The sequence below is a fragment of the Numida meleagris genome, chromosome 6 (assembly GCF_002078875.1).
Source record: "Numida meleagris isolate 19003 breed g44 Domestic line chromosome 6, NumMel1.0, whole genome shotgun sequence".
NCBI lineage: Eukaryota > Metazoa > Chordata > Aves > Galliformes > Numididae > Numida > Numida meleagris.
In genome coordinates this window covers 46818265-46880893 of record NC_034414.1, presented here as the reverse complement: position 1 = coordinate 46880893, position 62629 = coordinate 46818265, and the positions used below count along the sequence as shown (strand labels likewise).

General features: G+C 42.8%; 2 protein-coding genes across 3 annotated transcripts; one reads left to right on the top strand and one right to left on the bottom strand.

The window, feature by feature from the left end:
- On the top strand, window positions 11930-34144 carry ASB2 (ankyrin repeat and SOCS box containing 2). Its single transcript, XM_021403224.1, has 9 exons — window positions 11930-12689; window positions 14153-14251; window positions 17307-17473; window positions 18105-18260; window positions 20529-20774; window positions 23153-23324; window positions 27284-27845; window positions 30945-31098; window positions 31867-34144. Exons 1-9 carry the CDS (start codon window positions 12445-12447, stop codon window positions 32001-32003), a joined length of 1938 nt encoding a protein of 645 aa, XP_021258899.1. The 5' UTR covers window positions 11930-12444; the 3' UTR covers window positions 32004-34144.
- On the bottom strand, window positions 37880-50740 carry FAM181A (family with sequence similarity 181 member A). Of its 2 annotated transcripts, none has more exons than XM_021403700.1 (2): window positions 50706-50740; window positions 37880-39351 (listed from the first exon to the last, which is right to left on the bottom strand). In XM_021403700.1, the coding sequence occupies exon 2, from the start codon at window positions 39279-39281 to the stop codon at window positions 38415-38417; it is 867 nt and encodes a 288-aa protein (XP_021259375.1). In that variant the 5' UTR covers window positions 39282-39351; window positions 50706-50740; the 3' UTR covers window positions 37880-38414. The 2 variants fall into 2 exon arrangements, with proteins under 2 accessions (XP_021259375.1, XP_021259376.1); XM_021403701.1 differs by lacking the exon at window positions 50706-50740 and adding an exon at window positions 39626-39789.

Sequence of the window (62629 nt, the reverse complement as noted above, 5' to 3'; positions counted from 1 at the left end):
CCTCTCCATGTTCAGCTCCCACAAGAGCACACCAGTTCCCTGCTTGCTGGGCAGCAGTGCCGGCTGCCCTTGGCACTCCCAGTGCAAGTTGGTAAAGGCCATTTGTGGCCATCACCCATGGTCAGCAATGCCTGCAACCCCAACACCCAGAAAAAAACACTTTAAACTGCCCTTATTGGTGGGGTGCAACTACATAAATGCCAAAGGACCGAAGCACATCAGCAGCTTAAGTGAAGAAAATGCATCCTACGTGTCTTTACAGCTCTTATCAACAACAAGGCAACTTGGCTGAAATTCAGCTCCTTACTCCAGCCTTCATCTTTGCTGTCATGCTTGTTCTAATCTTATCTGAAAAGGTATTAAACAGATTTTCCACAGTTTAACTTTCTGTTTTTATCAAATGCTTGGGTTTTCCCTGGAGCTGTGATCTTCAAACACAACTCAAGAAGTGATCATACTTAATGTGGAGACCTGAGTCTCCCTGCCTCAGCAGCGCTGAGTGGCATCATCAAGCCGTATTGTGTTTTAGGAGACTATGCACTAGGAAGACGTTTCTTAATGGTGAAGGAATCTGCCCTCTTCTAGGCTTAGTGTGGGAGTTTGAACTGACAGTTAACTCTGTTCTTGAGGAATCAGAGATCTCTCACTTTGGTGGGAAAAGAACTCCACAATTCTTTTCACAATTCCACTGTAATTTATTTGCTCTCACCCTTTTAAGATAACCTAGTCTGTAATACATAAATGACTGCAGGACAGTCATTTCAGTGAATACTGCCTGAAAAGAAAGCTAACACAGGAAAGGATTTATTCTGTCTTCTTGCCTGTAGTGATGTCTCTTCCCTCAAAATACTGATGTCTTATTATTGCCCTGTCTGCTTACTGCCTCAGCAGAGTCCAGCAGCCTGCTGAATTAGGTAAATGTACAGTTATTTTTAACTGAATTGAATGCTACACATTTGGATGGCAGAGATATACACTGGTGTCATATGACATTCTGTCGAGACACTTGTCCTAAATTTAGCTCTAAATTTAACCTGAAAGAAGTAGGGCAAATAATTAAATGTCAGCCCTGCAAAACAAACCTGTTGCATTGTGATTTGAGCTTCAATGAGGCAGAAATCTCTCACCTGTGCTCAAAGCAGTCAGCGCAGGACAGCTAAAATATTTCAATGGCAGCATAAAGGAGAGATAATTTTATCAGAGCTTTAAATACTGTAGTTATTACATTTGAATTTGACCACACTGCAAAAACAGCACTACATAAATAGAGATCATGGTGCCGTGTCCTTTAGCACAGTCTATTCTGGTTCTTTGGCTGCCCTCATCTGCAGAGCAAGCAATGATGTCCCTTGCTCAGTCAGCTTATGCAGGGGAACAGGCCAGTGTTACATGGTAGGAGTCAACAGGGATGACAGCTTGTCCCTTGCTTTGAGTTGCCGAGCCTGATGGCAGTGGACACACTGTTTGTCCCAATCCAGGCTGGAGCTCTTCCTAAAGAACCAAATCTACCCACTTCTCCTGCAGCTGTGCGCAGCAGGGTCTCACTCTGCCTCCACTCCGGTAGCCTGGCACATGAAAAGTCATAAATGAATTTCTTGAACCTCACCATACTGAAAGGTATGTATGTTTTGCAAGCTGCTGAATTTAGATAGGGCCATCTTCTGGTTTTCAAGGGCTTTTTATGTGTAAGAATAGTAAAATAAGGGCAGACCTGTATCTACCCTTTTCTCACGCCATTAGGACAAGGGGAGGAGATCACTACAGCAGATCTTCTTGCATACAGCAGTCACAGTAGTTGGAAACCATTAGTCTTCAAGGAATTAGATGCTACCAGAGAAATACATCAAAAACCACAAATTAGCAGAGGGAGACTTTGTTCTTAAATTAGTCTATGGGATGAAATGGAGAGGTAAGTTCCTGTTGTATATTTCCACATATTATTTTAAAAATTGTAGAAAGCTTGTTTCCCATCAAAATCTCTTTGACTTTTCCGCCATTGCTGTTTTAGAGTCCTTGTTTTGCAGGACCTTTTCCTGTGCTTCATGTTGCCATTCTTGTCCTCTTGTTCCTCTGCAAAAGCCTCAGAGCAAAGGAGTTCAGCAACAGCTCCAAATTTTGTGGATTTTGTAAAGGTCAAGAAAAAGAGAAGACTTTCATTAGAATTCTTACTAACATGCATTATAACATAAAATAAATGATATTTGCACAGCAAATGTCAACTAAAAGATAATGTTTATGCTTTCTCCCTTCCTCCAAGGAACATGCATTTGTTTATATAGTCTTCAGGTTGCATTCACTATGTATTAGGATTTCATGATCTCTTCTGACTGATTGCTCTTTCAGTTTGAGTCAGCGGATGTGACCTTAGGATGACATTTGCTGAGAGGTGGTGTCTGCGATAGCTGAGCTTCCAAAGCTCACTGGCTGGGCAGTTTCTAGGCCGAGCCATCAGATATCTCAAATGGGGCTTGGGGCCCTAATATGGCATGTTCCCCTTGGTGATCATATCGTGTTTCCAGAGAACTGATGGCTCCATTTTTATTTTCTGAGAGTTTAAAGCTTTCTGTAAAGAGGCAGTTGTACACTGTGCAAAATTCCACCCTGACTTACAGGTGAGAATCAAGAGCCATTGGAGTGTGTTAAATCCCTCCTGAAAAGGCAATTATGTTCTTAGTAGAGTGAACTCAGTGCACCTACACCTTTGCAACAGTGAAATATTGAGGCAGCGGAGTCTGCAAGGAATATTATATATTGTATTCCCTATCCCAGGGCATGTGTGGCACTCTGCACCTTTTCCCATACAAGTGCCTCTGACTCCTTGTCTCTTTCAGGGTACTGTGGCCAAAGCAATCATTAGTTCTTGCAAAGGAAATTGAAACTGTCTTCCCCTGTGGGAGTTTCTGTCTTCTTGTTATTTGAACATAGGTTGTATAGCAGGAGGTATGGGGGAGTTGCTTTTGCTTCTGGCATTTCCATTTAATCTCTGGGAGTGTCTGATGGAAGCACAGCATGGCAACATTGAATGAAAAGCAAAGCTCTGCTTACTGGAATATGATTATGAAAGATATGGCAGTGTGTACCCTAAGTCTGTACTCACAGTGAAATATACCACCCAAAATATCTCACTGCCTTTCTACAGTGAAAAAGCTCGGAAAAGTTATCAAGGGCAAGGAAAGGTCTCAGGGCACCTAGCACATGTATCAGTATGCTGTTCTTTACGCCGTTCTTTGGCAAAGTATTGTGGGGACTGCTTTGCTTTAAACACAAGAAAATAATGTCAGCAGGAGCCTAATTGGATAGCTGCTATGCAACTGCATAATGCAGGAGGTCTCCTTGTCTGGCTCATATTGCACCTCATATCTGTGTGTATTCCGCAGTTACTACTTCCACATGCTCAAAACTTTATGTATGAATGATAGGCAGATACAGAATGGTTATCTACTGGAACAATGCCTTCTGCCCAGGTATTCTTACTGTCACAACTAGACAATATTTTCTTGGTCTCAGAGCAGACATCCATGAGCCAAGTGTTTGGGCACAGCAGAGTTGGTCATTGACGGGAGTTACAGGCTCAGGATGAAAATAATTAGCTCCGACATCCGTTCTCACCTGCATTTCTTCAGGTGATGCCAAATGTGTTGCCAGCTTTGCACACAGAATGACTCTGTAACAAGATTGTTGGTCTCCTAGGATGGACAAACGAACTTTGTTTTTTCACCAACTTTAGTTGCTTAATTCATTTATGCTTTATTACAAAGCAGCTCTTAGAAGAACTGAAGGGTTACTTAGGTCGACTAATGGAGGAAGGGGCTCTGAAAAAATCCAAAAATAAAGCATGCTAAATGTACTTTCCTAACCTGATTTCTGCTGGCTATTTTTAGGAAACACAAAGAATAAAGAGAACCTTGTTCATTTAGCCATCTTCTATTTTTATGTGGTTGTTCTTTGTCTTCTCTCAGATTGAACTCTTTTTTATTGCTCCCTGTTTGTGAGACCCCAGATGACTCCCCCGTCAGTATGAGTTCGCTATTTCCACCATTTTCTATTTAAAGAGAAAGCAAACAGAGCTAATATGCAGTGTCTGAGTTTGAAGTCTGTCCCAGAAAATTGCATGATTTTATGTGTTTATTTTTGCAGGTGATGTTTTGTTATCTCTTGGAATGTCTTGGGGTTAAGCTGAAAATGCAGATTCGTAACTGAGTGAGTTAATATTTCCCAGCGGAAATATTAACAAATCTGATGCAACACTAATAAATCATAATGATTGTTATTATGCTTTGAATGCGTTGTAATAAAGACACAATATTGTTTTATTGGAAAAAATATCAACTTCCAAATGTATGATTTCATGACTGTATAGTAATATTTCTGTAGCAATATTTCAAACTTTTATGAGATCTTCCTCTGAGGATACTGAAGTATTTCACAGGTGAATTTAATCAGTAGTGATTAAATAAAGTCCTATTTGTCAATCTCTATCCATATAAGCAGTTTAGTTGGCTTCCTCTTTGTGAGAATTTCTGGACTCATTTCTGAGGTTAATATGTTTGACTATTTCCACTCCAGTAATGCATATGAGACTCAGAGGACTTAAATGATTTACTAAAGACAAAACAGGTAGTTAATGGTATGTGAAAATAGAACTTCTGAAGCAGAGTCCTGTGATTTTACTGGAAAAGAGTGCAGCAGCATTCATAGGTGCTCCAAATACATCAAATCCCTGTTGCCCACAGTGCTGCATTCCTCCAGCAATAGGCACTTTACTGCTGCCTGATCTGTCCAGACTTATGCACTGAGTGAGAGATACATGCAAGCAGCTCCTGCATGGTGTTCCTCCGTGCTGGAGCTTCTGTCCCACTTGTCAGCTAGATCTGGCAGTCCTGATCCATGACCTACCAGCCTCTGGCTTTTGGCTTGCTGAAACATGGAGTGCGGAAGAGGCTACAGCCCTGTTCCTTGCTTGGCAGGTCACCCAGCTGTGGCACTTGCCACTTCATGTCCTGCATGTCTCTCTGCACATAGACAAATACCTGATGTTCCCCACAGCTTGAAGGGTCTGATCTGGTTAAAGCTGAAGAAAAGCAAGGCATGGACCACAATTTCTGGTGAAATAATCATCATTTCTTATTTGTTCCAGGACTCAGAGTATGCTTTACACAGATTCTGTGAAAGAAGTGTGCACTGGATGTTACAAAGAAATCCAGGAGCATGAGAGAGGGAATTGCAGAGCGCTAGGTGTGAATGCAGAACTACCTGGAGTGTTCATAGCTGCTGAGACCTTGAGGCACAGCGTCTTTTTTTCTAATCAAACAGCCCATACTGGAAGACTCAGACTCCCATGCCTTTGCCAGGTGTGAATCTACAGTGAAGTATCAGCATTTTTCCTTGAGTTCAGTGAGTCATCATGCAGGCCATAGGAGTGCCAAGGGTGTGGATCTGATGAGAGCTTGCCAAAAGGCAAGCAGAAGGGTTAAATCTGGTAGATATTCAATCTTGGTTTTAAGCCAAGACAATCTTAAAGTAATATCAGGAAAAAAAGTGCTGGATTTTGTTAAAAAGTCGTAGAGGGTTGGCTGGCATGCTGTCAGGGTGTAGGAGTTCCACACTCTCTTGGTGTCATCATCCATGACTACTTTGTCTACCATGGTAACTGCTGAATGTTCTTAACTTTGGATAAAGCAATTGCCTAGCACTGGAGATGAGGGGCAGACCATTTTGTGGGCAGCAGAGAAAGGGAACATGTCACGTAATGGCCATCATCTTGTGCTGGAGTGTGTCAGATTAAAGAGTGGCAGAGAGAAGAAACGATGCTGGTCCTGAAAGGCCTTAAATGCAAAAAGAGTGACTTGGAAGGGATCCCATAGGAGCAAATGATGTGGTCTTGCTAAGCTGGTTCCCTTCCAGATTGCTCTTGCTAAGCCATGGATGGGGTTGTTTACACAGTGATGGGGTGAGTACAGCTGAGGCTTAGAAAGGTATTCTGAAAGGAAACAAAACCTGTTGTGATCTAGGCTTTGTTTTCTTTATATGCAATGTTTTGCCACAGGAATTAGCAAACTAGGAGCACAACTAAAAAGAATAGATATCGTTCTGATTCTGTATTATCCTGTGTTGCACTTCATTCACAGTACTATCTGGACAAAGTAACTATCCCAAATTGAGGATCATCCTCATGTTCCAGCTAATCCAACAGTGTCAGCTCTCCTGTATGTGCCTGACAGTTTCCTTGGGCAAAGGTTACCTCTTCCATGGATAGTTTGCCTTATATAGGTCTGGGGACAATGGCTACCATTTCACAATTACAACCTCAAGCACTCTGACAGAGGGTCGTCTTCCACCTTTAAGTGTTTTGAGAGCAGTCCTATTCCAGTAATAAGCTCTTATAAATACTTCTAGGAGCAAGTTCACAGCTGTATTGTCATCTCTGGAATTCTGAATTCTTGAACTTGTAACCATAAAAATACATGAGCCACTGTAAACATTAGTAAATATCCACAGTACTGTTTGTCTCATTCATTTAACAAGAAGCAGCTAAAGCGAAAGTAAATTGAACTTCCTTTTCTCCAAGTAAATAAAATTCTGCAGGACAATATATTTTTCCTCAAAATTATATGGAAATTTCTTTTTTTTCTTTAGGTTCCAGAAACATGTCCATATATGGTCTGCTTGTCAGGGACAATAAATAATGATGTAATAGAAAGGTCAGCTTTGTGTCATTTAGCTACAGGATGCTTGATGAAGTGAAGTTCCTCACATTAATGCAACAAAGAAGAACTTTATAATGGGTAAAAGTTTCTGCAGTGCATCTTCAAGCAGGAAATCTGAGATTCAGAACAACTTATATTTTGGCTTGTATTCGCTGATCATGGGGTGATCCAGAAATAAACTCCAGGCTTCAAAGCGAGAGTGTTTCAAAGCTGTCCTGCAGTTGATCGAAACATCCAGGCAAAGCAGGGAGATGAATACCAACAGGGATTTTCTGAATTAAGACTTTATCAAGAAGATAACTCACTTCAACAGTATCATTACTCTTTTATTTCAGAACAAAAAGGTAACACAAATATGCATGTTTTGAATTTACTTAGCATTTTCAATGTCAGTTTGCCATGTCTATGCAAATACTTCTTCCTATAGCAGTTTGTACTGTTCGTAATCGAACACCCCAACAAAGTCTTGTGAGTTTGTCATTTCTTTTTGTGGTTTTTTTTTGTGCTGTTGTTTTGATTTGGACTTTTTTCTTGTTGTTCTTTCCACACAAACTATAAAACTCAGTTTTGTTTAGCAGAGCTGTAGCACTGTCATTTCCTCATTTTTCTTCTACTTGTTGGTGATGCTTTTATCTTTGTCCCCTAGAATATCTTGCCCAGAAATAATTGTTGTTGTCGTAATTACATTGTAAGGTATTATAGTATGCAAGGCACAGTGAAGGAAAAAGATGACATCAGCAAATTATTCCTTTCAGTTATAAATTTCTGGTTGGTACAAAACAAAGTTAATACTGCAGTGATTACTGTGTGAATTAATGTTTTCTGAGTAGAAATAAAAGCATGCAGGTGTATTCATTTCCAGTAAAGAATTTGCAAAGAATCACAACTTGATGGCATCATAACACATGCCAGAATGATAGGTGACCTGTTTTGACAGCTGGGGCCGAACGAGGGACTTGTTTGCTCAGAGGATTCCTTCGGGATGCCTGGCTTTGCTCTCCAGCACAGAGCTGTAACTTGACCGGTTTTCATAAGCTGTCGTTACAAAATGTTTTTGCCTGTTACCACAGCTGGATAGCATGAGGTGTTGTTCTCCTAGTGCCCCAGCTCTGACAGATATGATAGGCACTGAAAATGTGTCTGTTTTTGAAACATCATTTGTCTTCTAGCAGTAGTTAACAAATATACTTCAAAAATTACAGAGATTTGTCTGGAAACTGTCCTAAAATGAAGCAAAATCATAAACGCTTTAAGCGCTGTAAATTGGTCTAGTTCCCATTGTCAGCAGAGGATCTGGCCTGAAAGATGGAGCAGTAAGGGCTGAAGTGTAGGGCTGGTTTTCTGGAAAGGCTTCCAGCTGTGCTCACCTTCCCTTTGTGTACTCCTGCTGTTTCCAGAAGTAAAGGCAAACACAGAGAGTGGTATCCACAGAACCTGGGGCTCAATCACACCTTGCAAAAGGCAGAACAAGAAAACTGCTCCTCTTCTCTCCCTTTTGCAGCCTCTCAAAGTCTTGATTTTGTTTTTAGAGATGTAGTTTATCATGTCCTGTACTTTATATGCTGGTGTTCTGTATAGAGTTACAAGTTGACTGGGGTAAATGAAGAGCAAAGGTAGGCAGAGTCCCTGGCTCTACTCCCTAATGACCTTGTTACTCACCTGCTCCCATCCTATGAAAGCAAGAAGCAATTCTGCTAATTCTACTGCCTGGGGTCTACTGAAGGTTTTAAGCTCAAGGAGGGAAGGTTTAGATTGGATGTCAGGGGGAAGTTCTTCACAAAGAGAGTGGCGAGGTGCTGGAACAGGCTGCCCAGAGAGGCTGTGGATGCTCCATCCCTGGAGATGTTCAAGACCAGGTTGGATGGGGCCCTGGGCAACCTGGTCTAATACCAGATCTGGAGGTTGGTGGCTCCCCCTGCGGCAGGGGAGCTGGAACTTGATGATCCTTGGGGTCCCTTCCAACTCAAGCCATTCTAAGATTCTATGAAGGAGAACAGGCAACCTTGCTAAGCTTTTCTCTAAGGAAATGATATCTACGGGGATCAGTTGTTACAGATGCTAATAGTTTCAAACAGTGCAGTCCTGCATGTTCAAAGCCAGCTGTAAACCTTGTTGTTTATTTATATTGCATCAGAGATCAGAGGTCCACTCTCCCAAACACTGGATGTTGACAGAGCCTGCAGTACAAATATAACAGCACTCTAATTGTGTTTGTCTGTGGCTTTTACCACAAGGTGAGTGGCTGCAGTAGTCAACCCATGAGCAGCACCTCTGGTTTCAGAGCCAGGTACAGCTGCTCATGATGCTGGGCAGAGCATGGCTGCCCAGCACCTCCCTGCTGAGCCCACTGCTAGGCCTTACCTGCACATACAGTTTCTCAGTATGAAACAGGCCTGAGTGCTATACTTAATTAAACTCACTGAAGCCAGGAGAACAAAGTTACAAATCAGGTGGGGCTGTTGTTTGTGTCAGGAGAACAGGGTCAGGCCTGAGGTGGAGATAATGATGAATTTAGATCCAGAAGGTCTTGTCAGACTGAGATATTAAATGGTTGCACAGGCAGTAATATCCTGTGATGTGTCTCTAACAAGGGAGATCACTAATGAGGCAATTCAGACCTGAAGGCAAAGTGTTAATTACTAACACAGGCACTACAACCACAGCTTTAAAAATGAGGTTCTGCTCTTGAAGTACAAGTGATGCAATGTGCTACTCACGTGTGAAGACAGGCTCTTGGGCTACCAGAGGAATGCAGGGGACAGCCCGACATGAAATCCTCCCACAAAAACCTGGGCTAGAGAAAACAGTTAACCAAGTATTTAATTTCTAGATCCAGTTCCAATATTCTAAATTTACAATAGGCAGCATGGAAGGAAGCAAATAGATCCAAGATGAATTTAGGAAGACTGCTTTGACCATACCTTGCTTAACTGAATTCGTTCAACCATTTGTAGCAAGAAAGATTAATCTTTTTTCACACTTTTGGTACTACAGGTGGAAAACACCTGTAGCTCATTAGCCTTATGGGCTTTTGTAAGGTGGTAGTTGGTGGTTCATTGCTGCCTAACTGGGCAGGGTTGCATGAGGTGACTGTGCCCAGCCCCGGGGGAAAAGAAGGTACACACATGGGTGGTTGCCACAGCTCTCCTGGATCACAGCAGCTCCTAACAGAAGTTAACTCGCATCACAGTTCTGAGGCTTCACAGCCACCCACTTAAGCATCTCTACAGAGAATGGCTTCAAGTCCAGCTTGAACTGGTAGGGATTAGGGTGGCCAAGGATGTCCTTGGCTGTCTGGATGGGCCTGAAAGCTCCTGTGGCCCTTATGCATGACCCTGACACCCACACCAGGGCTGTGTCTGTCAGATGAGCAGCACTGAAAGTTTTCTCTATTTTGAGCCCCACAACATTCTGTCTACAGGATGAGTCAGTAGTGGGAGCTGCTGCCAGCACTGTTGTTTCTGCACTCCATGGGACTCCTGTCAAAATATTTAGACTAGTGAGGATCACCAACACATAGGGGAGTTTCTCCCTTTCCTCTATGAGTAGATGGGTCCCAGTTAACCTGTACAAGAGTAAGAGAGTGAAAAAGGAACGTCTCTCAAATTCAAAAATATTCCTTTTTACTCACTGTGCCTCAGCAAGGCAGGAAAAAATAGAGAGAGCAAGATGTCCAGAAATGTCCTTTATGCCTAGATCTGACAGGGTTTTAGAGTTTTTTTAATCCAGTTAGCATGGAGTGGCATTGCTGCTGCTCTGCTGTACAGTCAGGATGCTGGTGGTGGGGCCGCAGAGGTCACAGAATAGGGATCTGCCCTATGCTCCACTCGTTCCCCTCAGAGAACAATGTTTTAACTGCACTCTTGTCTCCTCCAAAGAGTCACTGTGCACCAACTGCATTGGGAGCTTTGGATAAGGTCCTGCCCTCTTAAGTGACAGCTTAGTTGAAGTCTCTGAGTCACCATCTGGGCTAGGCCCCTACATCTGGGCACTGCACTGCTGAATGTTGCAAGCAAGCTCTCTGATTCCAGCCCGTGGGTTTCACGCAGCCACAGAGCACCACTTAATAGGTAAGTATCTAGGCTGCGCGACTGTAAGCATGCTGCCTAGCATGGCAGAGCTTAGCAAGCCAAGCAGCAGCAGAAGCTGCTGGAAAACAAGGCTGTGTCATGAGTTTTGGCCAGCTGTGGGTTGGAGTGCAGCCAAGGACAGGCACCAAAGTGGCTGGGGCATTGGGTGGCAGCAGCTCCTGTTTGGAGCAATCAGTGGTTTGATGCCTGGGCTCAGTTCCTTGGGACAGCAAGGGGTCAGAGAAGAGCTGAGATCCACCAGCTTGCACTGGAGTAGCCTTGAGAGATCTGGACAAAAACAAAACAAAAGCTGACAAAAATGGGCTGAAATTATTTATCTGAACTGAAGGTTCTATTTTGTCAGTTTTCATGACTGCAAAATAGATTCTTCCCTGCTAAGAATCATAATGCTAATCCAAAATCTGCTGGGCTTCCCTTTCCCACTTCCTCTGGGGTATGCTTGGAGCCTGAGGGAGCTGCGAATGAAACATCACTGTTTCTGAGGTGAAATGCTTAAATCTAAGGGTTTGGGTTTCTGCTGTCTTGATTCAAATTCTTGTAATTCTTTAAACTCTGTATTATTTTCTCTTTCTTTATTTTTCTTAATTTTGGTTAAAGAAATGAGAGTGAGTGTCCTGATGTACATAGTTGTGTCTTCTCCATGTGGGGAGTTACCATTTCAGGTCAGGACTGTCATCTTAAAGAGCCAAGCTTTTACCATGATGTAAGCCCTTGTCTCACGGACACTGATGGCCTTGGGCATCTGAAAGAGATCCTGATAGAACATCATAATGTATGCATTAACTGTGCACACTACATGGCATTAATACTGCTGGAAATTCAGTGGTAATATGCCTTTTTTGAGTCCGTTCAATGGTGAGGGGATGCAGTCATTCCGTGATTTCTGAGTGTTCCCTGGTGTTTCCCCCTTCTCTCCTTTCCAGCTCTCAACACCAGTTTTCAGAGGGTCTTACCTTAAGTCTTAAAACTGATGACCTTGAACTTTCCTCTGTGAACAGCAAAAAATCAGAAGTGAAACTGAGCATTGTCACATTGTTCTGCTAGATGAGTGAAACAAAGAAAGTCACTTCAAAGAACAGATTTGCATGTTGCTCAAGTGCTCCCCAGATAGGGTAGAAGAAATTATCGAGTTGCTTTACAGTGGCAGTGAACCTGCCCTTGAAGAAAGCATGCAGACAGACAAACTTTGTCGCATAATTTTCTGCAATTAGAGCAAGAAATAAAACAAAACAACAACAAAACACACACAAAAAAGACGTTCATTGGTGTTGTCCAAAATAAATTCACTTCAAAATTGTTTCTCTATAATCTGATGAGGATTTCCTTTACCTATTTTTCTCTTGAACTGTGGTAACCAGAAGGTGCAGATAAGAACCTGCCGTGCTTGCAGAAGCTGCCTTCCCTTTTTAATCAACAAATACATCAGGTGTTTGTATGTGATAGAAAGGAGTTTGTTCGCTAAGTTCATGTGCAGGTTTGACTGATAATGTTCCGTCCCTTGTGAAGGATTTCCGAAAGATTTATTGGTCAGTCCACTCAAGAGGCAGAGCCGAAAAAAAGAACAAGACAGTTGAATTTCTTTCATTTTCCATATTTTGATTACCACAATTTCCTTTTACAGGACAGCAAAAAATAAAAGAACAAAAATGGCTACAACAGCGGCAAATACCCAAAGACAAACAATAGGCTCTGAGGAATACAGTCTGTATAGCAGCCTGAGTGAGGATGAGCTGATCAACATGGCCATCCAGCAGAGCCTGGGGGAGGATTCAGTGGGCCAGGCAGTGGCCCAGGGCCACCCAAAGCCACTGGGAGGGGGTCCCAGCGAGGCTGCTGCCCCCAGCCGTGCCAGCAGCCACAACCCTCCATACCACCTCTACCCTTGGCAAAGGTGAGTGAGCAACAAATGTGCTGCCTGCCAGCTTCCTCCATCAAAACACGTGCCCTTCTAATTAGCTCTGCCAAGCAGCTTTGCGTGCTTGGTCTGAGAGTCTGTCATTAGTTTAAAAGTCAGAGCCTGCTATAAATCCAGTGAGGTCAACAATTTACGCCCTCACAGTGAAATGAAAATCAGCCTGAAGCTGTCTGGTTTAAGCAATAAATTAAATGAGAAAGGGGCACTGCTGTGCGCTTTCCTGAAGTAAAAAAGTCCTTGCGGAAACCAGCAGCTCCCCTCTGCCATGCTGCACTCTAGGCTGCAGCTTTGCCAGAGAGGGAGCACAGTGTTTGTTATGGGAAAACACAGGAGAGAGGCCAAAAACTAGCATATAAAACAGTATGATCTGGCCACCTTTTTAGATACTGTGGAGGATGTGGTAATTTCAGGACCAGGTCTGGTCGCAGGAACACTGCCCCTGCCAAGCACAGCTCCAGGCAGCGAGCCATGCAGGCACCATGTAGCCACGTGGCGACTGTGGAAACCTGCTGCCAAAGCAAGCATCCTTCTCCTTTTGTTCTTAAAGGCTGATTTCTCAAGGGGATGGAGGTTAAAAAAGGGAAAGAGGGCTAGAAGAATGTGAAAGAGGGTAGAAAGTCACCCCGAAATGAAGGCAGATGCAAAAATATCCTTTCAAAGTATTTTTGTAATGAGCCTGAAGAAACTTAAGATTTGTTCCTTCTCCTTTCTCAAAACTCTGCTGATCTTGCTTGGCTCCCAAATCTGGGAGATGTGGGACAATATGAGGAGCTGCAAGTGTGCTTCTTAGCTGCAGAACAGGGATGCTTTACAGAGTGCACTCCTGCTCCAGCTGAAGTTTGTGGCTTCTCAGGGTAATTGCAGTGCGTATGCAATGTCAGCTCCGCTGTGAGGAGCTGGTGCTGTGCAGAATAAGGACTTCCATGGCCATTTGGTCCTGTCCTCCTCAAGAGTCCTTGTTTTTAACATAAGACTGTATCAGGGCAGCAGCGTTTGACCTCCCAGAAGAGCAAAAAAGTTTTCAGCACTGTAGCTCCAGATTTGGAGTGTTGCTGAGCCCTTCCACCACCTAGGAGAGCCATCTCCTCCTCCAGCACCTGCTCAGACCTACTTGCGTGACACTTGGGGAGGTGATGAATGTCGCCTTGCCGCATGCCTGCTTCCTGTGTGGTGGCAGCAGGGTTAACCTCACTGTAGTCTTATATGGTCATTTGAATCCCCTGACACTTCCTCAGAGGGCCAAAAATAATCTCGAGCTGAGAGAGCAGCTGAATCCAGCACAGAGCAAGCTGTGGCCATCTGCTTTTATTCAAAGCCCTGACCGGCACGCTTTCTCACTCTGTCTTTGCGGATGCATGTCTCTGTTTCTGCTTCATCATGACCTGTTTCTCCTATTCAGAGTATTTCTCTTCATTTCATTCATGTCATCACCACTCCAGATTGGCAGCCAGAGGCCATGTTCAGCCACCCAGCGCAGGGGCAGCCTGGGGGGTCAGGCGAAGGTACGACGGCAGCCTCTGCAGCACAGCACAGCCCATGTAAGTGCCTCCCCTCCCTCTCCTGCCCCACATCTCCCTTGTTCTCTTTTCTCCCTTCATACCTGTTCATCCCTCCAGTGCACACATCCTGGGGAGTCTGGGGCATTTGGTAGCTCTGGGGAAAAGTGTGGAAAACAATCATTTACTGTAGTATATGAACAAGGTGGGAAAGTCCAGGCTTTCAAAGTGATATTTTATTAATGCTGCTGAATGCTATGCCCATTTGCATGGGGGTGGCTCTATCCAGTGTCTGGGTGTAGTGGAAGTGTCCAGACCATGACGGGATTACTACAGCCCTTTTCATGTCAGAGTAGATACAGACACATGCTGCACCAAAGAGTTGGAACAGCATTTCTCTGTGCCCTGCAGAAAATCCTTCCTACCTTTTCTGTCTCAGTTTGAAAGCTGAATTTATTCTATTCAGCTTTCAAGTCCCTCCATGGATGAGTGGTTGCAGTGACTACCACTCTACCACTCCTCTTCCTTCCATCTGTCACCCCTCTCTATATTCTCCCCCATCTCACCCTGCACCTGGGCTGATCCAGGCTCTGTCCCTTCTCTCTGCTGACATTGCCCTCCCTGACATTTGTGAAAACCTCTCTGCTGGAACATCACTTGCCACCTCCCCTTGGTCCCACTAAAATTACACACTCTCATGAAGTGCTCTGCAATCCTGCCCTGGCATACCTCTCTCTTTTCTGGGTGTGATGACTGGAGGGCTGATGGCTTCTCCTGCATCACATGGTCCAACAGATCTTGGTTCACAGTGGAGGCTGGGACAACACTAATAAACCAGTCTTCCTCTGTGAGAGCAGAAGTGTGGCTGGGAAGCCACTGCGGAGTATGCTGGCAATTTTAGGGCCCTGGTCTCAGAGGCAGGCAGAGCTGATAGCTGGCTTTACCAGGAGAGATGGTGTTCCTTCCTGCTGCCTGCATCTCACCAGGCTGCCAGGAAAAGGAGGAGCTTCTGAACCCTTCTGTGCTCCTCTGAACCTCTTCAGCACTCAGAATTGACCCTGCCATACATCTCTTCTGCAATGAATATTTACGAGCTTGGCTAGTGGCCTTTGAAATGCAGTAATTCTTTTGATTAGCCCTTGAGGTTAAGATTACATCAGAACTTCAGGCCCCTTCCATCATCCTAATACTACTTTTTTTCTATTTCTGATGAAATCCAAGCAGCAGAATGTGTTGGTTATTTGTTATAACTGCCAAATATGAGCCAGGCGGAAAACAAGAATTTCACATGGAGATTCATTAAACTCTCTGTACTGATCTGGAATTTGCTTGGCTACAGCATCCACAGCCTGGTCCAGCAAACGCCTCGTCTTACTTAGAAATCATTTAAGGTCAAGGATCTCAACAGAAGTTTACTCCATTCAACATCTGAGGGCTCAGGCAGAACAATAACTGATTCTTCACACATTTTTAAACCTATCACTGATACGAGGTGTTGTCTGCTTTCACTGAGGTCTCAGCTAATGTGACTCACCTTGCATTTGCTGTGTGGCAGCACCACCCAGGGGCTTCTGCTGTGCCTTCTTGGCATGCAGTAACTCATTCAGTGCTGGTAACTCCATCATGTGCCCAGTCACAAGGTCATGGTGAACAGCCCAGCATATGTAATGTGAACCTTTGCACAGAACAACAGATAGCTTCAGTCTGCTTGTGCCAGAGACTGCTAAAGATCCTCCACCTCCTCTTCTCCCAATCAAACACACCAATTGCTGATGTTGACTGACTTTACCAAAATGCTGGATTTCAAGCACCTATGTAAAAATCACTTATCTATTAGAAGCTAGCCATTTTAGTTGTAGTCCTCAGGATACTTTTGATAGTATGAAGATGCAGCAGAGTCCCCAGGACCTCAGCCCTACAGCTATCAAGAGATCAGTGGATTCCTTCTGGCCAGATGTGTCCAGGACAGCAGCTGCATGCTGTAGCTGTTATCTCATCAGGTAGCACGCTTGGATTTCTCCAGTATCTTCTCCCTATTTGAGTGTAGCTATTTTTGTGTCTCTGCTGTCTTGAGATTGCTGCTTCCAGCTATAGAGAGAGAACAAGTGGCACTAAGGCCTTTTTCACCCAGGGAATGATATTTTTCTCTATTCCTTGGCACGCTGCTCCGCAACCTGCACTAAATGCAGAGGTTGTACCAATTATGTATTTTTTGAGAACTCGCATGCTGAGCTGCCCATTTTTTTCTGTCTCTGGTCTCACCCTACAATGGCATTCTAGATCTCCTGTCGTAATCAAAGTTTCTGGCTGTTCCCAGTATTGCTGTCCTGCACACAACCTTCATTGCTTATTGTGTTCCTACCATGGCAGTGCTAATGCTCTCCCTGAGAGACACAGCTCCCTCCCCACTCTATCTTCAAAGCTGCAATATTTTCTCTACAGTTAGTGCAAACCACAAGCTCTCCTAGGTTTTCAGCATCCTGTCTCTGAAAATATAACCCATATGAATTTTTTTTGCAAGTCTTCATTAGAACTGGAAAAATGCTTCTTACCTTCTGTTATTTACTGCCCTGAATCTTGGCAATTTGCTGCCTCTGAATAAGGAAGCAGTGGCTGCATTCTCTCGCCATAGCCAGGCAGGCTGCTGGTACTGGAAGGCACAGATCACCTCTGGGGCTGTGCATGATGCAGGTTGGTAAAGGAAAAGGTTGTCAGAGAGAAGCTCACCTGGAGGTTGCCCATCATGCCTCACTTCTTCATGGCATGCAGTGCCACAACTATGGACACAGTAGAGCTGGACTTTCTCAACTACGGGTATCTAAAATAATAATATTTATGTCAGAGATTAGCCATATCTTCCTATATTCCATGCAAAGATATCAGCACCTCCAGACAGTGATTATTCTGATCTATTGTGAATAACCTAATTAAAGCAGATAGATAAATTTCACATCCAGAGGCCCTGTAGCAAGGCATAACTTCTTAGCCTATAGGCTGTAGGAGTTCATTGTTTTGTTCAAATGATACAATGATGTTGCTGCAAAAGAACTCTCAGTAATGAAGGAAGCAGTAATCAGGTTTTAATGTTGTTTTAAAGAGAACTTGACCCTGTGGTGGCAGCAATCAGGGATGGAGATGAAAAAGAAATATGCAACATGATGAAATCAGGAAAAGACCTTTCTGAACCTAATAAAGATGGCTGGTTACCCCTCCATGAAGCTGCATACTATGGCCAAGTGGGTTGCCTGCGCCTGTTGCAAAAAGGTCAGTGAAATTAAAACTAATTACTGAAGAAGTAAGAAGAATATGAGTAAGCCAAATTGCAGAATTAGTGCCACAGCAGTCCTCGTCTGAGACTATGTGTGAGGCATTATTCAGCTTCTACGACTGCATATTAATTTCACTTTCTCTTTGAGGATAGGCTTCCACAGGGAAGATTTAGAAGTTATGCTCTTCAGGAGAAAGTGATACATGGATAGATTTTGTCAAGCCCCAGACTTCACACAGTAAAGCCTTGTAGCTTGAATTGTGGCTGTTGTGGGCTACTTGGAATCCACAGCTGGCATCAGTGTCCCACTGGCTGGAGATCCAAACCAGCAGTCACCTTGCCAGTGACTGAAGGTGGTTAACTACTGCAGTTTGCTTTCAAACTGCTGCTGAACTGTAGTTACTCAACAGCTTTCTGCCTTACTAGTGGGCATAGATGATCATTTTAATCTGAGTGGATGATTAATCTGATTCATAGTAATTCATTGTATATTCTTACCTTTGTTTACTGAAAAGAAAAGAAGGAATGAACAACAAAAACTCATCTAAAACTTCAAGGGTTGAAGGTGCTACAGATACTTGTGCAGCACTATCTCATAATGTCTTTGGGCTTATGGTTTCTTCACAGCGTACCCTGGCACAATCGACCAGCGCACCCTCAATGAGGAGACAGCTCTCTTCCTGGCCACCAGCCGGGGCAACCTGGACTGCTTGCTTGCCCTGCTGCAGGCTGGGGCTGAGCCTGACATCTCCAACAAGGCCAGAGAAACTCCCCTCTACAAAGGTGAGGTCCAGAGCTTCCAGGATGATGAGCTCCACAAGGAGAGAGCTCACAGTATTGGCCCCACCTCACTCATTTCAGGCATAGAATCACAGAATCATAGAATCGTTAAGGTTGGAGAAGACTACAGTCCAACCATCAACCCATCACCACCATAGCACTAAAGTATGTCCCTCAGTGCCACATCCACACATTTCATGATCACTTTCAGGGACAATGACCTGACCACCTCCCTGGGAAACCTCTCCCAGTACCTTACCACTCTGACTGAGAAGAAATTTTTCATAATATCAGGCCTGAACCTCCTCTGGTGCAACTTAAAGCCAGGACTCTTGTCCTGTCATCTTGGCATCTTGGCTCTCATGCCCTGATGCTGAAACTCACCAGTTAACCCTCATTTTGCATTTTGATCCCTCCAGTGGACTTGCATCTTCTCTGCCTGACCTGCCATGCCATGGCCTCTCCTCATCCATATCAGAGATAGATTAGTGGCTGCTCCAGGGACACAGGCTGCAAAGTGATGTTGAGATGGGGTGTGTGATGTTCGCTGGGCTCCTCAACATAAGGTGTTTGTGCAACATCCCAAACTTTGGAAAAGCAGAAAGCTGGGTAGTAAGGGATTGTATATACATTTCCAAGCAGTAGGTTCTATGTAGCTGTTCTGTGTGGGAATATATTAGCTGTAGTCACATCAGTGATTCACAGACTGAGCCAGGCCAGGCTGCATACTATGGGAGATGCATGAAGATGTAAACAGTTCGGTGAGGTAGATAAAGTATTTAACATGAACATATTACATTGCTGCTGGTCAGAGAGAATACTTTTTTTACAACAGAACAGGATTATATCTATGATATCACAAGAATTCAGAGGACACAATCTCTCACACCTTTGTATCCACCCTCCTTTGAATGACTGTTTCTGCCACGGCTATTTTTTTTCAGTGCTCTAGCACATTAAATACCACATATTAATGGTTTTAACAGCAATTTTGCCTCCATCTTTGGATGCTTGGCCTTAGACCTGCTTAATCTAAGATGCCTTAGTTTTAAAATTCTGGCTAATAGTCTATCAAAGGAAAGCTGTTCTACTGTGCATTAAACCCACAGTAATAGGGGTAGTAGTTGTTGTAGTAGTACCAGTAATAGTAATATGAATGCACGCTTTGACCAGAGAAAAACTGTTATTCAGAATGTGCAGGACTTACTTGATTAAAATTTTTCTTGTCCATTCTCTAATAAAAAAAAAAGAAGAGTGAAAAAAATTGAATACCGGATTAGTCAGCCATTGCATTTCAGCATTACACGTTGCAGAGCTGCCATACATAGATGATTACAGCAGTGTCTGGTCAGAAGATTGCCTTCTGCACATGTGAGTGGCACTTGCATATGGGAGAGAAAGCCATATTTATGTTCCAAGAGAAGAATCAAAAGCAAAGGGAGGGACCACTGTGAGAAAAGGGAACTAATATTTAAAACAACCGAAACAACAGTAACTGCTATGGAATGTGCTGGCCTACCTCTCTGCACATTGTACAACAGATAATTGTAAAAGTAGCTGCTTATTTCAAGTGTCTTTGGCTTGTGGTGCCACCGTAAAAGTGTATAGAAAGCCTGACAGTTTGGGGTTCAAGAAGCAATGGAAAAAATTGATAGAATAAAAATTATCAATAAAATATCATTATTTGAGTATGGTCCTGAGCTGTGATTTGCAGGCTGAGAGAGTTCTATAGACTCATTTTGTTAATATTTACTAAGGATCTTTTCCTGCTGATTCTTGGTTTAGCTTTTATTTCATTTTCTTATCTATACAGAAACTTATTTGTAGTTCAGGACAATAAGGTCCAGAGTCATTTTGCTCAGAATTTGCAAATAAAATGTTCTGGTCATGCAATTTCTATGCCATTCTACATTCTTTCTTCATAAATTATCTTCTGTCCCTTGTCATCTCCCTTTTTCACTGTGATGTCCAGCTGGTACAAACATGCTAGGCTTGATCCTCCTCAAAAACTGGCTTGGCACAATTCCTGCAAATGACACAGCCTCCTACAGGTCCAGAATGAAGACTGGCTTCATTGCCACATACTGTGCAAGTCCCAGACGGTGTCCTTTTACAGCAGCATTGCCCCTTGTATTGAGCTAGATGGATCTACTGGCTTATTCAATATGGCCAAGCTGTGTTCTATTGCTTGTGCTATGTGAAAGGAATACCCAGAACACCCTGAATCTTTTTGTAAGATTCTACTATTCATTTCCCTTTTCTTCAAAACAGCCTGTGAGCGCAAGAATGCAGAGGCTGCAAGACTCCTGGTACAGTACAATGCTGATACCAACCACCGTTGCAATCGAGGATGGACTGCTCTCCATGAGGCTGTCTCCCGAAATGACCTGGAGATTATGGATATCCTGGTGAAAGGGGGTGCCAAGATCGAATCTACAAACTCCTATGGGATCACTTCTTTATTTGTGGCAGCTGAGAGTGGGCAGTTGGAAGCTCTGAGATACCTGGCAAAATGTGGTGAGTAGAGTTGTGCCACTGATACACCATTGCTCGTTTCGTCCTTGATACTTCAAAGTTCCCATTAATTTTCCCTGGCTCAGCTTTTCTATCTCTGTAGATAAGTGCTAGCCTGTAGAGCTGCTGAAAACCTTTTGCTCCAGATGGTGGTTTGTGTAGGGTCTTTCAGAGAGCATGGTCTAGACACATGCACCTCTTTAGCATTCATTTGAGGCCACCTACTTCAGGAAATAATACGGTGCTCTCTAATTGAATTGCCTGTCGGCTTTCAAAACCTATATTGCTCTGCACGTGTAGTCTAAATCCAGTCATAAAAGAAAACTGGTGGTAGGTGGTAAGAGATGGCAGAAGTTGAACATTAGCCATTCCCATCTGGCCAAAAACATGTGCCACTAATGGACAAGGTTAGCTCTCTTCCATTAATGAATACTGCTGAAAACAAAGTCCTATTGTATAGTTAATGAATTTACACCGAGGAGAAGCAATCTCAGTCTCCCTCATGTGTGTGTATTCAAACAAATAGGCAGACTGATTTCGATTCTTGTTTACACTAAACCTACACTATACTGCTCCAGTTGTGTAAAACAGCTGCACAATAAGGACGCAGATTTTACTACCATTCTGATGCATATTTTATCCTTGCAGTGGGTTAATACTTCAGTGTAGGTAAGAATTGGATCCTGCACTTGGGAAAGGAGCTAAATGGCAGTAAATATACGAAACACTTATAAAGCAGTTATTATGGTTAAGAAAAATGTGAGAGACAGGGAACAAAAAAAAATGGAATCTGTTCGGCTAACATTGTCAAGTCAGATTTGTATGACCATTTAGTCCATCAAACTGCCTGCAATTTTAGAAATTGCACTGGAATGTGATTTGTGTTTCAACTTAGACAGATACTGTGATTTCCTTAAAGTTCAATTTTGAGAAAAATACACAAGAGAAAATCCAATAAAACTGTCCAATTTTTTCAAGCCTTCTAAAGCTCCTCTGAGAATACCAGAAATTATATCACTGCATTGTTTACGATGAGCAACGTTCATCATAAAAAGGGTTTCTTCTTCATTTCTTTTTCATTAAGAACTTAGTCCTATGTTATGTTTTGTTACTGCAATTCTCTCGATGCTTCCAGCTACAACATTTTCGAAGGGCCAAACACAACACAGATGTTTCATTTTGGCATGAAAGCATAGGGAAATATTCTTTCTGGCAGGGAGTTTTCATGATCAAATGGGAGACTGGTTGGCTCCTTTATTGGAGTTTAGAAGCAAAACTCTAGTGACCTGTCATTCCCACTTAGAATACATATAAAGCAGCCTTCCTCAGGACAGCATAGTACATTGCATATTGCAGTACACTGCAGTCAAAACCCAGTATTTCAGAACTTAAATATCTAGCACAGAAAAAATTGCAAGATTCCAAGTCGTTTGTGGTCAAAGAGTATTAGGACTTGGTTCATTTTTGCTTGTTGTTTATTAAGACAAGCATCCACTGGATGAAAAAATATACTACAACCTTATTAAAAATATTCATCCTTTCTTAGCTAACATTTACCACTTGGATCCTAAATTGATGCCTTATGACATAAAAAGATAGGTCCTTAGGTTCTGAGTTTTGAAATGAAATATTCAGTTACTGAGTCTTGCCCAAATGAAAGATCCGTAGAATTCTTTCTGGTTACTACGTAGATGTCTTGTTATAAAATCCTATATAAGCCTAGCTATGTACTAAAATTAAAATATCGTATAAATAGTATAAATTCACTTATAGTGTGAATATAGACAGTGTAAGCAATATTAATAAACCTAAATAAATAAATATTAAATATATAATCACAAAGCAGTTTACTTTGGAGAGCACCTATTAAAGTCATCTAGTCTCCAGACTTGTTCAGGAATATTATATATATAGTGTAAATATATAAGTACTAATGGAATTATTGTGTCTAAAGAAAAGTCCATGTTGAATAAAGAACAAGCCCATTTAAAAATGTTTGGCTATGAGATACAAATGAGTGGAGCCTGGATTCATGACTGGGAGCTGATGGCTGATGCCCACTGTTTTATCCTGAGGATATTTCACCTTTTCTAGAGTGCATTACCACTCTATGATTTTACATTCCCCAGCAATCTCTGAGTGAGAAAATGATTGCCCATATAAACTCTCCCTCATAAAATCAACATCATGGTAAAAGCCAGTGGAGATCTATAAAATAGCAGTATAACATTTTCATTTTGCTATGATTAGATTTTGTTCACATCACCATTCTGCATATGGTGTAGCTCTAGTGTCATGGAGACTTACGTGTTCATTCAGTGCATGTTGCTCCCGTCTGATTCAACTGTTTGGTCCTACAAAGATTTTTTCTTCCTTCCTAGGTGCTGATATAAATACTCAAGCCAGTGATAGAGCCTCTGCTCTTTATGAAGCCTGTAAAAATGGACATGTACATATTGTAGAGTTTCTTTTGTCCCAAGGAGCTGACGCTAACAAAGCCAATAAGGATGGCCTGCTACCTCTTCACATAGCAGCCAAAAAGGGAATTTGCGAGTAAGTTTTAGTTTATTTTACAGTTTCACCTTTTAGGTAAAAATCCAAAGTCCTTACAAAAATGGAGAACTTAATGTCCTAGATCCAGTTATGAACACTGCAAATGAGGGAGATTGCAATAAACTGAACAGAATGAGCTTGCAGGATAGGATGAATGGGATGTGTGAGCAGAAATATGGGGTGAAAGTTCCCATTTGCTTTGCCAGGATATCACCTATCACAGCTAAACAACCACATGTATCTTGAAAGTGGACTAAACTGAACTCCACAAAATATACTTGAATGAAAAAACATCTATATCTGAAGTTAGTACTCACTTTAAACCCCTTAGCCCACAGCTATTTTTGCAAAATATAATCATACCTCTAATTGCAGTGACTGACCCCTTTGGTGACTGTAGAGGACTCTATTACCACAATTTCTATCAAAACTCTTTAAGAAATAGTTGTCCAAATGAAAAGGCTGTTTCTAGATAGTCAAGCTGTTTTTGCAAACTGCTACAGAAGATTCTTATATATTTCACAATGTCTGAAGAATTAAAACTTTTGACAGCACTACACCTTCCTATAGCATCTTTTATCCTAGCATTTCAGTCCATTTGGGAAGCCCAATAACACTTCTCAAATCACACTGATAGATGTAAGGATTTTTATTTTCCATAATTGGAGTAGGTCTTCTTTGTGGAAGCTGTATGTTCAGAGGGTGGCTCAGAGTGAATTTATGTAACAGGTTTATATACTTCTAGCATGTACATAAATACCTTGCATAGACTAATACAGATATGATTCAAAATCTTCTCCAGGGTTTGAGTTACAAAGATAGTTGTTGAAAACGGACACATTTTAAATGAGAATTTACCAGAGACAAAACTCAACTCCAATTGCTCACTTCCAAAAAAGTTAATATGACAGTACAGTAAATTGATCTGAATCCAATCTGTAAACAGAATCTGGACTAGTTCTCTGAATTTATTCTTCCCCTCAATAGATAGATAGCCCAAACTGAAAACAAATCTACGTGGAAATTCAGCAACCTGAGTGCATCCCTATGTTACATAAGGAAGAGCCAATGTGATTTGGAGGTCATGTCTGTTATTGCCAACACTCAGCACCATAAATGAGATAAGAAGTCAGCCCAAACTCTGAGTTTGTTTACCTGTAAAAGACTGAGCACAATTTTTTTTGTGCCCAACTGCTGTGATCTGAAGTACAAGAGGAAGAAAAAAGAAGATTTTCTCTTATAAATATTTATCTAAATGACGAAGCTATAGCCCAATTGGCTGATTATTGTTAATTCCACTGGTATTCAGTAAAATAACACCCTTCATGGTGACCTCTCTTTGTATTCCTGAAGATTTAATACGTAATTCTGCTGGAATTCCACACTTCAACTTTTTGCCAGAGCATGAAATCTCCCTACCATCAAAAAGCCAAGAATGTGGTCCCAAGGTTCAGCTGTCAATTCTTGTTGCTTGCTGTTTGCTTATTTTAAAAGACACCTTGTCAATACTGACATGAAGTTCATAAAGGTCCTCTCATCAGCTCTAGGACAAGTATAAGCTGTCATTTAACTCCTTCACCCTTGGAACCGGGGAGCTAAGAAGATTTTGTGAAGTGTGGGCAGATTTATTAAGTAAATGCAAGTCAATCATCTCTTGACGCATTCGTATTAAGGATGCTCTGCCTCCTTCCTTTAATTTCCAGCAAATAGAAATCACAAAAGCAGGTTTCAGGGAAAAGGAGAAACTCAGCAATATTTCAAAACTGCATATGAATCTCAGCCCTGAGACAGACAGTCTGTGGTCTTGTTTGTCCAGTTTTGATTACCTTCACTTGAGCTACATTCTTCCTCCCTCCAGATAGAAAAGTCTGTGGTGGTGGAGACACCACACTGTTGAGCCAAATCACTTTGAAGGATGAAGAAAACAGTCAGGTTAGACTCCAATAGAATGTGGTGATTCCTGCCTTTTCTCCCACCAAAATCTGAGGGGTTTTACTGAGGTCTGGGACACTGCAGGATTTAGATATAAAGCCTCAGTGTGCCATCACTGCAGAGAGGTTCAGGACCTTGCAGACAGAAATGAGGCAGGATCTCTTTAACTCAAATGTGAAGAGCTGGCCGAGGCACATATCCTGGAGGGAAAGAACAAAACAGACCCTTAAATCTTCAAACAGTTGATCATGGGATGACTAATGCTGGCACTTGGCATGGTGTCCTCACAGTACTCTCTTGCCTTTTTGCTATTTTGGCTCTTACAGAACATTTGATAATGGTGGAAAGTTGCCAGCTCACCAGCACCCAACTCCTGCTCCCATGTGAGCCTTAAGGTGCTGGAAGAGTAGTGAAGCTGCTTGGAGAAAAAGAAAAAAGAGCTTTATTTCCTAAGGCATTTACACATTTACTTAATGAAAAAAAAAAATCTTTGTTTCAAAAATGAGAAATAAAAGTACCTTGAAAACATCAACTGTCCACCATGCAAATGGGAACATAATCCTGTAAAGTGTTATGCGTCTTCAACTCTTCTTTCATCTCCTCAGAGCGTGGAGACTCAGTCTTTCATAGGATCATTCAGCACATCACAGGCAAAGGTTTTCCTGAGACTAGCTTACGTTGTGCTTAGTTCATTACATAAATATGATTTAGGGACACTGCTGTCAAGCTGAAGATGCGCATCTTAAAAGAGATGCACTATGTGCTTAGCATGTTTATATGTTCGAAGAGCTCTTGACTGCTAGATAGGCTTCTACATAGGAGGAGGAGGAAGAGATGTGCTTAACTCACTGCTAAACAATTCCTTTTACAGATAGGCAGAATGTAGACTCAGGTTTGACAATTACTAATCTCTTTCTATTTCTTATGGTCCCTTATCTGTATTTATAGAATCAAGCTATTGCCTTAACTAAAACATTCACATTCATTAGCAGGAAGTTAAATTTTAACCTGTGGGTTCAATTATGCAGCTCCAGTGATGCCTAAGGAAACCTAAAAAATGCTCATGGATTTGCGATAGCTGGGGCCTTGTATATCATATGTTTGAACTTCCAATTATGTAATGAGAGCAGCTCAATTTATGTTGCTGTGTTTAAGGCTGCATCACACTTTCCAATAGCAATCCCTAAATTACTGGGGCTTAGGACTTGGCTGTACAATTTTTTTTCTCCCTGGGCTAAAGCATGGCAAACAGCCTGGAAAACACTTTTATTTCTTTTTCTCCCCTTTCCTAATTGTCAATCTGGTTCCCAGCATCTGGGATGTTGATAGTGCCACAGATTTGTCACAGCCAAAAGCTGCACAGAGAGGGCCTCTAGGATGGGGCTCAATCCAGGGTAGAAAGTGAACTGTAAAATCTGACATGGAGGTCTGGAAACCAAATATATAGTTTATCCCAGCTCAATCCCAGAGGACTGGAGGTTTCATCCCCTTTCTGGTCTCAAGCCTCTTGCTGTGGCTGTGACCTATGAGGCCTACCAACTTCTTGTATGGGTGCCCCTCACCACAGAACAAACTTGATGGAGCTCCTGCTTCCTCATTCAGTTCCTCTGATCTCCACCAGTTCCTCTCCTGCTGTCCACAGTGTGATGGCAGAGGTGCAGAACACCTGGGAAAGCGTGGCCAGGTGTCTGCCATTTGTACTATTTGTGAGTTAGAACAGGATAGGCAGGGAGTAACCACGTTGTTTCTTCCACTGTAACTGCCCCTGTGGCTGGCATTACCTCATAAAACTGGGTGATGATTTAAAAAAACTTACACCTCCATGAAAGAGGGGTAACACAACTCACATTTTTGGCAATGTAAAAGCACAGGGAGTTGGAGATAATTTTCAAGTTCACACTGATTTTTCTCAGAGCAAATCATTCCTATGCTCAAGTTAGTAGGCTCTTACGGTTACTACTATCCAGCTAGGATTTGCAGTAGATCCCATAGAACTCACCATTGCTCACTGACTCTCCACTCAACAGGATTGTCTCCATGCTGATCCCCGTGACCAGCCGCATCCGTGTCAAGCGCAGTGGCATCAGTCCCCTGCATTTAGCAGCTGAACGCAACAATGATGACATCTTGGAGGAGCTAATTGATGCTGGCTATGAGGTGAACACCACCCTCTCCAATGAACGGTCCTGCCTTTACGAGGACAGACGCACCACACCTCTCTATTTTGCTGTTTTTAACAACAATATTTATGCCACAGAGCTCCTGTTGCAAGCTGGAGCCAATCCTAATGTTGACCTCATCAACCCGCTGCTCATCTCCATACGCCATGGTTGCCTGAAGACAATGAAACTGCTTCTCGACCATGGAGCAAATATTGATGCCTATATTTCAAGCCATCCTACCACATTTCCAGCTACTATCATGTTTTCAATGAAGTACCTTTCTGTGCTGAAATATCTCCTGGATCTTGGCTGCGATGCAGTTTCCTGTTTTCAGTGCCAGTATGGAAACTGCCCACACCCTGCATTAAATTACAGACGGGACAGATTTAATGATCCTCAGCAGTCCAAAGAACCAACCATAACACAGGTAAGCACTACTTAAAATATCTTTAGTACTTTTGGGGACATCTCTCACCCGTATATCTTAATGACTTCACATATTTCTTCCCCCACCTTTCCTGCAAGAGAAGATGCCCTTTTTTTTCCAAATTCATTTACATAAAAATAAGGCTTTGTAAGATTCAGTGAGTGTTCCAACTGCATATTCAATGACAATGTGGGCATAGGCAAAAGTTGCTGATGTCCAACCCTGAATTTCAGATGTATAACATCCATCTTGACAGCTTTTGTTGTCAGATCCACAATACTCTTTTCCTCTGGACCTGAAGTGCCAGAACTGAAGCATATTTTCTTCTCAGGCAGTGTCAAATGGGCAGTAGAAACCTGTTTGTGTTATTTACCTTGTAATGATTGTTTTATCTGATAATTTATCTGCAAATTTATGCTCTTGGTTAAATTAAAATTGCATAGTCCTTCACCTCATGAGGGTAAACTAGTGAATGTAAACATCTGTTTCCAAATCTGGATAAGCAGCCCTGGAGACAGTGTGTAAATTATTACATTAGCTATATGACTGTTCATTATAGTTCAAGTTTTCAGAAGAGACTAGGAGATTTAGATCCATGGTTTCATATTTTCAAAGCCAGTTACACATTTTAGATGGCCATGCCTTACATATGTATATCTGCAGTCTATTCCAAAGCTCAGCTACTGCTTCCATTGGGCTGGAATTGGATTCCCAATCCCCCTAAATGACTCTGCAGAATTTCAGAGTGCACATTTTCTTGTTGTTGTTTGCGTTGTGTTTTTTTTAATGTGTGTGTGTGTGTGATCTCTGCTTGTTGACTCCTTCCAAAATACAAAGTAAATCTGACCCTCCAATCAAAATTTGCTATCCTTCAACTTGCAACAAAACAAACAAAAAAACCTTAGCATGGCAGTCTTCTTAGTCCTCTTTCTCTTGCATTAGGGAAGCAATAAGTCAACTCCTATTGATCTGAGGTGTACCTTTGTATGATTTAGAAGAAAGTGTCATTTAGGCCAAATAAATGGTCACCAGTAAATTGAATTAACTCTAGTTCTTGAAACATGATGCTATTGGACATGGAGTGAAAGAGGGCTGAAATTCCACAGCAAAGAGAGAGCATTTGTATGAGCCCTATGTAGTAATTCAGCCACACAAAAACAGGTGCTCTTACTTAGCTAAATGCAATATTTCCCTCTGAGTCCCACCTAACCATGTTTTTAATGCCTAAAAAAACAGTGGGTCACACACAAACAGAATCATCACCTGAAAGGTCAGAGGCATAAGCAGCAGAAGATGTGTAAGATTATATCTGTGCATAGAGAGACTGGTGAGTCTCTATGAGTCTCTCATAGAGAGACTGTTTCTGCCCACAGAGTAGATAAAATTATGTCTTCCCTCCAGCTATTTTAAATTTGCTTTTCAGTGCTAGGTTTCTGGCTAACAAAAGTAAGGCTTGTATGGGGTAGCTTCATGATATGGCTGTGATACAATTTGTATTCCAAAATACAGAGAGTGTCATATGAAACTTTAGCTTTTTCTACCCAAAAGATGAGCATTTCTTATTTTCCTGTATCAAATTACTTAAGGAAAATAAATCTCAATTAGTCTTTATACAGTAACACTATGAGCTACTGGAAATTGATTTGAAAAATACATTACTACAAATAACTACTGATTCTACTAAATTAGTGTTTCATATGAAAGTGACTGCAGAAAGACGCTTGCTGCTTCTGCCCCACGTTCCCCAATTGCGGTGTCAAAACCGTGAACGGGGGAAATGAAGCATCTTTCTGCCACGAGAGGGCATTCAGGAGCCTGCCAAGACTTCAGGCAATGTGTCCCAAGCCCAGAGCCGCTTCAGTCCTGAGACTATCCCAAGGCATGTCGTTGCAGGCTTTTTTGCTTCATTTTGCTGTGTCTTTTCCTGTAACATGTTTGGGAACGTTTTTAGCCTGGAAAATGTATTTTTAGATTGAGCTTTTGAATAAGGAAGAGAGGGAAAAAAAGGCAAGGTTGCTGGTTGGAGACAAGAAGAGGAGAACAGTAAGATCCAGTGCTTTATTACTCTGAAACTGTATCCTCATTTAAACTCTGACAAAGTGGATTTACTGTCTGGAGGTGTAGTGCTGATTACCAGTTTGCATGTTGTATATGCAACTGCATGGCAGTGGCATAGGCATAGGCAATGGAGAATGTCAGAAATCCCAAACAACATTTCCTATGAACAATTCAGGTAGGAAACTCTGGACTGCCCACTGGGATCCTCCCAAAATCACTATATTTCATTTTTCTGGGAATGCTAAGAGAAACAAAGTCAGAAGAGTAGTACTTGATTCTGTTAATGCTTTGACCTTGAATGAAAAGACCTTACAACTTTCTGTAGTTTTATTCTTCCTAGATGTGATAATATTTTGATTCTGGATAAGAGTATCCACACAAGAACTTATTTCATTAAGTTAGTTCATGTATGAGCTGTTGCTCATACGTGTGTGATCAAATGTGATCTAGTTACATGAGCTTAAACTGAAAGAGATTCAAGCTGGCCTATTATCTCTCCTGCTCAGTGTGGACTTGGAGGGTGCCTGCAGACAGTTTCAGTGACTGAGATGATGTATAGTGCATAAGTCACTTAGACACGTGGCTGAGCTCCCATCTGCACTGCATGATTTAGTTCACCTTAACTTATCTAACTACTCACATGTAGATAAATCCACAGATATCTTCATCATATGTATCATCCTAATAGAGATAGATTAAGCTGTCTGGTAAAACACACATTTAGATTAAAGTGGGAAGGCAATTTTTTTGAAATGAAACTGCTTTAAGTCAGATCTATGCTTGAGAATCTCCATAGCTCTCCATGCTGAAGCTCAGAGTGCTCTGCAGCTTGCTGTATGGGCAAGGGAAGTTGTGCCTAGTCCAGGCCCAAGTAAGGAAGACTAGACGAGACTTTAGTAAAAATTTTCTGAGGTGAAACTGGAATTTGCCTCTACGGTTGGTAGAAAGACCAGAAAAGTAGTCAGGGTTGTTGCTGTTGTCATAATTTCTACAGGTGCATTCATCTTTCACTGACTGTAGAAAATTTGTTTTCTCTTGAAGTTTTGTGACATGGTGTCTACTCCAGAGATAAGTCGCTGGGCTGGGCCAATTATTGATGTTCTCCTGGATTATGTGGGTAATGTCCAGCTCTGTTCCCGGCTCAAGGAGCACATAGACAGCTATGAAGACTGGGCTGTCATTAAAGAAAAAGCAGGTATGGTTACTCAGAAGAGAATCTGTCACAAATATTCCCACTGTTGGATTCAAAATGTGAGTCAGCATTTCCTCTTACAGTTTCTGTTCTTTCTACTGAAAAGCCCTGTAGGTTTTTAACCTGACCTCTATAGAACTATACAGTCAGTATCCATCCCCTAAACTCAGTAGGATTTCCCTACTGAGATTGAATTATATTTTTGGACCAGGTATAAGGCACTAGAAATTGCAGGAGTACATTGACTCTGTGATGTTGAATTTACACCAGCTGTGGATCTGACCCACTGGAAATAAGTCTTGCCAGGGCAGGAAGGCTCATTTGTCTGCACCTGTGATGTGGGCAGATCAGGGCAAGTGGGCAAGGTGACCACCTCCACAGCAGGCCAGCAAGCATCAATGGCTCTTCCAAAATACCCTTTCTCACAGGATCCAAAGGCTTTTACGGATATTATCAGAATTAGTTGTCCAGCATGAAGGTAAACTAGGAATGCATTGCATTTATTTTCAGTGGTAAGGCTGAGTACTGTGAAGGATCTTGCTTAAATCCTCCTAAAAAGCCCACTGCTAGGCTGTGATGGGATACAGCAGCCCATCCTCCAGCCCCACTTCCTTCCCTATGTCATGCCTCAGAATGAATGAGCAGATACATCACCTTTCCATTGCAGACAAAGCCTCTATTTTCACTCCTCCCATTCTCCTCTTGCCGTATGGATGTCCCTCCTGAGTTTAAACATGTTCTGTTCACATTTTTGACCTGCCTCTCTTTCAGAGCCTCCACGACCTCTTGCCCATCTTTGCCGTGTCAAGGTACGAAGCTTGATTGGAAGAAACCGCATTAAACTTATTGACACATTGCCTCTTCCATACAGACTGATTCGATACTTACAGCATGATTACACACAGTGACCTCAGGCATGGTAGACTTGCGGCAGCTTCCCGGCATGGCACTCAGAAACATTGGCATGACAGTGGCACACCATGAAGAACTGCTGCTGGCTTGGTCAAGTGCCTTCCAATGACAAATCTACAAGATATATGCTTCTGGAGCGAGAGTGAGAAGAAAAAGGAGGGGACATTAACCATTAGGTTTTACAGGAGGAAACACGTGTGATCCACCTCAGAGTTTGGTCAGCAAAGAAAAAGAAGTGAAAGCCAATGCTGAAAAATGAGAAGTGCTGAAGCAAGTACCAGTGAGGGATTTTGAGGTATTCTGGGGTCTGGTGCAGCTTAGCATCCTTGCTGTGATCACAATTCAGAAGCTGTTAAGAGTCAACATATTTGGGGAAACAACCACATTTCATTCACTGACTGAGATTCTTATTTTAGTTCCTACTCTGTGTTTTGGATTTCTGTTCAGTGTGCCGGTTGCTAATTCTGATAGTTTGACACTGTCTTGCTAACAATTTTACTTTCATTTTTGGACCTTTCTCAGCTGAGTAGAGTACGTGATTTTTGAACATTCAAAGCTCAGAACTTTAAATATACTAAGATGTTCAGATTCCTTTAAAAGCCAAGGAGAGCTTTATTGAAGGAGGTTGGAGGAATTGTATTTATGCCCAGCAAATACAGTTCAAATTGTATTACATTTTCAATAAGAAGGAGGTGAAATTCTGCTTGAGATAATTTTCTATATTTTCTGATTTTCTATACTGGGGATTTGAAAGCAACTCATATATAGATATATTTTCTTTTCTGTAAATTAGAAGTAGTTGCACTGTAAACAGTAGCTATGGTCTGTCATGAAGCTGGTGTCTGAACAGAACAAAGCCCTAGAGGAGCACAGGCGGTGTTGAGGAAGAAAGGTAAGATACATGAGGAACAGCAACACTGCTACATTAATTTTCTCTATTGTTCCACTAGAGGATCTTGTCCCTATGAAACTCAGCCTCTCTTATTTCCTTGACTTCTGTGACTATAACGATACTATGACTGGAAGAAGAAAGAGGTTATCTCAAAATGATGAAACTCAGACTTTGAGATTTATGAAAACAAATGCCCAGAATTCAGCCTCAAAATCTTTATTCAGGTGCCCAAACAGTGCCAAGATTCTTGTGCCAGGTGTAGTTACCTTGAAGCCAATGGGACAACTCTGGTGTCAGATATTACTGAGGCAGAATAAGTCTTAGAATTTAGCCTTGAATTTCCTGACTTTGGAAGTTAGAAATATCTATTAGTTCCTTTGACACTGACAAAAGTTATTATCTCAGCTTCTTTGAAAATTAGGTCACCTATTTACAGCTCAGATACACAACTGATTTATGGCAGCTTAACGAGTTGCCATCTATCAGCTGAACCACTATAATTGTCCGTGAAATTCTTTTATTGAAGTTTTTAACAAGTCACATTCCCTCACAGCTGGGGAGGCTGAAGAGCCCAGAAATGGTTATTGGCAGTGACTACAGCTCACTTGACAGGTGTGACTTGCTGAACCACTGAAATTTAATGAATGCCTCTGTCCTGATCAGGCACCTAAGTAAGGATGGAAGAGCCTAATTTTGGAATTATGTCTTGGCAGATCTTATTCTAGAAACATACTCATTCGTACCGTAGGTGACAAAAGAGCTGTGAAGTAGGGATTGTTTTGATTCCCCACCAGAGACCTGACAGATCTGCTTTTGTTTGTTGGCCTGCATACTATGGAAGCAGATAGAAATATAAGTAGGGAAAATGCACTGGACTGACTTTGTATAGAGTTCTACAACTTAACACCAGACTAAAAGTGTGTTGCACACATACAGGTCTATCTGGGCACAGAAGTCCAGATTCTGTGATGGTTTTGTGTGAAATGTGCTTAGCGCTCATGGGATAGGATGTGAGTGGAAGCAGAAATAATCACAACTAAGGGCACTCTGTCCACAGCTGTCCTCTTCCCAAACGCAAAAGCAGTTGAAAAAACAACAGTTTCAATTCACACTGAACTGTGATCTTCTTGCAAAGCTTTATAAAATAAGATGAGATTCCTCCACTGTTGAAATTCCATCACTAGCAGGGTCTGCCCACTTGTCCTGCAGTGTGAACTCCACCACTCTTACAGGAGTGGGGTCTCTGGAGGTGCAGTGCCACCTGCCCAGTAGGGCCATTCAGACGATGGAGCTTCTCAGTGACACCAGTTAGGAGCTGGTCACCACTGCTGGCTGTACAGAGAAGAGCTGGCTAAGCAGGCCACTGAAGCACTTCCCCAGCCTTTGGGAGTCTGTATTGCCAGTGAAGGACCTGTAATTAGAATCACAGAATCACTGAATATCCGAAGTTGAAAGCAACTCATATGGATCATTGAGTCCAACTCCTAGCTCCACATAGGACCACGCAAAAATCAGACCATGTAATTGTAAAGCAATAATTTGAGAAATTGAAAGTCATCTGTGGAATTACTGCATCCCTCAGCTTGTGGAGCTGAGCAGTGAAGGTCTGGGTCTTACTCACATTGATGTAAATCAGAAGAAAAATCGTTGAAATTAAATGAGTGTAACAGAGAAGAGTTGCAGGTGATGGATACTGAGCATGGCCTGGTGGAGACCATTTATATAAGCACTTGTTTGGTATGCAGTGTCAGCTCTGGAGATTGCTGGCTGACGGAAGGATTTGAAATCACCAACTGCAGGGATGGAATTTCATAAACTATCCCAACAGGGAATTTTCTCTGAACCAACATTGTTAAGTACGCAAAAGTCTCATGAATTACAACTTTTTTTCGTGACCTTGGACAAGTTGAAATTGGTTTTGGGTGGAGCAAATACAATCATAGAATCATAGAATTGCTCAGGTTGGAAAGGACCTTCAAGATCATAAAGTCCAACCGCAACCTAACCATACTACTCTAACAACCCAAATACAGAACCCAATACCCAAATACAACCCAATACAGAAAGTCCATTTCTTCTTTCTGCCAAGAGACCTTCATCTCTGCTGGGAGACTCACGTACTGTTTGCTCTCAGCTGTCTGTCCTGAGCAGCAGTCACTGACCTGATGTGAGCATACTGCAACTGTGAGATGGGTAAGGGCACAGCGTGCACAGCAACCGAGGAGAGATGTATGTTAGAGGGAGAACCTAGTAATTATGTTACTATGCCCTTTCTGCTATCTTTACTGCAAATCTTCACACAGTCAGTTTACATTTATTTGCACTGAAATGGAGCCAGCTACCTCTCCTACACTCCAGTCACTGATACAATGTTCAATGTGTAATGCTGAATCTGTACAAATGTGATGAGCATTTACTGCATCTGTCTAAAACTTTGATGAGATAAATACTCAACATCCCAAACAAACAAAGCTTTGTAAGCAGATCAGTAGTTCCAGCTCCTTTAAAGACTATAACTTTTTGTGATATACTGTAGGAATATTTCATGACCAGGTTACTGTACTTTATCCTACTGCAACATGTGCAATTCACTTTATGTTTGTGTGCACTATTTTGGTTTTTATTTTATTTTATACAAAAGCTTTTCATTTACCCCTCCCTTCCCATTATTTATGAAAGCTACTGTAGTTTTAACAGATTAAATTTGCACTGTTGTAGTAAACAGCAGCTCTTGATTGTTATGTTTCCATCTTTCCAATAAAGTATGAATTAAACGATTAGATTCTAAAGGGTTATCAGCTGTCCTGTGTAGCAAAATTGAACAACCAAACACTAGAACAGCCAGGAAAAGTCTGAATCGATCCAAGCTTGCACAATCAATAATTTTGATGGTAATTCTCAGGGGCGAGAGAGTAGTAAATATTCGTAGAGAGACAGAGTTGTCATTCTTCACAAACCTTTTGAAATGTCTAATGCATCTGCATTCTATGACTTTGAATGTACTTAGCAATTGGCTTCTGATCATTCTTGTTTTACTTCACTGATGCTCCAGCTCAGAGCCCCAACAAGGGCCACCTCCTGCCCTGGACTGGGGAAGGAATCCCTGAGTCACAATGGAATTTAAGAATTTTAAAACATAACATCAGCCTGATTCTAAGGGTAAACTGATAAATATAAGTGTGCTGGAGATCACTTGGAACACTCTGGTTCTATGCTTTAGCTTAATTTAAAAGCAGGCTATGCTGCTACATCAAAAACAGCAACACATTCAAATACATGTTTCAAAAGACTAAAAAAGAAACTCCGAAGATTTAGTACCTTAAAGGTAGAATCTTGATTTTAACTCTCTTCTTTTTCTGAATATCTTCAGAAATAAAATTTCTACAGAAGCTCTCCACTTTGCCAAGTATTTTAATATTGATAAAATCCACATTCTAGTGGAACCCACTTTCAGTTTTCTCCCCTGAACTCCAGCAGGAGCACTTGCCCACAGCAGTCTCTGCAATACCTGTTGTCCATTCCATGGGCTGCTCTGGTCACCCAGATGAAGAGCAATGCCAAGGAGGGTGCTTTGCATTGGCAACACTGTGAGAAATTCAGCATTTGGCTTCATCTGGATTACAACAGTGACACAGAGCTGTTTATGTGAGAAAGTGCTTCTAATTACATACAACATGTCCTTGCCTCCAGCTCTGCAATTTAAGATCCATAATTCTCCATTCACTAACTTAAAGAGAGCTACTGTCTCCTCATGGATTCGTTTTCCCAAAAGGACAAAAACATAAGGACATCTTCACATCAGGATCAAGAGCTAACCGGATGCCTTGAATTCCTAGAGCAGCTTTTAACTACTTTGCACCTTGCACAGGTGCTCTGTCTCCTTACAAGAGCAGTCTACACATGCTTGATACATATGTGAAGTACTGGTAGCAGTTAGAAAGCAGTGAAAGACTAACCTACTACAGCCATTATTTCCATTAAAATAAGCATCAGTGGGTTAAACTGAGAGGTTTGGGGAAAGAATAAACTACTTTCAACCTGAGAGTAGTTTATATCCTAAATGCAGTTGCAGCCTGGTTACATAACAGCAAGCCCCATCAGTAGATCCAAAATTAAACTCTGTAGTGGCTTAAGATGATAATTTTTTCATGACTGCAGTGCACTTGAAAGAAGCACAGCCCGTTTTTCTCTTCATAGAGATACCAGAGTGATAGAGCACTACAGTAGCCAGGGGCCAACCAGATCAAGGCCACTTTTTGCTGAGTCCCAGAAGCTCCCATTCGCTCCAGGGAGAGCAGGTTCAGGCCCAGATAGGTCACAGATGCCCATTCTCTGTCCTTTTCCCCCCCATAACACATGCCTCTTGATCTCAGCGATTTATTCCAGTATAACTGAATAGATGTGGATGTACACAATATTAAACCCTTCAGGTCTCATGTTCTGTGCCTTAGCAACACCTTCTCAATGGGTTTAAAAGAAACTTAATCACCTATCAGCTTTTACCATGCCATTTCACCAAAATAATCAAGAAAACACTAGGCAAAAAAAATTGTAGCCAGGTCTTGTGACTCTATCTTAAAATCATACAAAAGAAAAGATCTCTGCTAGAGAGAAATGAGGGCAAGCTATTACAAACACTTCTCTATCATATTTTTGTTTTTGTATTTGACATATAACACTTTGTTGTTGTTGATGATGCTGGGGAACAATTTATGAAGCAGAAATTTATTCTGCTTCATTTGCACCAGTTTAACACTCATTGATTTCCCGGCCTCAAGATTACATCTGAATTACATCACTCTAAATAAGCAGAGATTTCAGCCCTCGTATCTAACCAGCAGCTGCAAATTAAACCTGCATCTACTGAGTGGGCAAAAGTAAACACACTGCATTTGCAGAATCACCAAAATAAAATTACCTCCTTTCTTCCTTTATTTTTTTTTCAAATCTCTTAGTATTTACACACAAGAAGAGCTTAAATCAATTCGCAAATGTAGTTTCTACATTAAAGACCATCCTTCCAGTCTCTTGCACGCAAAAGGAAGTGACCTGAATATCTTGTCTTCTCTGGAATTACTTTAAAGTACAAAAACAGTTTCAACTAGTGTAATTCATTTCAGTGCTGTGGCTGCAGGGCAACCTGGGAAGATGCTCCCACATGGAGGAGGTCTCCAAGGTGTTACAATTGCAGCTGTGAATGGCCCAGAGCCCTGCTTGTCATGGCTTCAACCATGTGCTTCCATAAAAGAGGTCTGATTCACCACACATGACATGCCACCAGCTTCATACGGATTATTCCTGATTTTCACCTGCATGGGAAGAGAAGAATGGAGGCTGTACAGTTACTAATTCACTCCAGCTTGTGCAGGGGACAACGGTGCAGCCAACACAATCTCTGGATGGAAGCTTCTTCCCCACACAGCCAGCCCCTTGTGCCCAGTGCCCAACCTGATGCTTCAACTCTCTCTAAGGGGTTGTTCTGTCCAGTGTCTCACACTCTGGCTCTTTCCTCTGGCTAAAGGTAGCCAAAAACATTGAAAATTGGTGGGGGGATGGTGGGCTTGGTGGGGATGGGTTTCAAAACCACAGGCCTGTAGAGTTTCTGCCCTGTGCCCTCTGCCTCCTTGCAGAAGGGCTGTGCCTCGGCTGGTAGTGTGGCAGTGCCCTTCCTCCAGAGCCCCAGCCCTGGGAAAGGTGTTGGAGGCAGTGTTCCTGGGGGCTGGTAGACAGCTGGCCCAGGACAGGGGAAGGGGCAGCAGGTCCAGGCACCCACCCGGCCCGAGAGAACACCAGTGGGTTCTTCCTCCCCTGCATGCAGGGCAGGATCATGGCTCTCAGGGCCGGCAGTGTCTTGGCTCCTTTTGCTTTTCTTCCCCTCAAAGGGAGGAGGGTCCCTGGGGACTGGTAGCCCCTCGGGGCCCGTGGGGAAGCCCCTGGCTGGGATGCTCTGTGCCGGCCGTGGCTCTTCCCAGAAGGAGGCAGGAAGCTGTCGTTTCCTCATGGGCACCTGGTCTGGCCTGCTGGCCTCAGGGTTTTGCTCTGGCACAACCTGCTCCCCTGCCAGGCTCTCCTCCGCCTCGGCTGCCTGCAGCACCTTCTCGGTGGCAGCCGCACTGTGGGGGCCGGGGTCAGGCACCTCAGGCTGGCAGCTGCGGGCCCTGTCCTCTGCTCCACGGCGTGGGCCGCACTCCGGGGGCTTGGTAGGGTGGCACCGCGGCACCCGCGAGTACTTCTGAGAAAAGCGCTTCAGCTGCTTCTGCAAATATTTCCTGTGGTCCACTGACCGGCGGCAGGGAGCAGATTTATCCAGGGCTGCCTTGATGTCACTGGAGGCCAGGTTGACAAAGTTCAGCAGGGTTTTTACCTCACTGTCTGATGCCATTTCACTGGACGTGCTGTTCAGAATTTCCCATTAAACGTTTATAATCCGTCTCAGGCAAGCCTTGGCCAACCTGCAAGACACGGCGCGCAGACTCAGAGTGCGAAGCCTGCATTCGAAAAGCATCAAGAACACTGCAGGAGGTGGAGAGAAGGCATCAAATTTCTCAGCTAAGCACACAGGTTGTCCGCCAGCACACCCCCGTGCAGGCAGGCTGCAGTGTGCCCGCAGCCCCTCGGCACTGCCCTGGCACAGGGCTGCTCACTTAATCTCGTTAGGTGAGTCATAGGTGGGGAGAAGCTGAGGCAGCTGCTCTCACGTCCCTGCAAGCAAGCGTGGACACTCACCCGATGCGCTGGGGCTTTCCGGCAGGTGCTGGTGGAGAAGAGCCCCTTCCTGCTAATCTCGTTAGGCAGGTTACACGCTGCCAGGCCCGACGGAGGCAGCCGGTGTGTGTGGAGGCAGTTGAGCGAGCACTTGAGCAAGCTGAATGAATATCGACTCTGCCGAGTTCGGGGCTCTCTCAGACCAATCAGGAGCCACTTTGCCAAATACAAAGCATCCCAATCAGGCATCAGCCTCCCCTTCTCACATTCTTTGCCATCACAAATTGTCACCATGGGGACAGCCACAGAAAGACAGCTAATAAATACAATCATTTCCCGGAGATTTCTACCATTCTCCCCTATCCTCTTCACCCCTACCAAGGCCTTTCTTTTTTAAAGGCACAATCCAAAGGAAAAGTGCCGATGATGAGTTAGGAAAGTGTAGGCACCCTTTTCTCTGTGCTCCCCAAAGCTGTCTGGGGGCTGATACTGACCATGCTTCATTGGCACAGGACAATGTAATACGGGGGACCAGGCTAGCCTACTTTTAACTGTTCCCCATCAGAGACGTTTTTTTTTTTTTTTTAAGGGGAGGATGATGTCAGAAAAAGGTAGGAAAGGAACAAATCTCTAAAGAGATGTGCAGATATCCATGGAAAGGGAGCTTGAGCGCTCAAGAATCTTGTCTTTATGTTTGCCCCCTCAATTGAGTTACACAAAAGCTGAATTACCCATTCAAACTACCCGGACAAAAGGATGGAGTTGGATAGTACTCTTGCATCTGTAGTCAAACAGTTAGAGACTTAAATCGAGTCGTCATGATGGAGAAAGAGTTAGACAAAGCCCATAGAATTGCCATCAGCAAACATTTTCCTGTGTCATATTAGTGGGTCTCCATGACTCCCCCTGGCCTGGGGACAATAGCACAAGTTTGCACACTCGACTACTGTCACCCTGCCAACGCTGGCAAGGAGCAGAAACAGGACAATCCTTTAAGGGGAAAGCATGCCCACTGCAGGGAAGGTAAGAAGAGAGGGAAGAAAAGGCGTGTGAAATGCTAATTGAGCTGCTTCCTTTACTGATCCATAGCTATGTGACCCTCTGCCTTCGTGCAGGCTTGTCCCCGAGGGGTGGCAATAACTTAATAGCACAGCAAAACTGGGAGCTGGGGGAATAGGAGAGCAGGAGGGCTGCCCTCAGTATGTATGGGTGATGTGGAGCTGACTGCAGCCCCATGTGCCAGCCTGGGATCCACTGCCTCCCACAGGCAGCTCCCACTTCCCTGCCTGCAGCACCCTGGGGATGGGAGGAGCGGGACAGTGGTCGGCTAAGCATGCCAACAGCCAGGGAGAGGCTGTCAGCCCTGGGAAAGCAGGGACTGAAGTCCCAACTACTCCTCATTTTGCAAGTAAAATCTTCTTTGCTATCATAAAGCACCAAAGGTCTGAGCACTGAGAGTTGAAAAGTGCAACATTTTGCATGTATTTCTTTTACTCCAATTTTCTCTAGAGAAGGACAAGATCTAGAATGTGCCATTTGACCACACAGTGGCTGAGGATTCAGGGATTACTCAAGTGTTCCTATACCAGTGTGCTCAGTGCTGCCATCCCATTTCATGCCATTTCTCCCTGTCCAACCCAATCCATGTGTGCTGGTGCCAGCACTCAGGTGCTGCAGGTCTAGGGAGACCTCAGGACCAGGACATTACGCAGCAGAAGATGCTACAGAGCCTTTGCACCACCACAGCAGGCTGCAATGTGATGCCGAGGTAGAAAACCTTGAGAGCACCTTGGTGCTGCCTGAGACAGGGGATGATGCTGGCAGACAGGAGGGCAGCTTTGCCCTTACTGCTGGAGGCACTGGGGCTTCTCTTCTCCCAGTTTCTATTCCAAAAGCAGCTCCTCCCCAGGAGACCTAGTGCAGCTGACTTTCCATCATCTGCCTCACGCCATCATGATGCAGGCCTACGTGCAATCTTCTCCAGTAGGATCTTCAGTGGGGAGTTTCCAGTTGCTCACTTGAGCATCTATTTTGGGATACACTAGCTAGGACCTGGCCTCTCTATGACTTAGCACAGGTCCTTCATCTGCAGCTGAGGTTATAGAGAGAAGTGTTTTCTAGCACACTTAACAAGATGCACATCAAGAGTTCACATCTCTGTTTGGAGGAACAAATTGCCTGCTGCGTTTGAGATTTTGACCCCACACCGGACATGTTGTACACTGTAACCCCTAGCGGGTTGTCCAGGGGAGGAAGGCAGAGATGAAGGGAGATGTGGGACAGGTGCCTGGGAGAAAAGGATTGTCTCAGGATGTTAATGAACCATGTTCTCAGAGGCCAAGGAAACTCATGTCACATACTGTGTGTCCTGTATCCAATTATAGGGGATTTACAGGAAGGACACAGGATTTATGGTGATGGATATGGGGAACCCAGCACTGCTCCAGCACCGCTGAATCTCTCTTCAAGTGTCCATCCATGCCTGTCCCCTCTAGGAAGGCCACTTGCCCAGGTCACAGCTCCTCGGCCACCACATGGCAGCTTCCCATGCCCCCTCACACTTGCTGCTCCAGCATCCCATTCGCCTGCAGCTCGGTAACGGCAGGGAGCTGAAGAGGAATGAACCAGCGAGCAGGATTTAAGAACCAGAGCAACCCACCCCTTCAAGGTCAGACTCAGGTTGAGCTGCACAGGGTTTTCTCTAAGAGGCCACCGGAGCCCTTTTGTTCCTCACTGCTCTTGCCATGTTCATCCCAATGTACATGTGAAAGGAACAATTAACAATAGGGCACTCCTCTCTGAGGATCCAGTGCACTTTGAAGTGTCCACCAACCAAAGGCTCAAGAATGATACATCATTTTCCACTGTGAATGTGTCAAACTAGTACAGCAATTGAAAAAATGTCTCCACATGCCTTCCCAGCATGCAGACAGGGACCAGCTGGAGAGCCACTTCATATCTGACATGTCACCCCCTGACAGCTGTCTTCTTGGGAATTTTTGGTATGTGAAGCTTTCTAACTCCTTTTTATAAGTGAAGCACAGAAACAAACCCATTTACTAAAAGGATGCAGGCAGGCTTCTCCCAAACACACAGAATCTCCTTCAAGGCTGACTAAAGGAGAGATAAATGATTTTCTGCCACAAAAATACCTGGGAAATGTTTAAAAAACATCACTCGTTGTATCTGATGTCACGATCTAGCCAATTCTACCCTAAAACCTCTCACAGCGTAATTCTACACTGAGGAACCCATGCAGTGCAGATATTCCAGCATCAGCATCATCCCAGGACTGCATGAGCAGACCCAGTAATCCAAACCATTAAGAGAGGAAGCAATGCAGTAAGTGCACTGAGCAGATGAGATAACACGAATACCCGAATCTCAGCTATTATTGTAATGATCAGTGAAGCAAAGAGCAGTTTAGTGAACATCTGGGTAGTACAGAGGTGATGCAAAAACACTGTTTTGGCACTGGCTTACACAAAATTCATTTTTCACTCCTAAAAGAGCACTTTTTCTCCATCTTAGCCTGAGTAATAAGCATTGTCACAGGGCTCACCCTGCTGTCAGTATAACTATGGTGCATAGTGCAGTGCCAGTATACTTTCTGGGCAGGGCTGTGTTGAAATCAGCTCCTTGCACTCCCTGATTTGGGGCAAGTATCCATTTGTCTGGAATATGTCTGTATGCTAAGCACTGTTCTCCTCATCTTTTCCTTATGCAAGTTAAAAATAGGCAATCCCCATTAATAAAAAAATACATATAGTAAACAGATTTTTACTTAAAAATAAGACTTCTTAGCAGTTGTCAAAATTTTTTCTTAAGAAATTCACCAACGGTTTCAGTTTGTAGTGTTTTGGGGAGATGAGGAGAGGAAAGAAGAGGTAATGTTAGTGATATGCTGGTGGCATAAAAGTAGGAAATGTTATTTAACATCGTACTGCAAGAACCAGGGGACCTTAGGAGTTACAGCAATTGGAGAGGAAAGGATTATAGGAATGCTGGGACACACACCCCAGGGTTTGATAGCAGGAATTTCTGCTATGAGGAGAGAAGTCACCATCTGGAAATGAGAAGGAAAAACAGGTGATAGGATGAAAATGAACCTCACTCCTCCATCCAGTCTGACCTTCCTGGACTGCAGGATGGGTCCTGTAGCATACCAAGAGGGGACACTGATAGTGTTCAAGCCTCCAGCAGGCTGTCCTCTGGACTCAGAGACTGCCTCCAAATACAAGACCTCTAAGCTCAGGAAGTAAGGAAAGAGGGAGATATAGGATTCTTCCCCAGACTCAGCTGTTCCTTTTGCTCTCTTCTCCTCACCACCATGATGGAGCCAACACCTTTCACCCCAGAAGAACAGCAAATCGGTACTCCCACCAGCTTTGACTCTTCCCTCCCTATTTTTTTTTTCCTCTTGACAATCTGCTTTGACCTGAGTGACATCCTCTCGCTGCTTTTAAACCCTGATTTGCCGCACTCTGAGCAGGCCCTGAGCACTGGGGCAGGCGGGGGGGCTGTCACCACCCTGCAGCCACTGCCATTCAGGCAGATGGCAGAGGGGGCCAATGTGAATAGCTCCTGTCAGTCTCAGAGAGTGAACTTTACAATTGTGCTACGTGTGGAACTGCATGTGACTAATGCCATTCTTCTTCAGGCTGCAGACAGGACACAGCTGTTTCTTCAAGGAAATTTTTGTTTTTCTGGGAAGGAAAAAACCACACTATTGCAAGGTCATGTCAATGGTGTATCTATATATTCTGTAATTAGACGTGATCAAAGCTCATCCTGCTTCTCACTGCCTCTCTTTCTAGTGAATCAGATAATGTTTAAAAATCACCCTGGTCTTGGTTTGGTCCTTCTTGACGTTTAAATCCTGCTTCCACATGCATCAGGTATGCACCAAGCAGAAGCAGGGCCAAATATAATTTCCTTTACGTAATTCTCAAACAGTTAAGTATTTTGAGATCAGTGACAAGGTTGGTGCCAAATAATACAGGTAGCTTCCATTGATGAGCACTGCAAAATTATTGAAAAATACAGACATAAACGTGTACGTGAATAGCTGAATCTCTTAAAAGCTGCAAAAAGTGCTCAGTCCTTCCTCCATAAAGCATCAGGAAATTTCAGATTGAAATGCGATCTGCAGTACATACTGCAGTGAAAAAATTGAAAAAGTCACAAAACCAATATTAAGTGAAGCATCAGTGATCAGTCAGTCTCTCTGGAGCTTGGGTGTTTGCTACAGCAGTTCTGGGCTCATTACTCCCACTGAAGCCAAATTTGAATTGTGCATTGATTTCTACAGGTGCTAAATTAGATTCCCCCAGTAGTTTTCTGTTAAAAGCACAAGAGCTGGTTTCTTGGAGCAGATTAGCACTCTACTTGTCTGGAACATCGCAGTATTTCTGTTCACTAGGTGAGTGTTGGTGAGTTGCAGCAGAGTTTGCTATGTGCCCTTTTGGACAGTAGTTCACAGAAAGAAAGACATTACTCTGCAGTGTTACATGCTAAGTGCTTATTCCAGCACTCCAGGTTTGGAATGCAACATATCCAAAGCATCTTCCCAGTTATAATTGATAGAACTTAAATTTCAGATATTGAGAGAATCTCCAGGTATGAGCTGGTGGCTGAATCATGCTTAGTGTAAGAGCTTAACTCAGAGGCACAGCACCCTTCCACTGAGGACCGGTTGTTCCGGTAGGTGCAAAAGACTGTTGTTTTCTGATAAACAAGTCATTGTACCTGCGCTGTTCCCAGAGAAGGAGCTCTGATGGTGAGACTATGAAACCTCAGACAGGGCCACATCACTAGTCCTCATCAGAAATGCATTTGATAGTAGAGAAGCAAGGATAGTCTCTAGAAAACAGACCCTTCTGTACAAATTGACCATGAGGATGATGTGGCATTCAACTAAGTGTGCTGAAGAAGCTCAAATATGAAATTGCTGAGCTATCAACATCAGTCTCCATCCCAAGGACCAAAGATGATTAATGGAAAAGGTAGTTGTGCAAATTACAGAACACGGCATCATTTCCTCCAGACCAGAGACAGATCTACTTCAGGAGTGCCCCAAGGACTTATGTTGGCATCGGTGCTGTTCACCATCTCTGTATGTTGCATGCAAAAGAGTGTGAATAGGGGCAAAGTTTGCAGATGATACAAAATCATTCATAATAATCAAAGCTAAAGTGGACTGTTGCAGAAGGAGCTTATAATACCAACTGACAATGAAGTGCCAGATGAAATTAAGTATTGGCAAGTTCAGAGTAAGGCACTTAGGAAAAAAAAATGACTCTACTTATACATCTGCAATGCCAGCCTCTGTATAGCAACACTTGAAAGATCTTGGGTAACTGAAACAGAGGTATGAGTTCTCTGAAAACCTTATGCATTGCTCTGCAACAGTCAGAAAGTAAACTGAGTAGCTGAAATTACTGAATGAGGGAATAGAGTAAAACAGAACAGAAAACAGTAGTTAGGTTGCTGCTTATACTGATTGTGCTCATTTGAGCACAGTTGCAATTTTGTTCTCCTTAGCACAGAAGTAAGTTAATAACTTTGGGTTTAGATAGGTATAAGAAAGGTAGCAAAAGTGGTCAGAAGTCTGGAACTGTTTTTATACTAGGAAATATTAAATTAGACCTCTTCAGTCTGGAAAGAAAACAAGCTGAGGGAGTATGATTCAAGTGTATAGAATCACCACCAGAATAGAGAAGGTAATGAAGACAAGGTTAATTTCTGTTTCTCCAGTGCAGAAATTAGGGGTAACAAATCAAATTACCATGCACAGGGTCTAAACCATAAGGAAGGAATTTTCCGCATGATACATTAAACCATGGGTCCTGCTGCCAAAGTATTAATGAGTTTAAAAAGGACATAGACAAAGTCATGCCATAGAGGACCACGATCAAGCTGAATAATTCACCTTCAACCTGTCGCTCAAGGACTACTGATGCTGTTGATTGCCAAAAGAGAATGTCAGATAAAAATCAAATACAAATACTTCCCCTATCCTTGTGTCCTTCCCTTAATATCCACACAGGCTATCATCTGAGATGGACTAGGGAAACATTTGATTTTGTTCACTAGAACACGTCTTACCATAAGAAATGGTAAAATACATTCTGGGTGTGGAGCATGAGGCACAGAAAGAGTACACTGGAATTGTGTGAAAAGCAAAGTCTCATTTCCTTTCACCTACTATTTACAAGTTTGTTTGGGGCTATTCTGCATTCATAGCAATTACGTTTCAATGCTTATAAAAAAAAGTCTAAATCTTCCAGAGTTTCACTCATGATATTTTTATTTTTTTTTAGAAGAAAGATTAAGTTGCTCTAAGGGGAACCAGCATAATTCAGTGTGCCATCCATCATGAAGACAGATGTTATTTTTTGAGAAGATTTTGTATTGGTTGCTGCATCACAGTCTTGGTCACATAATCTTTTCTCCAGCTTGGCAAAACAACTACCCCAGTCCAGATCTGAGAACAGCCACATGTCTGCTTAGCTCTGATGCCTCTCCCTGTTGTGGATGGAAATCAGGGCAGCCATTCATTTCAGTGCATGTGTTTATGTGCACTTCATGCCCAAAGAGAAAAGCCAAGCCAGAGAGACAGATAAATCATAGAATGGCTTGGGATGGACGGGACCTTCAAGACTTTCCAGTTCCCGCCCTCTGCCATGGGCTGGCTGCCCCCCACCAGATCAGGCTGTCCAGCACCCCATCCAACCTGGCCTCCATGCCTCCAGAGATGATGGGGCACACACAGCTTCTCTGGGCAGCCTGTGTTAGCACCTCACCATCCTCTGAATAAAGAATTTCTTCCTAATATCTAATCTGAATCTCCCTTCTCTTAGAGAAAAATCATTCTTCCCTTGCACTATCACTATCAGACCATGGAGAAAGTCAGTCTCCCTCCTGTTTATAAACTCCTTTTAGGTACCAGAAGACCATAATGAAGCCATAAAAACATGAGGAAGACTTTTTTTATATATATATTTTTTTTTTTACTGTGAGGGTGACAGAGCACTAGAACAAACTGCCCGAAGATGTTTTTCTCTAGAGAATGTTCATGAGCTCCTGGATACTTTCCTGGTCAACCTGCTGTAGGGAACCTTCTTTAGAAGGGGGTTGGACTAGATGATCCCCATAAGTCCCTTCCAACCCCTACAGCTCTATGATTCTACAATTTTGAGGTTTCTCTCAAGTTAGACAAATACCTTCCACAGCCTCATGAGCCTCTAAATACTGCAGTGAAGTGTACGTTAGGAAAACTTGCTTGCTTTCTGCTCCAAACAGCTCTACTTTGATAAATGCAGTAGGATTGATCTGTGCCGTGCGTCCCTTAGCTGAATTACGATGTATAATCCTCCCTAAAACAGAACATTTACATTCCACTGACCTAGTTGAAAAAAAATGCATTAATTTTAATTTATGTAAAATTCTTCCAATAGAAGAGTGAGAGGGTTGCTTGTAGCTAGAAGAGAAGTCCAACTTTTTAATCAGGATTTTTGAAGGCTGCATTTCAGTGGGCGGGTTGTTCATGTAAATCCAGTCACGACTTTACTACCTCCCATTTTAGCTCACAAGGGTCATGAATAAAACAAGTGCCATCAACTTATCTCCTCTGCATCAAGTGCTGTCTCTCCTCTTCTGATCCCTGGGCAGTTGGGCAATTGTTCACATAGCTCAAAGTTTGGCTATAGGGTCACTCCATTTTTCTGAAACAAACACCACAGATTTATTTACAAAAAGGACTGAATGGAAGGTGTTTTTGTACTGCTTCAGCACTGAGAAATAGTTGGAAAGATGTTTCATGCCAGAATTCCTTTTCTTAAATATTACCTGTGGGGTCTTGAATGAGCAGCATTGTTACTACTCCATTCATCCAGCTCTGCTTCCACAGAAGGGGGTTTGAGAGCAAGGAAGAGATGGGAGTTAGCATTATATTGTCTTCCTTCAGGCCCTTTGGCTGACACCAACATTACTGTAGCCTGCAGGAAATAAGGAGCTTTTTGTACCAAAATGGCCTAGGACCAGAGGAGCACAAAGACATCCCAGTCATCTTTTCCTTCTTCTCCTAATTCCTGTATGCAGGATAAATTTGGGGCAGGTGAGCACAGAATCTCAAGGTTCATACCCAACATTCCTTATATACACCAGCAGGCCAGCTGTGGCCTAGGGGACTCCTCTTTCCCTGCCTGGGGCAGGAACACCACCACAGCCATCTACAGGGACCTGTAGGTGATCAGAAACTCACTGACTTGAGGGGATGTTTGGATCCAGACTCTGCCACGAGCCCTGTTCCTGTAGCACAAAGATCAACACTGTGCTCCCAGGAGGCTACTGCCCACCTGATGTGACATTCCTTATTACTTGCTGGTTTCCTTAGCTTAGAGTAAAGCCCATTTCAGATGGAAAGTACTTAGATGTTCTGCTCATTACCAATGGAAATGTGATAGTGCATTCTCAGTAAGGCTGTGAATTTGCATATCTGCAGCTGTTTAAGGACTCATTCATATTGCCAGAACAGGGCAATCCCTATGCTAGGCAGCAGCTGCTCAGAGCAACATAGCATCATAAAATGCAGACTGTGACAGTAAAAGATTTGCTATTTTTTACCCAGCCAAAAATCAGTTATTTTGAACCCTGCCTCATGAAACTTGAAAAAGGTATCATGGAAAACAACCTTTCCATGTTTTCTTATAAATGGATACCAGAAATATTAGAATGGAAATACCAAACAAACATAAACAATGACAAACAAGGGAAGCAAGAGGAATATTGTCCAAATTAAGGTAGCACCCTATCAGCTCCCAAAACATTCGCAAAGATTTATTTGGAAGTGAAATAAGCAATGTTATTTCAAATGTTAAAACCCAATTGGCAGCCTTTCAGGCCTCATTAACTCACTTGCTGTCAGATCTCCTTCCAAACATACATACTTGTCTTTTTATGCAGCTGAACTTTAGAAGATTCTTAAGACAAATGTTTCAAGAGAGAGAACTGGCTATGTAATGATATATATTTCTCTAAAAATAAAACTATTGATAGACCAATGCACAACAATTTAATATTAAGAGGACTCTGACAGAACAGGGGAACATTTATAATTGCTCTTCCAGGTATGGAAGTACTGAGAAATGATCACCAGAGTTGTTCACTAGCACAAGCAACCAAGACTTGGTAAAAAAAAAAAAGCTGCAAATAGGAGATTTCTTTCAGCAGAACCTTTTGTTTTCTAGGGAACTTCCCTGGATCTTCAGGATTTTGATATACTTATGGTAGGTAGGGATTTGCTGTTAGTGATGTTTTTTGTTTTCAACCGCAACTCGTTGAAGACTGTTATTCTACAGTATCACTCTAAGACAAAGCAGAAAGGAAATGCTTTCTTATAGAGAAGATTGTTCTGAGGTTTAGCACACACCTGATATCTTGTGCAGTCTTGTGGTGATCACATCCAGATACAATCGAAGAAAAGCAGCATGGATACCTGTGCGTTCCACACCAGCTGGGACTGCTCCACATAGGAATGGCCACATGCACCACTCTGTGCCAGTTTCCCAAGCTGTCTGTACCAGTGTAAGCAACACACTGAACCAGACTGAGGATGCTGCTAAGCGTGTGTTGAGAGAAGATGTGATGAAAGACTCTATGAGGAGTCAAGCAAGGCTTGTTACATCAATTGAACTGATCTATAAGCATGGTGCAATCCCAAGTTATCCAGGAATAGAACTGTCCACAAGCAACATTTGTTGTTTAACTTCAGGTTGGATATGAGGAAAAATTTCTTCTCAGAAACAGCAGTGAGACACTAGAACAGGCTACCCAGGGAGATAGTGGTGTCATCATCCTTGGAGGTGCAGATGTGTAGAAATGTGTGGATATGGCATGCAGGAACGTGGTTAGTGGTAGAGTGGGGATGGGTTGATAGTGGACTAAGTGGCCTTAGTATTCCAACACTAACAATTCTACGTACCACTTTAATGCAATGGAAAGTACAGCAATAATAGCACAGTCCCAGGCTGCAGCAAATAAGAACAAGCCCAAACACAGCAGCCACAGATACAGAAACAAACGAAGAAAAACTGCTTACCTTCAGAAGACCACAGGTACACAGGAATCTCCAGCAAGATACACTTGCCTCCACTACCAACCCTTAAATGAGGTCTGGGAAGGGGTGGATCCTGGCTTCACACGTTCCACTCACTCAGGTGCATTGCTTGCACCTGAGCTCCCCTGGCTTGGCCCTGCCTTTCCACCAGGTGCTCAATCACTGTTTCAAACCATGACTTAGCATTTCCTCTGCAACTACCTTTAGGACAAGCTCTGCTGAATAATCCCACAGATTTCTGTCATGGGAGCTTCTCTGGCTTGCTGCGGATGCGTTAGTATCTTCCTTCTCTTCTTGCTATTCTTTTAATTCATGTTTATGCAAGCACACTGGTCAGAAAATCCTTGGAACAAAAATAAAGCTCTTTTTCCTTCTAAGAACTATTCACTAATTATCCAGCTATGATTTCCTGGACAGTTTTGGTAGCCCAGTCTCCAGCTCCTGGGTTAATTCATTTTGTGTCAGTTCAGCTGTGTCACACTGTGTCATCTTTGTTTCTTGATTGGGTGAACGAAACCTTTAAAGTGGGAAGTAGCAAGTAATGAATACCCTGATCATACAGTAGAGTAATTCTCAGTTTTGTGTGTGACTGACTATGCAAACAAGATTACATCCAGGCCAGTGCAGCCAGCCACCACGGCTGAATGCATCATGCCATCTGTGCAGGCAATAAGGTGAGTTTGAAAACGTCATTGGAGGCCCATCCAAATGCTCTGCATAAAACAGTCTCTGTTTATGAAGCTTGCCTGCGGAAATAAAAAGTTTAACTGCATTGTTATCTGTTTGGTTTTTTATTGTTTTTAAAAGCCACCATTAAATGAATTTCAAATTAACTAATATCGCCAATGGAATTAGTCTAATTTTGTTATCTGAACTGCTTTCCCATAAATAACTGTTAGCAAAAAAATGAGTAAAAGTAAAAAAAAAAAAAACAAAAAAAACCCAGAGGTATAAGCTAATATAGTAAAATTAAAAAAAAAACAGTTTTTTTAATAGTTTTTGTATTTTAATGCACAAGCATGACCATCAACCACTCAGCAGTATTTTGCAGCTGCAGTACACAGAAATGTTAATATACCAGGGCCGGTACTGGGTAAACTTCAGTCACAAACACCTGTTTCTCCATTAATTATAAAAGAGGGGAGAAAGTCTTCTAAAAATGTCTGAAATAATAACTAGTGTATGGCTGAGGAACAGGGATGAATCCAGCAGCATTTTTCACAAATATTTACAAACGCTGTTTGTGACGTGCAGGCAGTGCTAATCACTGCTACAAAAGCTGTACTAGCCTGGTGTTTAGAAACTGCAGTGAGCATTAAGAGGCTGAACGCTTGTTGGCTCTGGAGAGATTGCTTGGTAGTGGGAATGCTGATTTGCAGGAGGATGATTTAGATAATCCATTTGCAGGGAGGCTTGTAGGAAAAATAAGTTCTGATTGCAGTGTATTTTACATAAGAGAACACCCCACTTCGGTTAGCTGTATTCACTTTTTCATAGAATCACAGAATGGCTTGGGTTGGAAGAGACCTTAAGAATCATCTAAGTCCAATCCCCTGCCATGAGCAGGGTTACCAACCACTAGATCAGAAAGTGAATAGCTTTTTTTCCTTTAAGTACCACCAGGCTTCACACTGTTCTTCAGAAAGATGGAATCGAGGCAACAGGTTGCAGAAATGTATTTTATCAGTGCAATTGATGCAGTTGGAAAAAACAGGTAAGCTTTTGAACATGAAAATTGTTCTTTAGATCTGAAACAGGCATCAACGCTTCACACTGAGTTTAATTTAATTATATTTGATTAAGCAACTGTGCTGACAAGGAAGTCCTGCAGCCTATCACCTGAGCATGTGTATTATACCATGAAACTGATGTCTTTTCTTTACTGGCAATGCCTAGTGCTCAGTGGACCTATGAATTTCTGAGGCAGGTGAGCTAACCTGTTGAGAGCACATCTGCTGGGGATGAGGAAAACAGAATGGATCCTTCACAATGCTCTATCAAGAGGATTATGTGCAGCTGGTCTTTGAAACATACCCATGTTGTCTGACTTGTCTCTCAAATGCTGAGGTGTTTATTAAAAACAAGATTGTGGGGCAGAATGAAAGACGAGCTGGAATATACGTAGCTAATATTGATTTAGCCAAGAGCTTTCTCTAAAGCTAAACACAACAAGCACCCAGGGAGTTCAGCTGTCTCTGCATGTCCCAGCCTCTCCAGCACTGCTCTCCATTAGAAAGTCTCTTTTAGCTCAGTGAGGAGTAACATAAAGCTTGAGCCCCCCTTTATCAGGGCTGCCAGTCCCTCTTTCTGACCCCTGTCTACTCTCTTACACCAGGACTGCTCTCCCTATGGGTCCTTCTTATCTTCCTATTTTCATCTGTCACAGATTGATACTACACATACCATCTACCATCATCTTGTTAACAGTGCCTATTTAGAGGTAGAGAGAAGTAGGATCTTTCACTCGTGCGTTTATCTTGCTAATGGGAATTATCTGAAAACGAGCACAAGCAACACTCATTTACCATGAAAAAAAAGCAACCTGGAAAGTGTCAGAGACACACAATGAATGAACTCCTCTTGCTAATGGCTGACTGGCCTTGTTATTAATAAAGATATAATGATGTTAAGCTTCTCTATTAACTCATCAGACCGGGGCTATTGGTTACATTTCATTTCTAAGAAACAGGGTCATTTTTCAATTACATTGTAATTCACTGTGTCTTTAAGTGCCTGGAAAATGCAAAGAGTCTGAGAACATCTTATACTGAGGATGATGTAAAGTTTTATTCAAACAAAAAATTCAGCACAGAAAGACATTTGCTGACTTGTGATTCACTTCTTTCCTGTGCCTAGATGAAAAGAAGAAAGGGTGTATATCCATGCACGTTGGAAACCAAAGTTCATAACAGACAGAATTTCTCCCCTTGTATTCATCCATTTGATTTCATGATGTTTTGATGTCTGGGAGCTGGGAGTCCCAGAGGATGCTGCCTCCTCTCAGCTGGAAACCTCATGCAAATGAGATGGTTAATGGCTGCCCAGAAGGGTGAAGCACGAAAGCAGCAGGAGCAGTTGGCTCCAACTGCAGCAGCAAAGACAAATGTAACAGTGGTTGGCAGGAGGAGAGGGTTTCCCTTGCCAGCACCCTGCCTTTGCCAGTGCTCAGGGACATTAGACCACACATGATGCCTTGCTGGGCCTCCCCAGCCCTCTGGGAGATGAGCATTACCAGAGCACTCAGGGATGCCCTCCTCTCACTGCTGCTTGTGGAGGAGCCTGACCCAGATGGTCATTACCTTACTCCCATTTCATTTCAGCAGCAGTACCTTCCCATACATTCTTTTCACTCAGCAAACACCTTAGGTGCCTTTGCAGTTCCCAGTATCTAGGACTATGACCAGAAAAGACTCATGCCTCCCTTGATCCATTTCATACCCATTCCACCTTCCCCTCATGAAGTGATGGCCCATTCTGCTGCCCCTTGGCTATTCCAGGAACCTTCACCTCTATGCCTGGAGGTGTTCAAGACCAGGCTGGATGGGGCCCTAGGTGACCTGGTCTAGCACCAGATCTGGAGGTTGGCACCCTCCATAAGGTTGTCCTAGCCATAGATCTACATATTCTCAAACAAGAGATCCCTGTTATCTGGTTATCACAGGTCGTCCAACTCAGGTCAGGCTAAAGGGAAAGACAAATGAAGTAATTTATTCACATCCTCAAATTACAGCAGCAGCGCTGTGAACTGACACATCCACCAGCAGCACATGCAGGGCAGCCACTCTGCAGACCAAGCAGAAGATTTCAGGACACCTTACAGGTTTCCGCAGCTCAAGATTTACATTTTAACTAGGGTGCATCCCACACTGGTTGTGCAAGCAGGCTTTACCATTGTGCTTTACCCTCATCTCTCCAAGACAGCCATGTGCTTTCTAAAGCCATGGTTATTCCCCCCACAACAAAGGGGGAAGAAGCTGAATGAGAAACTGTTTGACAATCCTGAAGTTTAAACTTGAAGTTGATCCAGTTAGACATCATATCCATGTAGTACTTATTTTATATAAATATCCATTGCAAGTAGAGAATGCTCTGAAACACAGAGCATTTGGGGAGACCCAAATGGAGGATCTTCATCAACCTTTACTGTGAACAGTTTAGCCTCTCCAGCTCTTTCTTGGTCACTTGCTCCACTGAGGCAGCTCAGCTCCTGTCAGCATGGCAGGGACAGGAGTGATTGCTGCTTGGTGTGGGTAGGGACAGAGCCTGAGGTATGTCCCTTATACCCTCCTCTCTTGGGCTTTCATCTCCAATGATCCGCACTGCACTGCAGACATGAGCAGGACTTCACCTGGTATCCAGCTCATGGGACTTCTTGAAAGAGACCTGGCCCGAGGTGGTGAACCCAGTTCATTATGGGGTGTGCATGATGCCACTAAGCTTTTTTGACACCCCCAAAGCAAAGTGCTAGCTATAGAGAACAGCCTGTGACATTTTGTCTCCCTGATTAGGAAGAAGCAGCCTTTTGAATTTGAGTGATTGATATTCATGACTTTTCCTCCTAGAAGTGAAGGACTGCCTTTAAAATGTATATCAGCTGCATCTGGGGATGTGCAGTGAGCTCAGCTGCTCTTAAAAACGACTTGAAAGGACTTCCCAGGAACTTGGTCTAGGAAGAAGTACTTGTCCTGCAAAGGGAGAGAGGCTGGGATTATGCACATTCAGCGTCAGAAATTATACGTGAGGGAACTTGGGAAAGAAGTAGTGCTTTCCACGTTACTTGTCTGTGAGGAGCAACAGCTGTACCCCTAAGCTGTAGGGCACCCCGCAGCCCAGGTTGGTGCTTGCAGGAAGATTGCTGGCTGGAGGAGATCAGCTGGGCCCATGTGGATCCCGCCACAGTCCTGGAGCTCAAACACCTCTACCTCCTTGTTTGGTTTTTCATGTTGTCTTTGTACCTTGGTACATGGAGATAACATATCTTCACCTAACTTTTCAGCTGTGCTGAAGAAGCATACCCAACAAGACTGGGTACTGATTCTGTCTCCTTGCCAGGATTGTTGCCAGTAGCCTCATCAAAATCACAGCAAGATAAAACTCTCTTCTAAATGATCCAAAAACACAAACACATACAAAAAGTAAAATAAAACCAAGGAGTCAAGAAAGATGATCATAGCAATCTTATGATCATAGTGAAGCATTTAAGCTCCAAAATTATGCTACAGAAATGTTATTTTCCATGCAACATTAGAATATCTGCTCATTGCTATAGCATTTTATTATTATAATCCTTATCATCAGTAAGCCCTGTGCCAAGGAATGGTTTATTTCCTGTCTATAAAGTGAATGGGAAGCCCTGAGAATTGCAGACCTACAGCTGAGAGTTAATTAGGTTGAAGACATTTTTACAGATCTTGGTTTCTTTTAGCATCCCTCTTTTTTCCTGGCTGCATGTTACAAACTTGAGCTTTGCAGCTCTAAGTAGGGACTGTGCAAAATCCAGAGAAATTTTCTTAAGTACACGCATTAGAAACCAGTTCTGAGGCTCACTCGAGGCTGCAGTACCTACTTAAGGCAGCGTTTGAAGAGCTTTCAGATCATAATGAATTCATGCATCTTCTTTCATTTAAATGCACGGAGAAATCATTTTTCAGTGCATAATCCTGAGCTCTCCCTTTTCATTTTGCATATCAGACAGGGAGGTGGCTGGGATCAGTCTGGTCCCACTCACACCGCCCGTATACAGGGCTCTGCCCACCAGCCCCAACACAAGGTGGCCCCGTAGCTCCCAGCCCCATCCCAGCAGCAGGAGGCAGTGAGCTGCATCTCAGACTCTTTGTTCATCCATCCACCAACTGTATGCAAACTGAGATATAGAAGATAGACTGTTTTGCATAGATAATGAAAGAACTCTTTTTCAGAAGACTGGGAAAAGCAACAACTTTTGCAAGCATGAAGGGGTGTGTATACATCGATTAACGCAAGTTGCCAAGATTCACTACACCTCCTCAACCACAGGGTGTTATGTACGCCCTGCTTGCAACACAGGGATCTCTGTGATACAGAGCTTGTCTCCCTGTTGCAGCCTGAAGGAGACTGAATGGAGTTTCCCCATATGGCAGTGGCAGAGTCTCACCACTACTTCACATCTTCTTCAGCACTCCAGCAAACCTCAGCCCCTTCTCTCAAGTGCCCCATCTCCAACACACTAGCTCTGCTCCCACCTCAGCTGGTGCTTGCCAGCCACTGGTCTGGGTCACAAGTGTCCTTCCGGAATGCTTCAGCAAAGGGAAAATGCTCTATGCGAGATGTACCTGAGCAGGTCCAGCAGGGCTGATCAGCTCCACTGGCACTTCAGTGGCTTTTTGTGATTTTCTTTGTGCAGCAGCTAATCCAGTGTAGATAAAGCTGTTGTGCTCTCTGCTGTGCTGGGGACATCATACTGGGAACTGACAGGAACATCCCTAGAGCAGCATCAGCAGGGGCTGCACACACTGCTGTCAACAAGAACATTTCCAATCACGTACGGCTTCCAGCTGTTTTGCTAGAGTAAGCACAATGGATGCAGCATGGAGCATGAATCACAGGACATGCCTTCCTCTCTAATTTTATCAGCTGTAAATTGTGAGTCACAGCCAGCCATGCTAAGTATTGAGATCTGTGCAAGTCTACACCTGGGAGACCCTGGTTTCAGATCATTTTGAGCAATCTAAGCCACATTTTCTGTAGCTTGGTCTTTTTCCTTAACAACCTGCTCAAAGATGTTATCTCAAGCACAGTAGGTCTCCCTTCCCACATGTGCCCTACTGATCTTCTTCCAAACCAGCAGCATCCAAGCCCTTCCAGCAACTTTTCAAAACCCTTGAGCCATCAACAAGATGAATGATGGGAAGAAGGAGTGTTATTTTTCTGTAAGTTAAAGAGAACACGTGCATTTCTCAGCCATAGACAGACTGAAGTCGCCATCCACTTCATGCACCACAGTCTACCTCACAGGTGGATGGATCCAGACAATGACTTTCCTGCATGACAAAGACTGACACCTGCCCTGTGGTGTGAAGAGGATAAGGCTGGGAGGTCTGCAACAGCAGCACCAGGACCTGGCAAAACAGCACCAAAACTAGCTTGCACACATGTGCAATGCTAGCAGACTTCCCTCCATACGAGGGTTGAAGCTACCTTGGATACCTCTATAGTACAGGGCAGGATGTGGTGTGGGTATGCTGGGAACCTTGGCCTCTTCTGAATGTGTAGTGGCCCCATTTTGTCCCTCATTCCATGCCTTGCTTGCCTCACATTCAAAATAGGAAGTCTTTCACAATCAGCCCCACTCCCTGCCTCTGCCCCCTCACTATTATTAAATAAGGGCTAATGGAATATGGCATGATGGTAAGCACTTATAAGATTTATCTTTGTATCTTCATTTAAGACTTTTTAGTATCCACCAGCACTTTCCAGCCACAACAGTAATTTAGTTAAATGATATATGTGGAAGAACAAGACATTCCTCAGTACCTCTAAGACGGCTCCAGGAGTGTGGCTGTGGCAAATAACACTGCCTCTGAGAGGCTCAGATGTTCATCTACACCTTGCACTCCACATCTCTGTGGGGGAGTGATTATCCTCCGACAATAACACCCCTTACTGGGAACTTCAAGCATTTCTGCTTGAATAAATACAATGGTGCTTGGAATAATTTCCAAAGGAAAGCACAGAAATGACACAGGAAATAATTATTTCATTGTTTAACTCTGCAAAACGATACATCAGGGAAAGAAGCAAATATTGTAAAACCAGAAAAGGATTTCCCCAAATGAAAACCAAAACATATGTAGAAACTTTAGAACAAAAATGTGCAGGGCCTGACTAATCCATAGGAGCAGTCAGACACTAACACTGTCACATTACAGATCTCAGAAGCATTGACTGGAAACAGCTGCAGAACATACATTTTTTGTTCCATAAAACAGTGGAAAGCCACTTCACAAAAACAAGAAACCAATTTAAGGGATCACCATTGCCTCTATGACTGCCTGGTTTATACATTTGCAGAGAAATATGCCAGTTAAACAAGACTGCAATGTGTTTAAGGCTGGCTTGCTCTGAACCCAAGTCAGTTATCCCATTTTTGAAACCCTGAAGCTGTGCTGCAAACGTTTGCTGTGTTTGTTGTGTCCCCAGGACCTACGTGCATTTCTCAGTCTCTGAGAAATTTAAACAAAAGCAGTAGCAGTGGCCTTTCTAGGCCATACCCATTTCTCAAGTGTGAATGTTTGAAGCAAACAAAGTTAAATAATCTTCCATATATACCAGAGACCCTGCCTCCAAAGCACTCAGGTATTTGTTTTCATTACATGCAGGAGCATATTCCTCCAGTGGAGGTTTTCTCAAAAGCAGTAAATTTTCATCAGATTTCTTGTGTTGATGAAGCCGTATTCTTTTTTAATAAATAAGTAATCCAACATAGAAATAGCTATTAATCATTCATTGGAACAGCAGCTACAACCTCAGTATCATCTTGTCCCAAGCCAACGCCCAAACCAAGGTGGGGGACACAGGGGAGAATAAATAATGAATAAATCAATTTGTTTCCCTCTATGGCTCCACAAACTGCTGAACCTCTGGGCTCACAACGCTGCTTCAGCTCACTGGGAATATGCATTTAGCTCTGTTACTTTTCAATGAAGTGACCAGGTGAGTGAGATGAATTTTGTCACCATAGCAAGTCCGTGCATAGTCCTGGTGACTAAAAAAGCCACACCAAGGTATATCTGTTGCAGTCCAACATGTATTACCTCTATTTGCTCTTGCAAGAAAAGAAAGCTCTGAACAAACTCTAAAATCCTTTACACAGACCTGGAACTGCAGTCAGGCTGCAGTGTTACTTGAGACAAGTTAGCAAAGAACAATCAAAGACATGAGATGAACCACTAAGATAGCAGAGGGATCTGACATTTCAGGAGCATTCTGCTGATAATGTCTCAGTGCACATCACAGGCATGAATAAGCAAGAAACCCCGATAACGTACATCTTAAATCCATCCCAAGTTAAAATTGCAATATTTATCTGCAATTTATCGAACTATGGTAGTGAAAAACAGTATCTACCACTGGGTATTGATATATATACTTACTTTAAGTTACTTCTTCTGCACAAATTATTATCCCTAGTCTAGAAATTCGGAAGAAAAGCAGTATGAGGTGAACAAATTACCTTCAAAAAAGAAAACTACAACTTTGTTTGCAGAAGCATTGTGTCATTGTGTTATCAGTACAGGAAGAGGTCTGGAGAACAGAAGGTTTCTCTTTGTGGAAAAGGCTTCCACTGGAACCATAGAAGAAAATTCCCAGGTTGGTCAGAGACCACACATAAAACTGTACCTGGGCTCATATGGCATTGTAGCAGAGTTGGATAGCCCCTGGTCACCCCAGTTTCCTTTTACTTCTAATATATTAGTAAGACATTCTCATGGAATGTTTGAGCCTGCTTATAAGCCTTCATTTGCACTAGGAGAGGGTTTTTACTGATTTAAGCATTTGGACTTAAAAGTTCTTAGAAGCTAGGGCTAAGAATATAAAAAATAGGTATATTTTTAATGCATGGAACTGAAATATTGAGATGTTTGGCTGAGAGTAATTAGTAAAATAAAAGAAACCATAAAACATATAAATCTTCATCAACCAAAAATGACACCATCACACTCTGTGTAGAACCTTACCTCTCAAGGAAATCCACTTTTGTGGCCTCTGTGCTTTCTCTCTGGAGACCAACTCTCCTCTCATTCACTCAGCTATAAATCCGGATTGATTCTTTTCAAGCCAGAATAATTTCAGGAGTTAAAAATACATGGAGGAAGAGAAGAATTGGTCTCTGTATGAACAGAGACTCCCCAGCTGTCCAGATCCTGCTCCTACTGTTGATTTAGTGGGTGTTTCCCATTAGCCAATGCAAATCACTAGAAATAAAATATCATTAGGCCTCCAGGTGAGAGTTTGAGAGTTGATAGGCAGTTTGGAATATTAATTTGTACAATTAAAATGTAAAGCATACCTAGAGGGATAGTTCCAGGGATAACTCTGGCCAGGCATAGAACAAAGTCAGTAAAGAAGTGTGAGATGAATACCACCCAGAAAAGGCAATTGGACTTGTTAGGAGCAGAGTGTGTTGGTTCAGATGCAGTAACAAAGTGACAGTCAAGAAACCAGATAAAAATCAGAAGTTCTGGAAAATAGTTATCATAGGTATCAGAAGGGTTTGTTGATTCCTCTAAGTGTCATATCAATTTGTAAAATCTATCATCTTTGAACTGCTATTTTTTAAACAAACACAAAAGCCTTTTTAGTTCTTTAAAGAGAATTAATCTTTTGTCTTTAGAGACTGATAGCTGATGGAAACCTCAGTGATCTTTTAGAATTTGTCTGGAATATGGTGAAGGTGCAGAGGTTAAATCCAAAAACATGATTTATGGAGGTGAAAAGGCTGAATTTTATTCTTCTGTGTGAATGCATGGCAGCAAATAACTTTATCTTGCTTTAACAATGACAGCCTTCAAGACATTGTCTTTTCTTCTCACCCCACTATCTCCTGAGCATAGATAATAGAAGAAATGATGGCTCTTCTGACATGACATGTTGAGATACTGGCAAAATGGGCAGAAAGTTAGGAACAGAGCCAGCCAGTGTGTCCAACTGGAGTGTGGGCTGACCTGACCACAGAAGGGAAGACCAACTAGAAGTCATCTGGAAATTCAAACCCACAAAAAACATTATAAAATAACAGCAGTACTGCTGTGTTGTCCAGTCTGGAAGGAAACCCTACAGCTAAGGATTTGATTGAACTTCTGCTGGTAAATCACGGTAATCATCACCTTCAGTAATGGGTCTGTTGTCCGTAAGGCAGAAGTAAATAGCTCAGGATAGCTTTGAGCAGTTCAATTACTCTTACCTGTTTGAAAAGAGTTTTCTGAGGGTGTATTTTATTGTTTTCCTTCTCTTTGTAACAGTAGAGAGGGTGTTTGACTGTAGCTGGTCTTTTGACTCCCTGAATTCACAGAGCTGCCTTTTCCAAAGAGTGAGTGCAGGGCTCACTGTATCACATTTGTTTACAAGGGACTTTGGGAGCATGTTAGCTGTGGGCCAGCCTGAAAACGGTGGCAAAGACCTGCAGGGTGTCATTGGCTTCAGCTATTTGGTCATCACATATTGAACAAAGGAGAACTTTCCTTTAGTATTCTTTTGTTTTTTCTCATATCAAAGGGATAAATTATGCCCCCTAATATGTGTAAGAAGCTTTTCAGTTATCTTTCTGATGCAAATTATATCATTTTGCATTATCCACTCATTATCTGCAATCTGAAAAGTACAGCAGATGTTGTGAAAAGCCTATATGTCAGATCTCTCTTCCTCTGAGAACAGGATCCAAGTAAGCAAAATTTAAACATCCCCATGGTGACTTCATGTTTAGCTGCAGCTCAAGGGTGGAATCAGTCTGGGCTTTCAGAAACCTGTCAGGTATTTAGGTTCAAATGGAACTGGGATTAATGGCCTGGGTATGCCAACCCCAGCACCTGTATATATATATGCTCTTTTCCGATACATACATTCTCTCTCCCTGCTAAATGCTTACGTTAGGAGCAGGGTGTCATTACATTCAAAAAGCGCTTCAGGTCCATTTAGAAGACAGCCCAGTAGGAGATCTGCCCTCAGCTCTCATTGCACAATATGGAGTAAAATGGATTTGATTGTGGCAACATGCCGACAATACCAAAGTTAATGAATTAAAGATGTATAACAAAGTATCCTTAATGAAGTCAAATTATGAGAGATTGTTTTACGAGGTGGCATTTAGCATTGATAACAATAATTGCAAAGTACCTTCTCTACCAACCTCTGTCTGGGATCTTGTAGAG

Coding starts and splice junctions, on each gene's coding strand:
- ASB2 (XM_021403224.1), top strand. CDS start 12,445: ATGGCTACAACAGCGGCAAATACCCAAAGACAAACAATAGGCTCTGAG. Junction 14,252..17,306: donor TGCAGCACAGCACAGCCCAT/GTAAGTGCCTCC, acceptor GTTGTTTTAAAG/AGAACTTGACCCTGTGGTGG. Junction 23,325..27,283: donor GCCAAAAAGGGAATTTGCGA/GTAAGTTTTAGT, acceptor TCCACTCAACAG/GATTGTCTCCATGCTGATCC.
- FAM181A (XM_021403700.1), bottom strand. CDS start 39,281: ATGGCATCAGACAGTGAGGTAAAAACCCTGCTGAACTTTGTCAACCTG.